At 40.2% G+C, this 72,089-nt stretch overlaps 1 protein-coding gene across 1 annotated transcript; it reads left to right on the top strand.

The window, feature by feature from the left end:
* Positions 1-28,510: 28,510 nt before the first annotated feature.
* On the top strand, positions 28,511-51,784 carry SERTM1 (serine rich and transmembrane domain containing 1). The gene is made up of 2 exons (XM_010344977.3): positions 28,511-28,772; positions 49,240-51,784. The coding sequence occupies exon 2, from the start codon at positions 49,418-49,420 to the stop codon at positions 49,739-49,741; it is 324 nt and encodes a 107-aa protein (XP_010343279.1). The 5' UTR covers positions 28,511-28,772; positions 49,240-49,417; the 3' UTR covers positions 49,742-51,784.
* The last annotated feature ends 20,305 nt before the right edge of the window (positions 51,785-72,089 follow it).

Genomic DNA, 72,089 nt, shown 5'->3' with positions numbered 1-72,089 from the left:
GTCATAATCTACATTTAATTAGAAAGTATGTATAGCTCAAATACACTGCATTAAGACATGACTGCAGAGGGTTAAGCTACATCTAGTGTTGATTCAAGCCATTGGAGAGTCAAACTGACTAGTTGCTATTTGTAATAATCTTTCACTGCATCTAAATAAAATAAAGAACTGAATGGTTGCTTCAGTGATCACATGATTGAAACGTCATAGTTCTATCCTTATAATGGGAAATACGCTAAAAAGCCATTGTATTACTTTAATGTCACAAAATCTGATGGATTATAGATGGATTCATTCTTTATGAATTGTTAGTTTATCACCTCTAGTATTTACAAAACATAATTTTTTCACAAATGTTTCTGTATATCTTTTTCTTATTTTCTTTTTTCTACTCATGAATTTTCTAATTTACTGAAACAAGAGATACACTAGAGATAGGAGGATGTCACTAAATAACTTTGTCAGATGAAAGGAATAAAATCGCTCCTCAGAAAACTCTTGACTTGCTGCATATTTTAAAATACTATACTTAAGAATCTTTACTATTGTTTTAACAAAAACCGTTGTACTTTCAGACCCACAGGAGTTTTTCTTTCACTATAAAACATGTCTATGGACAGGAACTTGCTTTCTTATTAGCATGTAAATTTCTAAATATAATAAATATGATACTGGGAATAATGAAATACCTGCCATCTGGTAGAGCTCATTAAAATATTGACTTTTGAATTGCCTTCTTGAGAGGAAGTCCTCTTTTAAAAAATTAATGGGAGCCTCAGCAAACTGACACAAGAACAGAAAGCCAAACACCACATGTTCTCACTCATAGGTGGGTGTTGAACAATGAGAACAAATGGACTCAAGGAGAGGAGCATCAGAAACTGGGGGCAGTTAGGGGGGTAGGGGAGAGAGAGTGAGGGCTGGGGAGGGAGGGGAGGGGAGGGATGGATAACATGGGGAGAAATGCCAGATATAGTATGCACCTAAAGTAAAATAAAATTAAAAAAAAAAATTAATGGGAACCATGACTTGAGTTTGTGAAATTTGTGGCTTCTCCTTTCAGTAATGACTACAACTTCTTTACAGATAAAGATGGTATTTGTACCCTCTGGGATGTTTCCATGTCTAATAATATTTAAATATAATTTTAGAATAAGAAGGGCTGTTAGATGTCATTTTGAAAGTTTCATGAAAGGAAAGAATCAAAGTGTCTGTCACTTCAGCAAACATCAGGGTTCCATTTATTATGACTTAGGGTCACTTGAAAAAACAATCATGCTCTCTGGCAGACTCTGAAATGTGGCCTTGTCTGGAACAGAGAGTTCTCCCAAGGCAAGGACAGATCCACCATGAAGCTAGTGAAGGTGACGCTTCAGGGCCCCCTCCCTTGCCCACTCACTGTGAGTGCTCTAAGCACTGAGTCATGGAGCATCATCGTAAGAGGAGAGATGCTGGGTTCTCACCAGAAGCATTTCTGTGTACTCATTTCCACTGAGTTGCCTAAAAAGATCACTGAATCTTCAAGGTTTGCATAATTTGTTGTGATTAATTTTCTCATGTTAACTAAGATCACTGTGTAATTTTCTATCTTTTTTCATATAGAGCAGCATTCCCCAATCTTTTTAACACCAGGGACCTGTTTCATGGAAGACAGTTTTTCCACAGCCAGGGGTGGTGGCGGGGGGAATGATTCAAGTCCATTACATTTATTGTGCACTTTATTTCTATTATTATTACATTATAATATGCAATAAAATAATTATATAATTCATTATAATGTGGAATCAGTGGGAGCACTGAGCTTGGTTTCCTGCAACTAAGACTGTCCCTTCTGGGGAAGGTGGGAGAGAGTGACAGAGCATGAGGCATTAGATTCTCATAAGGAATGTGCCACCTAGATTCCTCACATGCGCAGTTCACAATAAGATCAGTGCTCCTAAGAGAATCTAATGCCACTGCTGATCTAACAGGAGAGGAGCTCAGGCAGTCGTGGGAGCAATGGGGAGCTCACAGGACTGTAAGTAGAGATGAAGCTTTGCTCCAGCATGTGTGGCCCAGTTCCTGTTCTATGGCCTAGGGCAGGCGTTCCCAAACTTTTTACACGGGGGGCCAGTTCACTGTCCCTCAGACCGTTGGAGGGCTGCCACATACTGTGCTCCTCTCACTGACCACCAGTGAAAGAGGTGCCCCTTCCTGAAGTGTGGCGGGGAGCCGTATAAATGGCCTCAGGGGGCCTCATGCAGCCCGCGGGCCGTAGTTTGGGGACGCCTGGCCTAGGGGTTAGGGACGCTTGATGTGGAAGGATCTTGAAATCATATAAATTTCAACCCCTACAAAACCTAGATCTGCCACTATCCAACAGCAACAAGGATTTCTTTGCAAGGAAAATCTGTTTCAAAGAATCTTTTTAATTGAAAAATTCTGAGTTTCATTAGCTTCACCAAAGCCTGTCAATGTAATCTGTGTATATGTGGGCAAATGATCTGCATGAATCATCATTTGGATATTGGGGTTTAATGAAGTGAACACTAAGCTTTAGAGGCAAAGTAGGGCCCGAATTTAGATGCAGCGTCATGGACCCTCAAAACAACAAGTGGATCATTGTAATAAAAATGGCCAAGCAGATGTAAATTCCCGTTTCATTACTGGGCAGGCTACTCCTACCAGGTCTACCTGAGGTTTTGAATCAGCAAGTAAAAGTCAGGGCAAAAGGCCCAAATCCCCAAATCCCTCAGCAAAAGCTGTGTTCAGCATGTCTGAGAAAATTTGGCAACCAGTGCACAGCACGGTGAGTATGTGGCACAAAGATTCAAACCAGCTTGAGAAAAAAAAAATCACGGACTTTCAGGGACCTCTTTACACCAGGTCTCCTACTGACTCTATTCTGCTGGCATAATGCTTCACAACTTTAACAAAGGCCTGGTTCTGATTCACTGAAACTTGTAAAACAAACAAACAAACAAAAGGAAGGGGGACAATTAGAACAAAAACATTTCTTTAACTTATAATTTCATGACTTATTAACATGCCCTGTGTTGTAGAAAATTCACCAACTTTAATAACAAGGGCACAGCAATCTACCGGTGTTGTTAGATTGGAGTATGTGGTTCTTAAAAATTATTTTAAAGTAAGTTCTATCATCTGCATGAATTATATTTAAACATTTTAAATATTTTTATAAAATTATTCACATAACTTAATAAGTCAGAAGACAATCTCTTCTTTTTTTTTTGAGACAGAGTCTCTGTCACCAAGTGCCAGTCTGGAGTGCAGTGGTGCAATCTTGGCTCACTGCAACCTCCGCCTCCCAGGTTCAAGCAATTCTCCTGCCTCAGCCTCCCGGATAGCTGGGACTACAGGCATACGCCACCACGCCCAGCTAATTTTTTTGTATTTTTACTAGAGACAGGGTTTCACCATGTTGGCCAGCATGGTCTCGATCTCTTGACCTCGTGATCCACCCGCCTTGGCCTCCCAAAGTGCTGGGATTACAGGCTTGAGCCACTGTGTCCAGTTGACAATCTCTTCTTAAAAAGGAAGAAAGCCTAGTTACACGCCACAAGGTAGATGAACCTGGAGGACATTATGCCAAGTGAAATTAGCCAGTCACAGAAGGACAAATACTACTCCATGATTCCACTTACATGAAGTTTCAAACATAACTCATAGAAACAAAGAATAGAATCTTGGTTGCCGGGGGATGCAGGAAGGGAGAAAGAAAGAGTTGCTTATCAACACGCATAGAATTTCATTGACACAGACTATTAAGTTCTAAAGACTAGCTGTCTCATACTGTACCTATAGATAATGATATGGCAGTGTACACTTAAAATCAGCTAAGAGGGCAGATCTCATCCTAGATGTTCTTACCACAATAAAATAAAACAAAATGAAGAAGGAGAAGAAGGAGGAGTGGGAGGAGGGGTTGGCAGTGGCAATAACTTCCAAGAAAGAGTACAATTAGTTGTTCAGCCTGATGAATAAAGGCATTGGTGGTTGGTGGAGGGCAGGTAGGGGCTGGAAGGTGATGAAGATAAAAGATCAATGTTAAAGCTTGTGAGAGATTAATTGACTTTCTCAGTAAAAAATTGGCTAAGAGCCAATACCTTAGGACAGTGGTTACTCCAAGCATGGGCCATGAATCTCTGAAGGTCCCTGAGACACTATGGGATTATTAAAACTCAGAAGTATTTTCATAATAATGCTAAGACATTATTTGCCTTTTTCATTGTGTTGACATGTGAATTGACAGTGCAAAAGCAATGAGGGGGGAAACCCGTGGTGACTAAGCACATTTCACGGCAGAGGTCCCAGCTATACCAGTGCTCAGCATCCTAGCACAATGAATATTGCACTTCACTGCCTCTCACTTGCAGAGGGGGAAAAGCCAGAGAAGAGCTGCACTTTAGAGTGTCCTCGATGAAGCAATATAAATTGTTGATTTTTTAAAATATCAGCTCTTGCGTATACATCTTTTTTTACATTTTGTTTGACAAAATGGAACAAGGCAAAAAAGCACTTCTACTTCAAACTCAAGTATGATGGTTATCTCAAGGAAAAGCGCTTGTAAGATTGACTTGTGGGCTGAACCAGCCATTTTATTCAGAGAATAACACTTTTACTTGAATCAATGAAGAACCAACTTTATTTAGACTTGGGGATTTGGCAGACATTTTTTCCACAATGAACTAAGTGAGACTGACTATCACTTCAAGGAAAACAACTGACAGTACTTGCTGCCAATGATAAAGTTCCAGCCTTCAAGTGAAAATTAGAAGTTTAGAAAATTGTATCTGCCACTGTAAGCTTGATAGCTGTCCAATACTCAAAATTTTTCTGATGAAATTAGTAGTATTAACAAATATAATTATTTTGTATTGTATAATGAAATGTGCCAACATTTAGAACATCTACACAGTTTAGTAAATCAATATTCCAAGTGACCAATACACAATGCTGTGAAATCATACAGGGGTGAAACATCCATTCAAAGTATAAGATAGGCTAATAAATTTTAATGTAGCCAAATTTGAAAAGTTCACTGATATGGTTTCAGATTTCACAATGCAACTCACCGTTTAAAAACCACCATTTGGTATAGTTCCTAAAAATAGCCACACTTTTCTGAAAAGGTTATTAAGATATTCCTATTTCCAACAGTGTGAGGCTGGTACTTCTCAATATATGTCAATCAAAATAACATGTCGCAGAAGATTGGTGGCTTTAAATTATGCCCACAGATTCTTTGACAATCCTCAAAAGGTAGAATCCAATTTCTTGACTTTGAGTGTGGGCCAAAATTGATGACTCACTTCCAGTGAATATAATGTAGTAGAAGTGACCATGTGTCATTTAAAAATAGGTAACTAGAGGTATTGTGACTTCTTCTTGTGTTCCTTCTCTTGGAGAGCTCTAGAGAAAACCACTGCCATATTATGGGAGAGAGTTGAGAACCACAGCCTTAGGAGAAAGGTCAAAAGAACAGGCCAAATGTCTGGATTCTGACAATATGAGGTAAAGGCTCCCTTTAGATACCATCAAGATTCAACTACTGTCCAACCAACATCAGGCTTCTCAGGGGTCATGGATTATGTATTACATCAGGAGTTGGCTAAATCTGGCCCACCATCTGCTTTTGTAAATAAAGTATTATTGGAACAAAGCCAGGTCCATCTGCTTACAAAATGTTTATGGCTGCTTTTGACTATAATAGAGCTGAAGAATTGTCACAAAAATTATATGGCATATGATTTGCAAAGCCTAAAGTATATATTATCTGGCCATTTACAGGTTAAGTTTGCTTACCCCTGTGTTATATCAATGGTCTTCAATTTGCACTGTTTCTATTATTTTTTTCCAATAAAATTCCAAAGGTTGGCTTTTTTCAGGGATAAGACACTTTCCTTTCACTCCCTGTTATTTTCCCCCAATCAGTACCATGTATATGTAATCAATGCCAGAAGGGCGGCTGGATAATATTTTGGGATATTAATTTAAATGCCTTTCCTTCCATTTTACTTCTTTATTCTTTTCCCTCTTTCTAGCAGGTATAAGCTCATGGCCTCGTGAAAGAGGTATTAAGGAGCATTGCAGAGGTACCTACACGATTCTGTGTGCTAAATGCCTGCATATTTAGAGAAGAAACTTTCATAACCACCTGGAGAGGCAGAGAGGGAAGGGTGTGTCATTGCCCAATCCTACACCTCTGCCTAGAGTAATTTTCACATAACCTGTAGAAAGAGCTCTGTGCACAGAGTTGAACACAGCAAATATGCCCCAAGCATAGAAATGAAATAGCCTAAGACCCAGACCTGAAGAAGGTGAGCAAGCAGAGATAATGACATGTGGTGGGCATCCCATTAGGATAAGTCATGAAGACCAGATGGGCATTCTTAGCACTATGTAAGATGTAGGAATTTGTGCAATCTCCAAGAAGTGGTGGGGAAGAGGGAAGAGAATCCCTAGAAAGACTGAAGTTAATTGACTGAAAAAGGACTCAGAGTCAGAAACTAAGTAGAATTATAAAAAATAAGGAATGTATTTTCTGCTTATCCCAGTTTGCAGACTGAAATGTTTATTACATAAGCATCACTGGCCAGCTGAAGGCATTCATTCATTTCTTTATCCATTCAGTTAATAATTTTTGACCATCTACTACATGCCAGGCACTGGAGATATAGAGATGCTCCCTGTTCTCATGAAATTTATGGTTGATATAGATAAGACAGGTTAAACAAACACAATATGAAGATCTAATCATAGTAAGTACTATTCCAAAACATACCTAGGTGTGGATGTACACCCACACATATGCACGTGCATGTGCGTGCACACACACACATACACAACTAGAGAGGTAACCAAGTCCTGAAGCTAGAGCCTATACCAAGAATAGTCCCTGACAGCTGCTAGTTTCACTGTATGCAGAGACAGAGCAGGTTTTGGGTCTGTCGGAAGTGAAGAATCACAACTGAAACTCTACTCATAAACCCTCTGCACTCCCAGTAAAAGCCGGTCAGTGAAATTCTACCCGTGGCCAAAGGGAGACTGTAAGGAAATGTGTCTGTTTCCACTATGTCTCTGGGTGGGGAAAAGAGCAATTCCCCCTGAAAACTCCTAAGTACAAAATTGCCCTTGCAGGTTTGGGGTAGGGTCTACACAATAAATTCTAATACAGGAAACAATAATCTAACAAGTTAGTTTAGAGTGACTCTAATCTGGAAGAAATAAAATTAAATCTTCTCTCGAGGAATGAACTCTCAACCAAATTCTTTAGTTTTCCCTAAAAGGAGGTAAGGCTCTATGAGTAAAATTCAGCATGCATGAGAAAAAGTTAAATTATACCCTCAAGTAATCTAGATATTGAAATTATCTCATAAATGTGGAAAATAAGTATGCTTAAAATGCTTACAGATTGATACATGATGCAGCCATTTCATTTCTTGGCATATATCCAAAAGTCTTGAAAGCCAAGACTTGAACAGATATTTGTACACCCATTTTCATAGTATCATTATCCACAGTAGTTAAAACATGGAAGCAAACCAAGAGTCTACCAACAGATGAATGTATAAGCAAAATGTGTTAGATATACACAATGAACTATTATTCATCCTTATAAAGAAAGGAAATTCTGACACATACTGTAACATCATGAACCTTGAGAATATTGTGCTAAGTGAAATTAGCCAGTCACAAAAAGACAAGGATTGTGTGATTCCGTTTACATGAGGTAGTTAGAGCAGTCAAAATCATTCAGAAAATAGAATCATGGTGGCCAAAACTAAGGATGAGGGGGGAATGGAGTATTATTGTTTAATGAATATTGTTTAATGTTTTCAGTTTGTAAAATTTAAAAAGTGGTAGATAGATGGTGGTAATGACAGCACAACAATGTGAATATATTCATTTTTTAAATTATTTTTATTTTTGACACATTATTGTACATATTTATGGGTAAAATGTGATGTTTTGACAGATGTATACATTGTGTAATGGTCATATCAGGATAGTTAGCATATCCATCACCTCAAACATTTCACATTCCTTTGTGGTGGTAACATTCAAAATTCTAGCTTCTCGCTATTTTGAGATACCCAATACCTTACTGTTAAGTATAGTTACCCTGCTGTGTAATCGAACACCAGAACTCATTCTTTCTTTCTAATTGTAACTTTGTACCCACACAATGTGGATGAACTTAAAGGACCTTATATTAAGTGAAATAAGCCAGACATAGAAAGCACTGCATGTTACCACTTACATGTGTAATTAGTATGTATTTAATACCACTGAACTGTTAACTTAAAAATGGTTTAGATGGTAATTGTTACGTTATGTGTATTTTAACTCAAAAACACTTTTTAATGTATTATTAAACTTTAATGACATTTAAAACTGATTAGACAATGCAAAAGCAGGGTGGTCTTTAATTAATTGCCTCTTTTTTTCTATAAATGTTTAATTCTTTTTTTTCCCTTTTTTAAAAATTATACTTTAAGTTCTGGGGTACATGTGCAGATCTTGCAGGATTGTTACATAGGTACACTCATGCCATGGTGGTTTGCTGCCTCCATCCCCCCCTCACCTACATCAGGTATTTCTTCCAATGTTATCCCTCCCCAATCCCCCACCCCCTGCTGCCCCTACAGTAGCTCCCCACCCCCCAACAAGCCCCAGTGTCTGACGTTCCCCTCCCTGTGTTCATGTGTTCTCATTATTGTTTAACATCCACTTATGAGTGAGAACATGTGGTGACTGGTTTTTGTTCTTGTGTCAGTTTGCTGAAAATGATGGCTTCCAGATTCATCCATGTTCCTACGAAAGACATAAACTCATCATTTTTTATGGCTGCATAGTATTCCATGGTGTATATGTGCCACGTTTTCTTTATTCAGTCTATGATTGATGGGCATTTGGGTTGGTTCCAGGTCTTTGCTATTGTAAACAGTGCCACAGTGAACATACATGTACATGTGTCTTTACAATAGAATGATTTATAATCCTCTGGGTATATACCTAGTGATGGGATTTCTGGGTCAAATGGAATTTCTATTTCTAGATCCTTGGGGAATTGCCATACTGTCTTCCACAATGGTTGAACTAATGTACATTCCCAGCAACAGTGTAAAAGTGTTCCTATTTCCCCACATCCTCTCCAGTATCTGTTGTCTCCAGACTTTTTAATGATCACCATTCTAACTGGCATGAGATAGTATCTCAATGTGATTTTGATTTGTATTTCTCTAATGACCAGTGATGATGAGCATTTTCTCATATGTTTGTTGGCCTCATAAATGTCTTCTTTTGAAAAGTGTCTGTTCATGTCCTTTACCCACTTTTGGATGGGATTGTTTGTTTTTTTCTTGTAAATCTGCTTTAGTTCTTTGTAGATTCTGGGTATTAGACCTTTGTCAGATGGGTAGATTGCAAAAAATTTTTCCCATTCTGTCGGTTGCCAGCTCATGCTAATGATTGTTTCCTTTGCTGTGCAGAAGCTCTGGAGTTTAGTTAGATCCCATTTGTCTATTTTGGCTTCGACTGCCATTACTTTTGGTGTTTTAGTCATGAAGTCCCTGCCTACACCTACGTCCTGAATGTTGGTATTGCCTAGGTTTTCTTCTAGTGTTATTATGGTGTTAGGTCTTGTTTAAATCTTTAATCCATCTGGAGTTAAGTTTTGTGTAAGGTGAAAGGAAGGGCTCCAGTTTCAGCTTTCTGCAAATGGCTAGCCAATTTTCCCAACACCATTTATTAAACAGGGAATTCTTTCCCCATTGCTTGTTTTTACCAGGTTTGTCAAAGATCAGATGGTTGTAGATGTGTGGTGTTATTTCTAAGGACTGTATTCCCTTCCGTTGCTCTACATATCTGTTTTGGTACCAGTACCATATTGTTTTAGTTACTGTAGCATTGTAGTATAGTTTGAAGTCAGGTAGCATGATGCCTCCAGCTTTGTCCTTTTTGCTTAGAATTATCTTGACTCTACAAGCACTTTTTTGGCTCCATATGAAGTTTAAGGTGTTTTTTTTCCAGTTCTGTGAAGAAGGTCAATGGTAGCTTGATGGGGATAACATTGAATCTATAAATTACTTTGGGCAGTATGGCTATTTTCACAATATTGAGTCTTCCTAACCATGAGCATGGAATGGTTTTCCATCTGTTTGTGTCCTCTCTTATTTCCTTGAGCAGTGATTTGTAGTTCTCCTTGAAGAGGTCCTTCACATCCTTTGTTAGTTGTATTCCTAGGTATTTTATTCTCTTTGTGGCAATTGTAAATGGGAGTTCACTCATGATTTGGCTCTCTGTTTTTCTGTTATTTGTGTATAGAAATGCTTGTGATTTTTGCACATTGATTTTGTATCCTGAGACTTTGCTGAAGTTGCTTATCATCTTAAGGAGATTTTAGGCTGAGACGATGTTTTCAAAAAAAAAATCATGTCGTCTGCAAATAGAGACAATTTGACTTCCTCTATTCCGAATTGAATACCCTTTATTTCTTTTTCTTGCCTGATTGCTCTGGCTAGAACTTCCAGGACTATGTTGAATAGGAATGGTGAGAAAGAGCACCCTTTTCTAGTGCCAGATTTCAAAGGGAAAGCTTCGTTTTTGCCCATTCAGTATGATATTGGCTGTGGATTTGTTGTCAATAGCTTTTATTATTTTAAGATATTGTCCATTGATACCTAGTTTATTGAGAGTTTTTAGCATAAAGGGCTGTTGAATTTTGTCAGAGGCCTTCTCTGCATCTATTGAGATGATCATGTGGTTTTTGTCTGTGGTTCTGTTTATGTGATGGATTACGTTTATAGATATGCATATGTTGAACCAGCCTTTTATCCCTGGGATGAAGCCTACTTGATCGTGATGGACAGTTTTTGATGTGCTGTTGCATTTGGTTTGCCAGTATTTTATTGAAGATTTTTGCATCAATGTTCATTATGGATATTGGTCTGAAGTTTTCTTTTTAGTTGTATCTCTGCCAGGTTTTGGTATCAGGATGATGTTGGTCTCATAAAATGAGTTAGGGAGGATTTCCTCTTTTTGTATTGTTTGGAATAGTTTTAGAAGGAGTGGTACCAGCTCCCCTTTGTATGTCTAGTAGAATTCAGGTGTGAACTTGTCTGGACCTGGACTTTTTCTGGTTGGTGGGCTATTAACTGCTGCCTCAACTTCAGACCTTGTTATTGATCTATTCAGGGATTCAACTTCTTCCTGGTTTAGTCTTGGGAGGGTGTAAGTGTCCAGGAATTTATCCATTTCTTCTAGATGTATGGGTTTATTTGTAAAGATTTTGAAGAATTTTAGACCTTTGGTCAACGGTATAGTTTAAAAATTTGAGAGCAATCACAGAGATAATAGAAATTGAGAGTAGTATCATATCTTTCAAATATTAGTAGAGAAAAAAAAAAGTCATTTAAAAATCTCATTCCAAAAGAAGTCAAGAAAGGAGAAAAAACAAGTAACATTAAGTATACACACGATGAAATAGTAGAAATTATTCCAGATATACCAATTATCATGTTAAATGTAAGTACATCAAACTCCCCAATTTAAAAGGCAAACAATGTCAACTAGACAAGGGTGTTATAAAAGAAATACCCAAAACATAAGGATGCAGATTCCTTTACTTTCCAAAACAAAGTAAAGGAATGGAAATCATTGTATTAAACAAACAATAGCACAGATAAGAAAATAGACTTTAAGTCAAAATCATCATTAGAAATTAAAGGTAATTATACAATAATTAAAAGTGAAAATTCACCAAGATGATAGCCAATTCTAAATTTATTTGTGACCTAACAGCATGGTCACAAATATACAAAAACTAAATTTCCCAGATTTACCACAAGAAATTGACAATATACCATTATCACAGAGGATGACTCCTTTCTCAAAAACTCAAAAACTGATCAAGACAGAAAATTAGTAAGTATACAGATCTTATTTTAAAATGTAATTAACAAGCTTGCTTAAACTCATCGACATCCTACCAATGAAAACACACATTCTTCTTATCCATGAAACATTTTCAAAAATTGGCCAGTTATTAGGTCATAAAACAGCTCACAAAACATTCAAGGAATCAGTATCCAAAAGGCCATTTCTCTCCCCTTAATTTGGAAATCAATAATAAAATAACTTTTTAAAAAACTATTTATTTGGAAATTTTAAAAAATATATTTCTAAAAAAATCAAAGTTATAATAATGAATATTTTAATAGCTGGAACTACACAATAATAAGAATTAAAAGAGGACAATGTGGTAGAACCTCTTGAATTCTGCTTCTGGGATGACAGTGTAGATGTACTCTTCCCTGCTTCTACTAAGGACAGTTGAAATTCCTTGCCAGGTACACGGCTCAAGTCTGTAATCCCAGAACTTTGAGAGGCAAAGGCGGGAAGATCACCAGAGGTCAGGATTTTGAGACCAGCCTGACCAACATGGTAAAACCCCATCTCTACTAAAAATACAAAATTAGCTAGTCATGGTGGTTCATGCCTGTAATCCCAGCTACTTGTGAGTCTGAGGCAGAAGAATCACTTGAACCTGAGAGGTGGAGGTTGCAGTGAGTGGAGATCACACCATTGCACTTCAGCCTGGGCACCAAGAGCAAAACTCCATCTCAAAAAAAAAAAAAAAAAAGATATTGGACATTATTTATAAAACAACAGACACATGAAGCGACTGTGAAATAGAAAAAGGTGAACCAACTAGGGAATCTCAGAACTCAAGAAACAACATTGTCATGTACTCTCTGGATTTTCTTTTGCTTCATAAACCTCAAACTGTGTATTGGAGGAGCCAAACGCATGGAAATGCTGTGGGGCACATAAGCAAACGAATAATTAAGACCTATTTTCTCCAGCCACAGGACCAGGAAAAGGACCAACCCAGCAAGATGAAAACTTTTAGACAAAAACCACCCTATGTCAACCAAACACCGCAAGAACAACCTCTCTGTGTGATTTTTCAACTTATGAATCTATAGTTACTTCAAAATGAAAAGGATTTTTTTTAAACGATGATGATGTAATAGTAAGCAGCTGAGTGGCTCATTTATTTTAGAGGTCAGAGAAGCACCCTCTGAGAAGATGACATTTTGGTTAAGACATGAATATCAAAAATTGAGGCAGAGGAAACATTGAGAGAAAAGTCCCAAAGGTGGAAGTGAGTTTGGTGTGTTCTTGAAAAAGAAAAGTGAATTTGGTGTGTCCTATATTGAAAAGTACAGGAAGAGTGGGAATGTGACACAAGACAGGTAGAGATATAAGAAAGAGACCAAATCATTGAGTGATTTATGTATCTAATCAAAAGTCATTTAAGAAATTGAATGACATATTCTGATTTAAGTTATTAAAAGGTTTGAATAACTTAATCATGAAAATGACTTGAATCATGCAAATAACTAATATTTTTAATCATGCAAATTTTCATTAGAAAAGAATTGTTGTCCAGCCAAGCTACAAGTAGAGGCACTAAGGAGTCCATTGAGTTGGTCAGAGATGGTGGTAGCTTAACATATGAGGTAACCATGGAAAAATTATGGATATGTTTTGAAGATATAATAGAATTCTAAAAATACAAGTTAGATGTAAGAAATTTTTTTTAAAAAGAGCAGATGGAAGGGAAACTGCTCAATTGTAGTTTAAGAACTGGGTAGATGATCATGCATTAACTGAGACTGTGAATACAGGACAGTATACAGACATGGGCTTGGGAGTGGGCAATAGAAATTCAGAGTTCTATGTTGACCAAGTTAGATTTAAGATTGGATATATAAATGGAGGTGCTGGGTAAGGCCTTCTGGGGAGAAGTCCTATTTGATATATAGATTAGAGACTTATTAGCATAAAAATGGTATTTCAACCACAGGATAAATTCTCCCAAAGCAGAAGTCTGTTGACAGAAAAGAAAGAGGACTGAACCAGGGAGAATTCCAAACTTAGAGGTCACGATGAGCAGAAGAAATGCAAAGGAGATTGAGAAAAAGTGGCCAGCAAAGTGGAAGAAAAACCAGGAGACTGTAGTGTCACCTCTTCTAAAAGGAAGAGGTGATCAGTGGGTCATGAGTGAAAACCAGAGAAGCAGTTATTGGATTTGGCGATATGGAAGCTATTATTGTCCTTCAGGAAAGGAGTCTCCATGGAGTGGTATGAAGGAAGTCTATTTGGAGTGGACTGGGTCAAGAATGTAAGGTAAGGAAATAAAGCCATGGGTATAGAAAACCCATTTTTGAAGTTTAGCTATGAAGGAAAGTGGAGAGATGGGAAGGGCAAGATACGGAAATGAGATAATAATTTTTTTTAGATAGAATATAAAAAAGCAGGCTAGGCCAGGCACAGTGGCTCACGCCTGTAATCCCAGCACTTTGGGAGGCCGAGGCGGGTGGATCACGAGGTCAAGAGATCGAGACCATCCTGGTCAACATGGTGAAACCCCGTCTCTACTAAAAATAGAAAAAATTAGCTGGGCGTGGTGGCTCGTGCCTGTAATCCCAGCTACTCAGGAGGCTGAGGCAGGAGAATTGCCTGAACCCAGGAGGCGGAGGTTGTGGTGAGCCGAGATCACGCCATTGCACTCCAGCCTGGGTAACAAGAGCGAAACTCCGTCTCAAAAAAAAAAAAAAAAAAAAAAAAAAAAAAAAAAAAAAAAAAAAAAAGCTGGCTAATTAAGCTAACGAGAATAGTACTATATAAAGAGATACTGGCAATGATCCAGGTGAGAGGGGATTACTGCAAAGACAATGTTTTTAAGAAGCTGAGAGAGAATGGGACCCAGAGCATAAGAGGAAGTGTTGGACTTCAACCATAGTAACAAGAGGGAAGGAAGACTACAGGTGCAAGCGCAGGCTAGAGGGAAGATGAGACAGTTCTTATTTTATCTCAACCACTTTCTCAAGGAAGTATGAGGTAGGGTTGTAAGTTACAAGTTAAGACATGGAAGAAGTGGCATAGGAGTTTTGAGGGGGAGAAAAGAAAGTGTGAAATCGTTGTTTAGAAGTGAGAACTTGAACATTGCAGAGAAGACCAGAGGATTGCTAGGCAGCATGGTGCACCCTTCCAAGTGCTGTGATCATGGACCCAATGTGAAACCGGTCAGCCTGGACTCCCGCTCCTCTCTAGCAATACGCAGCTACTTGAGTGCAGGCATGATGTCGGCAGGTGTATGGGTTTAAGTAGAGTTGAACTGATGAGCTGGCTGCCAGATGAGTATCATGACAGGAGAGAAGAACGAAAAACTCAAAGGTGTTTGGAAGAGAGTGACTACAGCGTTGCGTGGTCTTCAATCTCTTGCTTGCATAGCCCCTAAAAATAGTTTTGAAAAACTATGTACCCACACATTTTAAGATAACATCTAAATTTTTCATTGTGATATATTTTTGACACACAGTACACTTTTATATCTCACTTTTTAAAAAATGTAACCAATGAATTTAAATACCATATAATTTTGGTACCTACCATCATCCATTTAAAAATACATTTAGAAGTGCTTCTTAAATTGAAATTTTACATCTTTTCTTTCTATTTGAACCTGTACTTTCAGTCTACTCCCTTCACACCCACCCCCACAACTAAATTCTACAATATATTTTTGTACTCATAAGATTTTTATTTATCATTCTCACACATTCCTCTGCAATAAAAATATGTATATAAACTAAAGTTCAATGTAATTTTTATATTTTCCATGAGTATAAGCCTCTCAGTGTTGAAAATTGTCTTCTAGACTGACTTACTATTGCAATTATGATTGATATACAAGTGACTAAAATAATCTTTATACATCCAAACTTTTATCAAAACAAATATATTAAATATTTTTGATAAGTAACTATTAAACATAAAAATAAACATTTTATTGTAAGTGTTTCTCTTAATACATATGAACAGTTAAGATAAGTGAGGATACCTTTTGCCAGTTAATTATTTTATCCATGGGAAAAGTTACTTATTTCTAGATGAACTCATGGAAAATATAGACCATCAGTTATATATTTTTCTTGTAACACATGTGCTGAGAAACCTTTTTCTCATACCTATGTAGATATGAGTAGAAAACCATTTTAGAGCAATGTCACTCAACTCTTTAAATTTCTCTTGAGCTGAAAGCCAATAAAAGTCATATAAGGATCTATCATCCTTATGTTATATGAAATATGTTAATAATCTGTCAGCTGATAACTCAATTTATTGACAATAAAGAATTAGAAATCTTCTAACTTGCAAATTGATTTGTTATCAAGTTATTGGAATTATTTCTTTTCTGAAGGAACATATGCCAAAAAAGCTTCACCAAGACTTATCTGAATGTAAATTATAACTTGCTACTCTTTCACTCAGAGATACTTTAATTCGATATATTCAGATAGAAATTTGGAAAAGTAAATAATGTTAATTTGATTACACTTTGGTCAATACAATATGTTTGACCCAATGCTTAAATCTAATCACATTTTGTTTTAATTAAACTTCATTTTTTAATTTTTAATTTTTGTGGGTACATAGTAGGTGTATATATTTATGTGATACATGAGCTGTTTTGATCCAGGCATGCAATGCATGACAATCACATCATGGAGAATGGAGTATCCACCCCCTCAAGCATTTATCCTTTGTGTTACAAACAGTCTAACCATACTCTTTGTTATTTAAAAATGTATAATTAAATTATTACTGACTACTGTCACCCTGTTATGCTAGTTCTAATTCATTTTTTCTGTTTTTTAATACCCATTTAACTTTGTATTTTGAGAAAATTGTAGATTTACGTGCAGTTATTAAAAAAACAATACAGGGAGATCTTGTGTACTCTTTATCTGGATTTCCTCCCTTATCACGTTCTTCATACATTTTGTTTTTTGTGACAGAAGCTTGCTTTGTCACCCAGGCTGGAGTACAGTGGTGCAATCTCGGTTCCCTGAAACTTCCACTTCCCGGATTCAAGCGACTCTCAAGGCTTAGCCTCTTGAATAGCTGGGATTACAGATGCCTACCACCACACCCAGCTAATTTTTGTATTTTTAATAGAGACAGAGTTTTGCCATGTTGGCCAAACTCATCTCTAACTCCCAACCTCAGGTGTTCTGCCTGCTTCAGCCTCCCAAAGTACTGGGATTACAGGCATCAGCCACTGAGCCTGACCGACACATTTTCATCAGTACTTCAAAGCTGCAGATTTGGTTCATTCAGTATAAGGAAAATGCCTTTCATGCAATCCAACTGGCAAAGCCAATATCAGTGCCAAATCAGCAGCGACATCAGACTTTATTGCATTCAGAAAGAGGCTGACTTTTTAAAATTGTATCTTCATGTGTGTTTTATGGACATTATTAAAATACTGAGATAGAAACTACTGAATATATTTTGCAAACTAGATTACTTGCTTCTGCAGCCAAGATCAAACTGATGTAGAATTCATCTAATTATTTTGTATGTCTTACAATCAGCTATTATAAAAACAAGACCACAATAATACATTGTTTCTCAACAGTTATTTGGTATAATGTAATGTGCAATGAGATGGTAATTTTTTATGAAATGGGAAGTATTATGCTAACAACATGAATGACCTTCCTCTGTAAGTGAATTGTGTACTTGAGTCAAGCTTTGTTTTTCATCCATTTGAAATGAGTAAATAAGAATTAATATGAAATTAGAAATTTTCTCTTTTTCTTTTCTCCTTTTATAATTATGTTGCTGGAAGAGGTGAATAAAACATTTTTTAATTTTTTTAACTTTTATTTAAGTTCAGGGGTACATGCACAGGTTTGCTACATAAGTCAACTTGTGTCATGGGGGTTTGTTGTACAGATTATTTCATCACGCAGGTATTAAGCCTAGTACCCATTTCCTACTAGGTTTCCTAGATACAGAATTCTTCAATAATAAATTTAGACTTTTCCTCTGAATTGATTAAAGGAAAAAGATACATATTGCTAAAAACTCACTAACCCAGCAACAAACACATAATATTATTTATTATTGTTAATAGGAGGTATAAATTGTTAAACATTTCACAAGGTAAAATCTTAAATTTGTTAAAAGTAAATTTTAGCTTTCTTATTGAATGATGAACATGAACTTAAATCATAATTTTTTTACCTTATATATCTTGAAAAATTGCTAGTTTTGAAAAGCATTCCACTGATAGTCGTAAGAATCAGTATCATAATCCTCTTCTACTTGGACAGTTCAAAGGTTCTTTTCATGTCGGCTGATAAAATGTCCTAGGAATGGGGGCAAAGAGTAACTCTGTGGGGAAGAAGCCTGCTAAACAGTACCTCAGCCAGGGGATCAAGGCTAGCATCAGCAGTGATAAGTCATGTTGATAGTGTCCACCCTGGCTCTGATGTGAAGAAAATGGCACTTTACCTCTGAGATTTTTCTCCCAAAACCTAAAAGCTCAGTCTAATCATGAGAAAAACATCAGGTGAATTCCAGTTGAGGGACATTCTACAAAATACTTGGCCAGTATCCCTCAGAATTATAAAGGTCATTAAAAACAAGAAAGTCTGAGAAACTGTCACAGGCAAGAGTAGACTAGTGAGATATCCATGCAGTATTCTGAATAGGACATGGGCAGAGAAAAAAGATATTAGGTAAAAGATAAGAAAATCTGAATAAAGTATGGCCCTTGGTTAATAATAACATCATTATTGAAGCATTAATCTGTTAATTATGACATATACCATAATAATGTAAGATATTACTAACAGGGGAAGCTAGGTGTGCAGTAGATGGGAATTCTATACTATCTTTGCCAATCTTTGTAAATCTATAATTGTTCTAAAATTTTTAAATTTGATTTAAAAAATAGTCCTGTGGATACATGTCTTGAATAAATAAAGTTAAAAAAATAGTTCAGGTATATTTTTAACATGTTGTTTTTAATTCTCAGCATTTTTGGATGATACCCCTTTTGCTTTGCCTCCATAGGACTCTACTTTCAGATCTGTAGTTTCATCAGTAACAGACCAAAGATAAGAGTCAAAGTAATTCAACAAAAATTATAATTTTTGGGAAAGATACACTGTTTATAAGACCAAATACATAGAAGACAGGAAAACCAGGAAAGTCCTAAGTGTTTCAATTAATTATAAGAAAATGTTCCTAAACATAATACTTTGCCGTATCACTTTCTTCGGCACTCTGGAGGTTTTTTGGCTCAGTTGCATACACAATAGTAAGATTTGGGTTGGGTGAGGTATGTGTCTTTCTCATGTAGAGTAGGTGAAGAGGCTCCATACACACCTGTGAGTTCTCAGGTGGATCAACTTAAGAAAAATAATCTATATGATTGAGAGTTTCCTTAAACCTCTCTTTGCACAAGTCCTCCCTGGGAAGTCTTCCTGTACCTGATGGGCATGTCGTTTGCAGACCACTGGAATGATGAATTATGGCGTCTAAGCTGGACAGGAAGGGAAGTTAGGACAGAGGGGTGTGACTGAGAAACGCAGCGGGCACCGGTTTGGAGGGTCCGGTGAAGGTGGAGAAATACCTGGAGAAGTAGGAAAAGAAAAGAGAAAACAAGCACAGTAAGATGGGAAATGAGATTTCTTTAAGAAGCAATAGAAAAAAAAAACACACACACACACACACAAAAGGCAAGACTGGAGTGTGCCTGCCGTTGAGGACAGGACAGTACCAGGACCGACAGTATTTTCAGGCAGGCCTGTCCTCTCACACATCTTCACGGCAACATCTTGATGGCGACCATGGCTACCCGCGCTCAAGTCTGCCTTCTTCACAACTGTGTTTCACAAGCCCAGAACAGTTCCTGGCACAAGGGAGGTGCTCAATAAATATTTGTCAAATAAATGAAAGTATTTTGACATTTAAACTGCAAGGCACTACTCAGGGGAAATTTTCTCCACCTACCTGCCTGCATATCAAAGCAAGAAGTGGAAATTCTATTGCTACTGGCTCTGTTTTTATGGCACCGTTTCCCAAAACACTTTCATTACAGGTACTTTGCATAGAAATATCTCCTTGAGCTCTTTTCAAAAACATTTTTAACATATGAAAAAAATAGTTCAATATCCAATAGTAAGTCTATTGAGTCTCCTGTTCTTTCCTCTCTCCCTCCTGCAGTGTCTGGGGAAGTACCATCCTTTCTTATTCTGCACACATAATACTCTGCTAATATTTCCTGTACTGAAAGAATCAGGATCCAGTTCTGCTTTCTTCTTTTTTTGACTTGAGAGCACATTTGCTCAAGATGCACATTTTCCCAGGGTGCTAATGGTTAACTCATTTTCACCTGAGCCTTCGGGAGCAGCTGCCCGCACTCCAACTGTCCGCTTGACAGTCGGTGCCATTCACATATCACACTTGTGCTGAGGATCCCTTTGAGTAAAACTGCAAAATAAGGCAAAGAAGACAGCAGATGGATTTGACTCAGAACTATCTCAGTAACAATCTTCCATTTTCTTCAAGAACATCAATACTAGTATTGTTAAATTATATTGCTGGGTTTTTAACTATTTTTCCACAAGAGAAAGCCTATTTTGGTCATGCTGATGGCTGGAAGTAGACTTTCCCAATACTTTTGAGGGTTAAACTGAGGAAAGGATGGGCGCGCTTTTTCCAGACAATGGAAGTTCCCAGTGCCAGACATTTTGGGCTCCAATATCTCAAACCCTTTTAGCTCCCCTCCCCTCCACTTCATATTTCTTACGAATTCCTTCAAAGTTAGTTTTCAGTCCTAACACCCCAAGTTGCCCTTTGGCTGTTATAAATCGTAAACCACGTCAAGGAAAAGCGATCTTTGAGAAGTACCTAAGTGGCACGTTATGAACTGCAAAGCTCCCACAGAGCAATTTAAAATGATGAATATCCTTTCTAAACATCCTCTTCAAAATTGCACATGGACCTGAGCCAGTCACAAGACAGAGCTGTGGAGGATGCATGAAGCTCCCCGTCTGCTCTTCATGTTGCTCATCATTGATTTATAACCCGCGGTGCGTCATCCGGCCACACAGGCATTGCTGGGACTCGTACCCCATGAAGAGATGCATCCTGGCATTGATGTTTTTCTTCTACCTGCACCCGCATGTGACTCACTGCTATTCCAAGAGCATTTCTGCCCACTCTTCTAAAAAAGAAAAACAAAAAACAAAACACACAAGAATCCTGTGTTATATTTTAGACTGAAGAAATAAAGCTTTTTAAAGATGACTTCTGCTTTCTTTAAAGAAGCTTTGATGTGTTTTCTCTCCCTTCAAATACAGCAGCATGAGTAAATCCACTCCTTCCTGCTTCAAGTCTCATAAACAGAATCACTTTTTTTTTTCTGGAGTGTGTACCATTCACTGCCTGGGTGAGACTTACAGATACTTCCTTTCAAACAAGCCATGAGAGGGCACTGTATGTTGCAGGAGATAAAGATGAGGGCCTCAGGCGGGGTGCAGTGGTTCACGCAGGTAATCCCAGCACTTTGGGTGGCCAAGCTGGGACGACTGCTTGAGTCCAGGAGTTTGAGACCAGCCTGGGCAACATAGTGAGACCCTCTCTTTACCAAAAATTTAAAAATTAGCCATGTACAGTAGTGTATGCCTGTAGTCCCAGCATCTAGGGAAGCTGAGGCAAGAGGATTGCCTGAGCCCAGGGGTTTGAGGCTGCCATGACTATGATCACGCCACTGCACTCCAGTCTAGGCCATAAAGTGAGATCCGGTCTCAAAAACAAAACAAAAACAACAGCAACAGAACACGAAGGCTGCAGATTCCTATAAGTAACCTAAAGGCAAAACTAACGCTGCTGGAACCTGAAATCGGGCAGGTGTGATTCTCGTCTTCCTTGGCCCATATTAGCCGGGCCCCATTTCCTGGAGGAGCCAAAGGGTAAAGGAAATAGTGCAAGCTCACACGCTGTGGCTGCTGCAAGGCACGCTGGAAATTGGGGCTGTTTGTTGCTGGTGTCCATCTCATTAGAACAGCCACCCTTCTGGCCCGGCTGCTCCCTGGCCCTCTTAACACAAGGCAGCCCGCCGGGACCTTCCCTTTTGGGAAAGTTCCATAACGCATTCTCTTAGAATGTCCTGGGACCTCTCATTGGCATTTTCCATTATCTACTCTCCACCCTCCCCCTGCACAATGCCCCCTCCTTCTGCCCTCTGATTGGCTCATTCCCTAAGCATCAGACCTCTGAGAGTTCACATTTGAGAGTAAAGTCATACAATCCGCTTGGGTGCTAATGGCTAGTGCACAGAGAAATGCCCCTGGTTCTTCATGCCCTTCAAGGAATAGAACACATTTTAAACAGGGGCCTCTTATAAAACATTAATTTTCCAGCCCAGAGGAGGAGGTCTCCTGCTGGGAATTTCAAGTAAGATAAGAAGAGAAAGGAATATCTTGGGATACGCAGATCAGTGACTTTTGAGTGATGCTATTTGACAGCCATTTACTGGGTCCTAGTCAAAACATCACTGCAATTTTTGGAACCTTTTGGTCACAAAAAAATAGAGTTTTGCCAGTTTTACCTCAGATAATAGGGGAACTATGGTAAGGATACACATCAAAATAAAAGCAACTGGAATTTCAGGGGAACACATGAGTATATTTCTGTAAAGTATATTTATATTTCTATAAAGTAGGGTTATTCAACTTTATAGAAATGGAAATATAGTTTAGAAATTGGTCAATAGTTCAGGATTCAACAGAGATCTGGTATTCACTAGATTAGGTTAGCATGGAGTCCCCTGGAGAGAGGGATTCATTCATTCCCTTGCTTTCATATCCCTCTTGGCTTCAACTTGCCTGCCACTGTCAGGCAACCACCACTCCCTCTACTCTGCATGTATTTTGATTTCTGCTAACTCGTAACTTTTGCTTACTCATATTTTAATCTACACATCCCTACTCCTTTCTCATAGTTTCTGGGTGTATATTTTTGGCTTCTGTTATGGATTCTAATTGACCCACTCTAATATTCCACTTCAAAATGCCCTAGATGGAGAATTTACCTGGATCAGTTAATTTGCATTCTTCTTGTCAAAGTACAGCCTTTATATCAGGCCTCAGCCAAAGTATTCTTAGTTGTGAGCAATAACAAATGCTTTGACTGGTTTAAATAATTAAAAATGAATTTTTTAAAGGATTGAAGAGATGCTCAGAAAATGAGCAGTTATTTTCTTAGAGTTCCTTTACAGAACACAGGTCTCTGAAATTGTGGCTGATGGAATAAGAGCTTGCTTGAAAGAAAAGATATTGAGCATGAGAGAGAAGATAAAGTTTATAAAAGAAACATCAAAAGGAGGCTGAGATGAAGGAATAAAGGAAAGTGAGAGACAAATTAGGTCAGGCAGTAACCATGGTGAACATTTTTTTCCTGATAACCTAGAAGAAAATTACTAAAAGTACTTCTGAATGTTGCTTTCAGAGCATGACTGCAATGAAGGAAAGATGGAGCTAGTATTTTTTAGCACTTACCAGACAGCAGACAACTCTTAGGAATTTGTATGTGTGTGTGTGTGTGTGTGTGTGTGTGTGTGTGTGTATGCGTGTGTGTGTGTGTGTGTGTGTGTGTTTAGCACTCAACAACGATTTAATAAAGCAGACACTATTTTCCTTTTATAGATCAGGAAAATGAGGCTGAGAGGTTGATTGGCTTAATTCACACAGATAGTAAATGATAGCATCAAAATGTAATGACTCTCCATCTGATTCCAAATTCCACACTTTTTTCAACAACCCATTTCTCCCGGAATAAGACCAAAGGGGAGGTGAAAAATCATTGTGCTCCCTAAAACTTATGTCTTTAAATCTTGCCTGTAAAGTCCCAGGCCTTTGAGTGGTACCTGTCCTACCTATAAAGACATCTTATGGAAGTAAATTTGGTAACTAAAATGTTCTAGATATCTTACATGGGGAATTTTTTAAAATAAAAAGAACAAAAGCTTTGCTTCCCATATCAGGCTAGCTTCCCCAATTCTTCACTGTTCTTGGAGGCTGATACGGTTTTACTGTGTCCCTACCCAAATCTGACCTTGAATTGTAATAATCTTCACATGTCAAGGCCAGGTGGAGACAATTAAGTCATGTGGGTGGTTTCCCCCATACTGTTCTCCTCGTGGTAGTGAATAAGTCTCATAAGATCTGATGGTTTTACAAACGGGCAGTTCCCCTGCACAAGCTCTCTCTTGCCTGCCATCATATAAAAAGTGACTTTGCTCCTCCTTGCCTTCCACCATGATTGTGAGGCCCCAGCCATGTGGAATTATGAGTCAACTAAGCCTCTTTCCTTTGTAAATTACCAAGTCTTGGATATGTCTTTATCAGCTGCATGAGAACAGACTAATACAGAGGCAATAAAGGAGTTTTATAACAGATCAAACAGAGGACATTTCAAGGCACCCTAAGCCAAAAAGATAAGGAGAAAGAAGAAATTAGATAGAATCACTGAGTTTACAAAGTAAGACCACAAAACATATTTACATGTTTTCCCTGTGTCATATTTAAGTGACCATCATTTTTTTTCCTTTTTTTGAGAATTGCAAAGTGGCCCTGTTGAATTTGGCAGCTACCCGAAAGCCTAAAATCACTAGAGTTTACCCAATGTCACCCTGAGGAGGTAGGATGCCCTCACACAAAAGCAGAGGGTTTGGGCAATCACTGATACTAACTGTAGTGAGTTGAATGGTGCCTCCCCCCAAAAATATATGAACCTGTAAATGTGATCTTATTTGGGGGGAAAAAAGGCTTTGAAGACTTAGTTTAATTAAGAATCTCAAGATAAGATCATTCTGGATTATGATGGGCCCTAAATCCAGTGAAAGTGTCCTAGGGAAGAAGGGAATAAGAAACACATAGATGATTTGAAGTCAGAGGCAGGGACTGGGGCAATGCATCTACCTATAAGCCAAGGAACACCAAGGATTGCTGAGCGCTGGGAAAAGGCCATTCCCGGTAGTCCCCCTCTGATCTGAGATTTCACTTTCCACAGTTTCAGTTACCTGTGGTCTGTGATTTGAAAATATTCAATGGAAAATTCCAGAAATAAACAATTCATAAGTTTTAAGTTGCTGCCATTCTGAGTAGTGTAATAAAATCTCACACTGTCCTGTTTTCATCCCGCTCAAAATATGAATCATCCCTTTCTCCAGTATAGAGACCTCCTGAGGATACAGCGGTGTATGCACAGTGTCTAAGCTCCCTATCCATTAACCACTTAGAAACCTTCTTGGTTATCAAATTGACTGTGATGGACTCACAGTGTTTGTCTTCAAGCAGCATTTATTTGACTTCATAATGGCCTCAAAATACAAGAGTAGTGATACTGGCAAGTTTAGTATGCCAAAGAAAAACTGCGAGGTCCTTCCTTCGAGTGAAAAGATGAAAGTTCTTAACAAGGAAAGAAAAAACACACAGGTTAAGGTTGCTTAGATCTACAGTACGAAGGAAACGTCTGTCTGTGAAATTGCAAAGAAGGTAAAAGAAAGTTGTGCAGTTTTGCTGTTGCACTTCAAACTGCAAAAGTTACAGCCTTAGCATGGGATAAGAGCTTAGTTAAGATGAAAGGGTCATTAAGCTTGTGGGTGGAAGAAATGAAAAGAAATGTGTTCTGATGAACAGACTTAGGCTCACTACTATCTGTGGTTGTAGGCATCTAATGGAGATGTTGGAACGCATTCCCCCATGAACAAGACAGGGACTTGTGTAATAATTCTCACAGAGCCTCCAGAAGGAATCAACTGACAATTTCATTTCCAGACTCCAGATCTGAGAGAGAATCCATTTCCGTTGCTTTAAGCCATCCAGTTTCTGGTCGTTTATCCCAGGAAAATAGGGTAGAAACCCTAGGAAACTAAGTTTAGAAAGTGTCAAGAAAAGCCTTATAAAATGGACACTGAGGGAAAGAAAAGTTACCTTACCTTGTCACCAAAGGTAAGACAAGGAAAAGAAAACTGATATATACCAGCCTAAATAAAAAAAACTCGCCCAACAATCAAAAGTTCTTTTCCCCTCTCTGACAATTTCATGACGTTGGCAGAGTTTCTCAATGGACGAACTGCATTAGTATCATGTAGAGTATGGGCCAGGCAGGGTGGCTCACACCTGTAATCCCAGCACTTTGGGAGGCTAAGGCCAGAGGATCACCTTAGGTCAGGAGTTCAAGACCAGCCTGGCCAATATGGAGAAAACTAATTTCTACTTAAAATTTAAAAATTAGCTGGGCGTGATGGTGGGCACCTGTAATGCCAGCTACTTGGGAGTCTGAGGTAAGAGAATTGCTTGAACGAGGGAGGCGGAGGTTGCAGTCAGCCGAGGTCACACCACTGCAATCCAGCCTGGGTGACAGAATGAGATTCCATCTCATTTGAAAAAAAAAAAAAAGAAGAAGAAGAAGAAGAAGAAGAATTCTGCAGAGTATGAATGAACCAGACAATAGGGTTGGAGCCTAGGAATCTTATGCAAAAAGAAATTTTGAGGACCAATGAAGGTCAACAGTTCTAACTGCCCTCTCATATGCCTCAGTGTTTCACAAAATTAGTTGTGAGAACAACCAATGATATTTGGAATGATTTTAGCATGGAAGACTTATCCCTCTGTTTTATTGTGCGTTGAAATACTAAATACAACCAGTATCTCACACACCAATCATTTCATAGATATTATTACTTACAATGAAGCCAAGTAAAAAATCTAAGGTAAAATTTACTAAGTGCATCACAGAGCAGACTGTAGATGGATGTAAGGTAACTCAGGAGAGTGCCACATGAGCAGGTGAAATTCAGGAAGCCAATCCAAGTGTGCCCAGAGGGAAGTGGTTCTCTGAATCTGCCCTCTTGACAACACAGCTCCTTCCATCCTCCTGCATTTTACATCAGGCACAGACGGATCTACATCGAAAAGATTCACACCCACCCACAATTGCCCTGGAGAAGGAAGGGAAGAGACAGAGAGCCTTTACTTTGTTACCACAGAGTCTCTTAGTCAAGCCAGATGCCCCTGCCTGTCTCTACCTAGAGAACAATTGAACATGGGTGGAGGTAGCAGGCTCCTAGAAGCTGGGCCCTAGTGAGTGGAAGCATACGTGCAGGTGTTGGTGGTCACTGAGACTTGGGTGGCCTGATTCTGTATTGTGCATGATTTGCTTTTCTGGCCACAAATAGGTCTCACGGTGAGACAGCAGAACCAAATAGAGTAGGGGCTCCGGGACAGGTAGCCACTCCAACACTTCTCAGGGACTCAGCCCTTTGCAGGCCACAGAGCAAACGGATTGTTGAATGTCAGAGTCAAGAAGACCTACAGGTGATCCAAGTCTCTCATTTTCCAGTTGAAAATCACTGTGGCGATTACTCAAGGACCTAGAAATAGAAATCCCATTTGACCCAGCAATCCCATTACTGGGTATATATCCAAAGGATTATAAATCGTTCTGCTATAAGGACACATGCACACGAATGTTCATTGCAGCACAGTTTACAATAGCAAAGACCTGGAACCAACCCAAATGCCCATTGATGATAGGTTGTATGGGAAAATGTGGTACATATACACCATGGAATATTATGCAGCCATCAAAAATGATGAGTTCGTGTCCATTGTAGGGACATGGATGAACCTGGAAGCCATCATTCTCAGCAAACTGACACAGGAGCAGAAAATCAAACACCGCATGTTCTCACTCATAGGCGGGTGTTGAACAATGAGAACACATGGACACAGGGAGGGGAGCACTACACACTGGGGTCTGTTGGAGGGAAATAGGGGAGGGACAGCCAGGGCTGGGGAGTTGGGGGGGATGGCATGGGGAGAAATGCCAGATATAGGTGAGGGGGAGGAAGGCAGCAAATCACACTGCCACGTGTGTACCTATGTAACAATCTTCCATGTTCTTCACATGTACCCCAAAACCTAAAATGCAATTTAAAAAAAAGGGAAGAAAAAAGAAAAAGAAAAACAGGAATACAGGAGAGTTGTCTGGTCAAGGTCTCAGCACTGATTGGTAACTGAAGTTGGTCGGATCAGTTAAAGCTTCCTTTTCCGCAGTTCTGGCATGATACATGACTCTCTACGCCAGTTCCCTAGTAGGGACTCATGACTGCCTGTCTCCCTGGCAGTGACAGAAACTGCAATCCTATTCAACTCATTTGATGATTTGGTATAGGATTCAGAGGGGCACGCGGCGAAGGCTGAGCCAGCACTGTCTGTGGTGAAGCTCATCCAGGATAAGGCCATGCCCCACGCAGCTCAGTCGGAGCTGGGCTTGCGGTGATGCACCCAGAGTAGTTGTTTAGGGCGGGGGCTGCGCGGAACTCATAAAAGATGTAAGAGGAGGAGAAAGTTGGCAAGAAGTGGATGCCTTCATCTACAGAGAGGTCCCTGGGCCCTAAAGAAGCTGCACCCGCCCCCTCGCCCCACTCCCCCACACACGCAAAAGTTCACCCACTACACCTGCCTTCCCCAGATGGGGCTCCCTGCGCAACGCCTTCTCGTCCTCCAGGATTTTCCAACGGTGGCGCAAGCTCCTCCCTCAACCGAGCTGGGCGCCGTCCTAGAGCCAAGCGCCCGCCAGAGCGGAGACTGGGGGGCGGCGAGGAGTGGGCCCAGCTCGCGGCCATTGGTTGTGCGCCCGGGAGGGGCGGGGGGACGACGCGCGGGCTGTGCAGAGCTGGCAGTCCCGGTCCATTCCCGCTGCGCGCCGCGCCCCTGCGCCCGACATTCCCGAGGACGGCTTCGCGGGTGCGGATCGTCCAGCCTGGAGCATCGCCCCACCGCAAACGCAGGAGCCTGGCCCGGGAAGTCGCGTGTCCTGACCTGCAGGTCAGTGAGGGAGACTTGCAGGGTTCCGAGCTCTGGGGGTGAACTTGCCCAACGCGGAGGCGCCCCGACTCCTTGCCTGGGGCGGCCTCGGGTCCTGGAGGAGAGCCGCCTCCCTGACTCTTTCCGGGCTCCCGGAGATCTGGCTCCTTGCTGTGGAACACCCCCAAATCTATCCCTTTCGCATCGTCCTTACTGTCCCGAGCAGCACCCGCAGCTCGGCTCTCCGAGTCTCGGGGTGACTCCAAGTGCTGCAGTAGGAGCCGCGAGGGGCCCTGAGCGCAATGTCCTTGGCCCCGGGATGACCTGCCTCTGTCCCGGACACGGGGAGCCGGAAAGGTCTACCCTCGCGTCCTCCGCTCTGCAAAGGTGGATTCCTCCAGGCAGGCGTAGACAGTTCTACACTTTGCAGAGTGTGTGTCTAGGTACATTCTGTTTGCTTTTGCCTTTGTAGTGTGTGGAGGGTCATTCTTGGGTTTGTTTTGCTCCCGTCTGATTTTCTAGGGTCATTTGCGTCCCTTCCCGGGAACGGGGACTCGCCACGCGCACACTGACAGCTGGCTTTGCACCTTAAGGCGCTGGCGAATCTTTTCGCCTGTCTTTGGGTGGCCCTAAATCCGGGGAAGTTTTATGTGGCGCTGAACACTTGCGTTTCCCAGGAGTGTTTTCCCTAGCTCCCAGAACAGGTCTGATGAGACACTGGAATCCTGCCTTTCCCTGTCGAGGTGTGCAAATGATGGGCAAATTGCTTAAGTTCCGATTTAGGAAAGGGATCTGTAATATGCCCTTCTCCAGGGAGCAGAGGGAGCCATTCATTCACAGAAATACCTTGCTGGGGACCAGGATTAGGGCTATGCCTGTCCGCTTTCCTCCACCATACTCCTGGGCTCCATCGGTCTCAGGTTTGATCTCAGACTCTAGAGACGGGGTCTGTTTCTTAAAGTCCTTCATTTCCTCTCCCCGATAATTTTCATTCGGAAACTGTTCTGCTAAAGTAAGTACTTCGGTGGTTCTTTGTGGTAGATGATGGGCTCCGATGGCTAGAGGATGTCTCAAAGCCTCGCATTTGGTACAATCCATACTACAGGTGCAAAGGGCGGGGAAACTGACAGCCTTATTGTCCTGGGGCGGACCCGCAGGACGACTCCCTAAGACGTTCCTCCTAGGTGCTTCCAGGATTCATTGTTCAGACAACAGCCTGTCAACAGGAAAAGAGGCTCGACAAGTGACAGTCTTTCTTAAAGGGTTTGTCTCTTCATGCAGTCTTGCGGAGCCCATGCACCCTCTGGGGAGCGGGGGAGGGGGGGCGGAATATATATATATATATATATATATATATATATATATATGTTTAATTTGCTGAATTATACAACTAGTCTGGGTGTCTCAACTTATCTATGATCCTGCCCGTAGAGGTTCTTAAGTCTCTTTTTGTAACTAAATACTCTTCATTTTACTAAGTAGAGTGATGTCTTTCCCCCTCTACCACGACACACAGGACACTGTTTTTAGTTGATCTGTAATGTAAATTGCCTTTTGGAGGGCTTGTAAGTGAGGCTGCCTGGTCTCAGAGCCTCCTCCCTCAGCCCATGCCCTAGTCACCTTCAAATGCTGGACATCGTAGGGCCCCCGAACCATCTGCCAACCTCAAAAGTAATCTGGAAATACTGAGAGCCAACAAGTGGGTGGGATATTCCATTTTTGTGTTTTGGCTTTGAGGGGCTTATTTATTATTTTTTACGTGTAAGCCAAAGTGCTGTGAAGAGCTGAACACACACATTTATTGTTCTCATTAAAGAAACCTGTTGTAAGGTAAGATTGAATTTATACTCCCTTGTTGTTGATTCGTTCCGTTCAACAGACTTTATTAGATGTCTACGATGTGAACAAGCACATCAGGGGTTAAGAGACAAATAACCGTGTGTGGCATCAAATCCATGAGAGTTTATCTGCAGGTTTCCTGCGTTTCTCTTCCTTTTTCTTTTTTTTTTTTTTTTTTTAATGAGGGCAGATGAATAATGACAGAGCTGATTTGTAAGAATGACCAAGCATACTAACCTTTAAGCAAACTTGGAGTTATCCATTCATTATAAAAAAGAAAGACTAACTCATCACACCAAAAATTCCGATTCAGCCTCTGCTAGATCAAGTCTGAGCTCATCTGATAATCATTCTTCTCTGGTTTACTTTTATCCCTCTACTTAAATGATAACATTTGTGTGTGTGTGGGGGGGGGGTCCTTTATTTAAAAACGTTTGTACAGTTTGTATGAGCATTTTTTTTACTTAATTAGTTATGATGGAGAAGTGAGAAAATTATGGGTGAATTTTTGCATTTTGTTTAATCTGAGTTTTTTAAGTAGTAATTTAAGAATCTGAAAAAATACATTTCTGAATGGCCCTGGGTGCCAGGGACTATGTAGGTCCTACTTGCCTGGCTTCTGGTACCCATGAGCCACTCAGTAAAAATTTGTTAAATGGAAGTAAAAGCCAAAAAGTAGTGCTGTGGAAGAATGTTGTTTTCTTCAAATATCTACCTGTGGAGCATATTATATTAGTATCTTAATACAAAGTATTATAGGCCTAATATTTATAGACTTTAATGATTGTTTATAATGGGAGCAAAAAAGAGTAATAATAAAGCCTTTAAGTTAATTAATAGAATAGGGAACCCAACAAGGAAAAAGTTCAAGCTTAGTGCATGAGTTGACGGAATTCCTTTTAGCCAACATATGTGCCTACAGGAGTCAAGCCAGAGGCTTAGATGAAGAAGCCCTTGGTGTGCATATGTGGCCCAACCTTTGATCTAGAATTCAGAGAGTCCATCTGTGCATTCACTGGCCATTTCAAGGGCTGGTCAACAGTCTACTGGGCCAAATTCTGTGGTCCCTTCTGTTCTGATTCTGATTTGTGGCAGATGTGTCTCTAGGATACAATGTCTTCATGCTCAGTCTCATGACATAAAATGCTTTCTTCAAGAGTGCCTTACAAATATAGGAAATAGTCATTATTTCGTCTGTACTAAGTTTGGAAATTTTTTTTGAAAAAATAGATAAAGATATTTGAGCCATCAAGCAACCATAGACACTTTAACATATGTGTAAGATGAAGTAGCATAATTCAACAAAAATGATGCCAATCCGACAAACCTCCACATTGCCATCGGGAATGGGATACCTCACTAATAACCTCTGAGTTCCTAACTTTTAAATTCTCATCTATTAAGCTATATTAAGATTGGAAATTAGTCAATCTAGCTCTACAATTTGTACTTTGATTCTTGATGCTGATATTGTTAACAGTGAAAGGGTCTGGAAAATGTACGTCTCTGATAATTGTTAAAAGAGTCACTTAAGAAGGTAACAGACCCACATCCAACTTCTGATCAGAGGCAGAAGGATAGGTGGCAATAAGAATCAGTTTCAAATTAAGAGAGACTGGAAGATGACTGAAACCACAGTTAAAACACTAACTCAATTCATTCAGGAAACATTCAATGTATAGATTAACTTCCCAAGGGAAGCCAAGATAGTAGCTTTCCTGGTTAATTTGCCAGGGTTGTCTGGTACTGATTAGAAGTACCTGTTAATCTATCAACTGTTGTTGCTGGTTTAACTGGTTTGGTCCTTATTCACCTTTGATTTCCTTGTGACCAGGATTCTATCAGAGGGATAGACTATTCTCATTTCTTAAGTAGAACACTGACATCCTGTAAAATGCAATGCTACCTCAAAGTACTTTTAAGCCCTATTAGGAGAATTTACTCTCTGGAATCAGCCTGAGAGTCAAACTTTGAAAAATATGGTAGAGGGCCGGGCGCGGTGGCTCAAGCTTGTAATCCCAGCACTTTGGGAGGCCGAGGCGGGCGGATCACAAGGTCGAGAGATCGAGACCATCCTGGTCAACTTGGTGAAACCCCGTCTCTACTAAAAGTACAAAAAATTAGCTGGGCATGGTGGCGTGTGCCTGTAATCCCAGCTACTCAGGAGGCTGAGGCAGGAGAATTGCCTGAACCCAGGAGGCGGAGGTTGCGGTGAGCCGAGATCGCGCCATTGCACTCCAGCATGGGTAACAAGAGCAAAACTCCGTCTCAAAAAAGAAAAAAAAGAAAAATATGGTAGAAATGAACCATTTCAAAGGTTTGTGTTAAGTATAGACAGTACAGAAAAAGAGGGGAGAAGGAAGAGCGGGAAGAGAAAAAGAAGTTCTGGGCTTAAAAGCCAGGAGTATTTTTATGGCATATGTCATCATCAAATTTTATATCTATTTCTTAATGAAAATATCTTTATTATTTTTTTCTGATGTTAATAAACATTCTTTTTGTCAAAATATAGATACATAAATGCACAAAATAGAATGTTAGCATGCCTCATAATAATACCCTCTAACAAAAATGTATGTTAACAGTTTGGTATATAACCTCTTGTTTTGTTTTGTTGTTTTTGCATCTAAAATATATGTGTGAATAATAGTAGTAACAGCAGCAGTAGTAGTAGTAGTTATTTTACAAAAATGGAATCATACTGTATACTATTCTGAAGATTACATTCTTGACTTAGCCATAAATGTTCAGCATCTTGTCATGTTAGAAAATATGGTCCTTTTTCACAGGGAGGGGAACACCACACACTGGGGCCTGTCGCAGGTGGTAGGAGGGAGAGCATCCTACTACCCCAGCGTGGTAATGCATGTGGGGCTTAATACCTATGTGATGTCTTGATAAGTGCAACAAACCACCATGGTACACGTTTACCTATGTAACAAATTACACGTCCTGCACATGTATCTGGAACTTGAAATAAAATCTTATACAACCCTTTTTAATATAATAGGATCAGGAGACTTCTGTGTGACTCTTCTGTCATTTTCTTTCTTTCTTCTTTCTTTCTTCTTTTTCTTTCTTCTATCTCAGATGGAGACTCACTCTGTCACCCAGACTGGAGTGCAATGGCTTGATCTCGGCTCACTGCAACCTCTGCCTCCTGGGTTCAAGCAATTCTCCTGCCCCAGCCTCCCAGGTAGCTGAGATTACAAGCACCTGCCACCATGCCCAGCTAATTTTTATATTTTTAGTAGAGACGGGGTGTCACCATGTTGATTAGGCTGGTCTCAAACTCCTGACCTCAGGTGATCCACCCGCCTCGGCCTCCCAAAGTGCTGGGATTACAAATGTGACCCATCGCACCCGGCCCTCTTCTGTAATTTATTTAACCAATCCTTAAGTCATGAACGTTTTAGTAGCTTCGGTGTTTAGCCACAAAATACATCTTTGTGCATGTACTTTTAAACTTGCTGATTTTTTTTTTCTCCATAGGATACATTCTTAAAATGTATCATTTACACTGTTATCCTACAATGCCATCTAGGTTGTGTGAAAAGGGAAGCCTTCAAATAGTTCGTGCAAGAAGCAGTAGACCTTCCTCACTATGACCTAGCACATAATACTCTTTTCCTTTAAAAAATATATTAGCAGTTGGCATTCATATAGAAAAGTACATAGATCATAAAGACATAATTTATGATTTATGTGTTCAGTATGACACACCCATATAAATGGTACTAGGCCCCCAAAAAAAACTTACTAATGCAGGTTGAGCATCCTTAATCCAAAAATCCAAAGTCTGAAATGTCCCAAAACCTTAAACTTTTTGAGCACTGGCATGACACCACAGTGCATGGTACCCTTTTCACCAAAAGGCAGCATGGCAGGTTGAGACTGAAAGCCCGCTGTTTGTTGTTGCTGTTGTTGAACAGCTGATACAAGTATTCTTGTGATGCAACTGTCCTGCTTAATCACATTTTTTCTTTTTGAGATGGAGTGTCGCTCAGTCACTCAGGCTGAGGTGCAGTGGTTCAATCTCGGCTTATTGCAACACCTGTCTCCCATGTTCAAGCAATTATCCTGCTTCAGCCTCCCAAGTAGCTGGGAGATTCTCCTGCCCCAGTCTCCCGAGTAGCTGGGATTCCAGGCACCTGCCACCATGCCCAGCTAATTTTTGTGTTTTTAGTAGAGACGAGGTTTCACCATGTTGGCCAAGTTGGTCTCGAACTCCTGACTTCAAGTGATCCGCCCACCTCGGCCTCCCAAAGGGCTGGGATTGCAGGCGTAAGCCACTGCACCTGGCCTGCCTAGTTACCCTTGAACACATTTTTTTCTCTGTGTTAATGATGTCGTATCTTTTAGCGTTAAGTATTTATGTATGAATAAGTGTAAGAAAATAATTGCTATGAGTAGCATATACATTTAGTCAGGAATGATGGTGATACCAAATAACCACACATTGTTTGTCCCCAGGGGTGGCTAAGATAGTGACACTTTTGCTTTCTGATGGTTCAATGCACACAACTTTCTTTCATGCAAAAAAATTTACATATATTGTACAAAATTATCTTCAGGTTATGTGCATAAGGTGTATAGGAAACATAAATGAATTTTGTGTTTAGACTTGGATCTCATCCCTAAGATAGCTCATGTATGTTTGAATATTCCAAAATCCAAACACCAGCGACAAAAAAAATCCCCAATCAGAAACACTACTGGTCCAGAGCATTTTGGATAAGGGATACTCAGTCTGTACCCTCTGCCATTCCCCTCAAGGTAGCCTGTCATTCTAACAACTCCTCATGGGAAAGTCCTTGGTGAGCTTGGATGCTAGTCTCAGACCATCAGAAAGACTCCTGGCCAACAAAGTGGGTCTAGTTGAGTGGGATGAGTTTCCAAGATTCTTCAGTGTGTTCAAGTGTCACCCTATTATCCCTATTGGTTTTGGTCTTACATTTTTCCACTGGACTCCCTGTTTGGCACATATTTTGATTCATATGATGAAAAAAAAAAGCCTCTGGATTAAAAAAATTGAACTTTTTTGTCTGCCTTCCTCTTGTTAGCCACTCAGCTCAGTTCTGAGTGTGGAGTGGATTTTGGATTGCAAAAGGGGTCTTGGGCCCTCAATGTGTGTTTTTTGGCACTAGCTGGAGTTCCTACCGCATATGCTTTTTCAAAAATAAGTGACGTATAAACAATGACCTTCAAATTTCACTTAACTTTTGGAGGCCTCATTTTCCTGATTGCTAAAGACTTTTCGCTTTCTGTTTCTATGAAATTTTTTTTCTTTTGTTGTTCTTAATGCTTGTTTAGATTTTGGTTTTCCATGGTTTTCCATGGTTGTTTGTTTGTTTGTTGGTTGGTTGGTTTATTTGTTTGTTTTGAGATGGAGTCTGGCTCTGTTACTAGGCTGGAGTGCAGTAGCGAGATCTCGGCTCACTGCAACCTCCGCCTCCCAGGTTCAAGTGATTTTTCTCTCTTTTAATAGGGGAAAGTTAAGATTGAGAGGGATTATAAAAGAAAACAAAAGAATACATTAGGTGCTTGATACATATTTGCAGTTAGTTGTACAATGAATGAAAAAAGAGAATATTTGCTTCTCTTGTGCTCATCTGACCATATGTTTTCATTCCTCTTATTATTTTCCTAAGAAGCTGAGGTTTTTGGATTAATTCCCTGGCATAGTGCTGCTAAGGAGACTGCTGCTCACATCACCATGGCTATGATCTGCATCGAGGACTACGAGAAGTACGGTCCGTACACGAGAGCCCATTTGAATTCTTATTTGTTCGTCATGAGATACAGAACTCGTGCCAGAATATAAATCAAATAAGGCACTAGGCATACTTTTTAGTTTAGCTATTTCCTTTTTTTCTTTTTCTTCTTTTGTAACAAGACTTTCTTGATGAAGGAAGCACTGTATTTGCTGCAAGTTCCTCGTCTCACAGGGACCGGTAACCAACATGTTGGCGGGGAGCCAGGTGGCTGCTTTGAGTAGCCTTGATCTCCAAAGTAGCACTTCGTAGTCAAATTGAAACATTTCTAAACATGTAAGCCTTTTTTTTCTGTGCTGATTTGCTATTAAATTTTGAGCTGTTTTGGTTTCATTTCGGTTTGGTATGGTTTAGCGTTGAAATGGAGTAGCTAACAGTCCTATGCTACGTGATATTCCTGAAGCTAGTGAATTATAATAAGCTTCCCCTACAGTGATCATGAAGTGGGTATTTTCCTTGATCCTTTTTATTTCCACAGATGAGCACAGCGTCATAGGTTGTGATGATAAAGGACTTGTAAGTTTCAAAGGATGGGATTATCATGGACTGTAACTTAAGGAATTCTTTTAAAAATGCATTTGGTTCATATTCGGCCAGAGCTTCCTCATCTCACTATGGTAAACTCTATTGATTTTTATTGTGCCCTTCAGAATACATTTGTTACGACCCTCCAGCTTGTTCACATGAATGTGTTTTAGCATTTCCAGCACATTCTTCCATCCTTTCCTCAGTTATCCTGGTGAACGCTTGACCAAATAGAATCTTAGCTTTGTTAGACATTGTTGAAAGACACAATTGGTTTATTTTTAAAAATATGGGCAGAGTTTGCCCTGGAACCAGAAACTATTAATTTTATTGCCATAACTAAAACATTTCTAAAATTTAGAGAGGGTTCATCATCATTATTCTTTACCGCTGATGCTTACCCGCCTTGGGTAATCTTTACGATTTTACACAAGATCATTTATTCGTTCATTAAATATTCTTTTACCTGTAAAAACAGAGTAAACATGAGCTCTCTCTCCAAGAAGCTTCAAGTTTCTTTATTCCCTTTTTCTTTCATTCATGCAGCCATCTAGCAAACGCTGATTGATCATCTTTATGCCACATTCTGTACTGGTCTGTGGATATAAAATAAGTGAATTGTTAGTTCTTTATTTTAGGACTTCTCAGTCTGTTAAAGCAGATAGGTAAATAAATATGGTAAGTATAATAAAATGTGAAAAATGCTAGTGTAGAAAGTTACAAAAAGTATGCTGAGAATGCAGAAAAGGGAGCCAGAAATTTGCATAAAGAAAGTACATAGGTGAACAATAAACAGATGAGACAGAGGATGGATGGCCTGAGTAAAGGCTTGGAGTGAATAAATTGGATTTGGGTTTAAGTTAGGGAGAGGACATGTACACATATTAAGATTAAACGTAAGTATTTTTTAATTGGGGAACTGAAAATAGAAATGGTAAAAATGAGACTGGAAAAGTAGCCTGTGGCCAGATCATAAGAGACAGCTCATATAAGAGAAGTCTTTTAGATTTCTTACTCGAGGTGGCTACTATACAAATTACAGATTCATTAGACTCATGCACATAATGATAAAATTCTATCCCTTCCTGTACATTGTTAAGAAGTATTCGTTCAATGTATGACTGAATGCAGCAAAGAATATAGTTTTCTTAACCAAAGGTGATGCACTGACCCTTACTTGTACAATGAGTTTTTTTTTCCCACTAGAAGTCATAAGCTAGTCTGATAGCCTCCTTGCCTCTCACTGGTTCTCATTTGAAATAATTTGTGCCTGTTTAAGTGACAGCTGGTCAGGATTATCCTTATACAGTAGCAGTTCATCATATTCGAGCTTATTAAGGAACATGTCTTTGCCCCTACCCGTGGCTAAATCTCATGCCCTTAAACCTAACACTTCTATGAAATTAAAGCTAACCAAAACAGCCTTTAAAACCTTCTTTCTCACCAGTACCAAAAGAGAGTTTTAACATATTACATACACAATTCATACAACTCGCAGATAGTCATCATTTGACTTATTTATGGTCAAATTCTTAGAGACCCGTAATAAACTCAGCCATCAAAGTATAGTGAGACCTTATGTTGGTCCATAGAAGGAGAATAATGCTACAGTAACAAACCCCAAATCTCAGTGATTTAAAACAAAGTTTATTCGTGTTGACATAAGTGTCAATGGGGCCAGCAAGGAGTGAAGAGACTCACTGTAGTCACACAAGGCTGCAGACTGATTGACGTTGGCAGGTACTTACACCATGACACAATAACTGCAGCAGAGAAGGGGGTGGCAAATCTCACACCAGATCTTACATTTTTTATCTAGAAGTGACATGTCACCTTTCATACACTTCATTGGTCAAAACAAGTCATATGGCCACCCTAAATTCAGAGGGAGTTAGAACATGCAATCCTACAACAGGCCTAGGAGAAGGGACATCAGAAACATTTCATGAACAATGCTAGTGACTGCAAGTCTCAAATACATTCCTCCTCAACCCACAGCCTCCCCAGAGAGAAGGAATGGAGTGAACATACAATTGGGGATGCAGAGCTGTAGATCTGAATTCCAGACCTGCCTCTTAGTGGTGGGGTGAGCTTGGACCAGGCTTTAAATTCTCTGAGCTTGCCAGGTGCAGTGGCTCATGCCTGTTATCCCAGCCCTTTGAAGGGCTGAGGCGGGCAAATTGGCTGAGGAGGCAGGCAGTGGTCTCAGGAGTGTGAGGTCATCCTGGGCAACATGGTGAAACCCCATCTCCACCAAAATACGAAAATTACTCAGGCGTGGTGGGGGGATCCTGGAATCCCAGCTACTGGAGAGGCTGAGGCATGAGAATCACTTGAACCCAGGAGGTGGAGATTGCAGTGAGCTGAGATCATGCCACTGCACTCCAGCCTGGGTGACAGAGCAAGACTCTGCATATTTAAAAAAAAAAATTCTCTGAGCTTTAATTTTCTCATCTGCTAAAAAAAATAGTGGGAGATAATAACAACTATCTTAGTGAGTTGTGGTAATTAAACAAAATACGCATACATATACAGACACACATCCAAAGTTGGTGCATGCTTTTATTTGATAAATACTAGCAGCCATCCTTTATGCTGCCCTTGTTCTTGTTTCTCAAACTGATTCGTCTGCACATTCTTTCACTCCCACAGGCATCCTGGGTTTGCCCTCATCTGCAAATCATGCTCTGAAGACAGATTGCTACTTCTCAATGACTTGGGGATGCCCTCATCCACCCCTTCCCCTCCCCTGTACCTCTCATCGTTCTTCTGCCATAATGTGTCCCTACGTCCCAGCTCACACCACTGAAACAAAAAAGAGCTAATACCAGATGTAAGAATAGTGAATAATGTGTGAACGTGTAGGCTATTTCTTTTTTATTTCTTTTTTTCTTTCTTTCTTTCTTTTTTTTTTTTTTTTTTTTTTTTTTTTTTTTTTTTTTTTGAGGCGTAGTTTCGCTCTTGTTACCCAGCCTGGAGTGCAGTGGCGCGATCTTGGCTCACCGCAACCTCCGCCTCCTGGGCTCAGGTAATTCTCCTGCCTCAGCCTCCTGAGTAGCTCGGATTACAGGCATGCGCCACCATGCCCAGCTACTTTTTTTGTATTTTTAGTAGAGACAGGGTTTCACCATGTTGACCAGGTGATCCTTGACCTCGTGATCCACCTGCCTCGGCCTCCCAAAGTGCTGGGATTACAGGCTTGAGCCACCGCGCCCGGCCACGTGTAGGCTATTTCTACAAGTGAATTAAAGATGCAGCACTCATAGCCTCTGAAAGTAAGGTGAAGAGCTCAGCCTTGATAAAGAACAAAGTCAGTTAAATCATGTATTAAAGGTTATCCATAATTTCCTTGAGTAAAAAGATACTTACTTACATGTTTAAAAGACTGTGAAACTATTTTCTGTAGGTCACTACTTTGGAGTCTGTTTTCTACACATAAATCCTAATTATTTTTCAGTTTCACCTTACATTTTCAAGTTGAAGTAGGCTCTGGGAGAGTGTGAGCCTACCCTTGTCTATTGCTTCTGTATTGTCTTTGACAGGCTCTGGTCTTGAATCGTTATCTAAAATGACAACAGGCTTCCGAGGACTTGATTTCCACCCACACTTGATAGCCTGCCATCTCATTTTGTTCCATGTTATGAGGAACGTGTGGACATTTTCTTTGTTTACCAGACTTTTTAGTTCATGGTGCCACCTGTGAGAGAAAGAGGGAGCATTGGCAGGCTCGGCTGCTGTGTTCACAACTGAGGATTAGCAGGGCCACAGGAAACCCCACCAGGGAAGGTGCTTTCCTAATGAAGGACACAACACCCTCTTTCTGTTTTCTCCCTTCCCAGGTGTCCTTGGAAGTCCAGGTAATTTTGCAGACATGAGACAGCACTTAGTCTCCTTGCAGAGATCGTGTTTTATGTAACCTCTGTCTAATATCAGATTCATCTGGTACTATTTCAGGCCCTACCTGTATCCTCAGTCATATGATTGGTGATGACTGGGAAAAACACTATTCATAGCGATGTTTCCTATTTTTTTAAAATTGCAACTGCATTTTGCCATGACTAGATCCAATTTCTAAACTGTTCATTGGCCCCTATTACAAGAGTCTACCCTGGACTGTAAGTGAGTTCATGGGGTCAAGTTTAGACTCTTGCTACACTAGACAACTCACCCAAACCAAGGAGGTGGTTGGTTTGGGTGAGTTCTCTAGTGTTGCAAGAGAACACCTCTCTAATTACGGAGGTGGTTGCTAGTTATAAGAGTTGCAAGGATTGTGAGCATTTTTGTCTGTGGAACTTGCTGTTTGCAGCCTCTTTGACTTAGCCGCCTAGTAAAGTCTCTACTTGTGTTTAGTTTATCTGCTGCTTTTGAAGCTCTACTTTGAACCTGGACCACATTGGCTGTTGTGTGTTCTCCCTGATCTTCTCACAGATCACCTCCTCATTAGTTGTCATTAGAAAACTGCTAGTCCCAAGCTTTGACTGGGTATTTAAACTGCAGGAGAGATATCCTGGGCTGCCTCTGAAGATGACTGATGATGTAAGATGCACATAACAGGATTACTTGCTCCTGGAGGCTCAGATGAGATTCAGTCCAGTGGGTGGTGGCAGGAGTAGAGTTGTGAATAAGGCTTACTGGTGAGTCACCGTTCCTGGTCTTCAGGCAGCCTCTCCCACCAACATGGATGCAGTTCCCTGGTTGTATTAAACTTCCTCTAGTTCATCCTCTGATGCTTCACTATAAGTTTTTGTGGCTTACTGGGCATCATGAGCTGATGGTAGCAGCAAGTAGTTGAGCTTTTCTGATGCCCACAGAAGAATCTGGCTTCCATCATTGTATTTCCTTAGAAGCTTCTAACATTTTGGCTGACTTACTGCATATTTTTCTAAGCATATTTTCTTGAATTCTTTGGGATAAATTATTTTCTTCCTCAACTTGTATGTTGAAAATTTCTAAACCTGTTGAAAAGTTGCAAGAATAATAACAATAAATACCTATAAATCTGTCAACTAGATTAACCAGTTGTTAACATTTTGACACATTTGTTATATATATATATATATATATATATATATATATATATATATATATGTTTATGTGTATGTGTGGGTACTTTTTTGCTATTTTGGCTGAATGACTTGAGGGTTAGTTGATGACATGACACTTTATGGCTAGATACTTTTAATATGCATTTCCTAAGAACAAGAACATTCTTTTATATTACCACTAGGAAATTTAATATTGATGTGTTAATTATCTAATGTACAGTCCATATTCAAATTTCCCTAGTGGTCCTAATGATGTGCTTTATAACAAAGACTTTTTTTCTTTTAATTGATTCCAGATCCATCAAGGATCTTACATTGAGCATCCTTGTAAGGGAAGAAATCTTGTGGTCTGAATCCTACTTTTTTTTTCTCTGAGTATTCAGCTGACTACTAAATAATATTATATGGCCCAAACTGAATGTATTCAAAACTTAGCCTGCCTAAGCTGCCAATTATCAGGCATTATTCTTTTTAAATATCCATTTTACTCTTGAAAGCATTATCATACTTTGACTGTCAGCCTTAGAGGACTGGAAGAATGAGATCATTTATCTGGCAAAATTCATATGTATATGTTATGCCAAACACTTGGCTAATATCTGGATGAGATGAGCAATTTACAGACTATGTAATCAACTAGGGTTCTATCTGTAGTTGTATTATGAGAAACAATGGTTCATTAATTCAAGGAAATGCTATGCCTTGATTAAAAATGTCATTAAGTGAAAGACTCTGTTAGCTTGAATTCCTATTGGGAAATGCAAGACGCATAACATTCATGCATATTTGTGATGTTCTAATCCATTTTTAGGGAATACGTTATTATATAAAGTACCCTAGTTTAAACAAATACATGACTACAGTTGTCAATAGAGATAGATATAAATAGTGACCTGTGTAATTATTTTGCTAATGCTGAAGTTTTGTTTTTGTATTTTTTTTTCAGACAAGTGGATCCGAAATCTACCAATGATCTTGCATTACATTAAGGGGAAAAATATCTCCTTAATGGGGAATCTTTACTTTTTTTTTCACATTGTGTCTATACATGTGATCTTATGGATAGATAATGGTTGTTATTCCTTGTTATATTCTTATGTGCAAAAATAGAGAACTGGTTACACTGGTTAGTTTACATTGCTCTCTTTCTATGAATCAAGCCTCAACTATCAAGATATTTTAAGTGGCAATGAAGTTTTGGGTCTATGTTATGGAGTGGATGAAATATTTAATGCATATCTATTCTTATAAATTAAAACACACACACACACACACACACACACACACACACACTCTAATAGACATTTACAGGAACATAGACCAACAAAATGGTTCTTATTATACTCATTAGCCTGGATGCCTATGGGAGACAGAATTTCAAGTTCTTCCATGCTCTCTTAGGACAGTTTTAGAGGCACACAAAGACCCCTGAAGTCTGAGGATACCTAGTAGTTTACATGCAAAGGACTTTTAAAAAAGCTCTGGTTGACTCATTCCCAGGGATTTATGACAATCACAAATTTATTTTACAAGTACAAAATCTTTCTAAATATCACTCTATTTATGGAGGCAGTTATTAACATTTTTTGATTGGACAAAAAATATATACTGGATACAAATTATTTTACTATAGAGACAAAATGAGACACAAAAGAAAAGGAACAAACACCATTCTATTATCCTAGCACAGCATGTTTCATGAGAATGCTATTTTATTTCACTTATTTTTTTGAGACAGGGTCTCACTCTGTCACCTTGACTGGAGTGCAGTGGCACAATCATGGCTCACTATAGCGTTGACCTTCCAGGCTCAAGAGATGTTCCCACCTCAGCCTCCGAGTAACTGAAACTGCAGGTGCATGCCACCATGCCTGGCTATGGTTTGGATTTTTGGTAGAGACAGGTTTTCACCACATTGCCCAGGCTGGTTTTAAACTCCTGAACTCAAGAGATCCTCCTGCCCCAGCCTCCAAAAGTGCTGGGATGACAGGCGTAAGTCACCATGTCCAGTCAGAGAATTTTTTGAAAGGTTGTCTAGTTTTGCTAAGAATAAGCAAGACTTTTTGTTTACTAATGCCATGATTTAACCAATTTTAGCCACTCTGAGATTAAAAGATGTCTTTCTTAATATACTTCTAAAATATTGGAAATGATCAGAGCTGGTAGGGGGAAATAATTGATACCAAAAGCTCTCATTTAAAATGAGGTAGGAGAATCACTTGAACCCAGGACGTGAGGTTGTAGTGAGCTGAGATCGCACCACTGCACTCCAGCCTGGGCAACAGAGCAAGGCTCTACCTCAAAAAAAAAAAAAAAAAAAAAAAAAAAATGCTGTAACATCTTGAAAAGCCAATATTGTTTTTACCTTCTTTCTTCCCATTGATTCCTTATAATCTTGCTTATGATCTTCAAGTCATTATTTCTCCAGCTGTTGGCTTTTTCTATCAATCAAGCGTTTAGCCAATGACCTTTTCTCCTGCTCTCTAAAAGTGCCTTGCATCATTCTGCTACTTCTTAGCCATCATTCTACTACTTCTTTCCTTTAACCTTCAGATTACTACTTTTCTTGTTTTGATTTAGGGTAATTATGTTAGCCAAGATGGGTCCAGTCTCTGTGAAGTGCAGAAAATCTACTCCTTGCTGTTTTCTAAACACCATAAAAGAATCATGAAATGCTATGCCTGGACCTGGTTTTTATTGTGCCGATTCAAGGACTCATAATGAGAGTTCACACAAAACTCTGCTCTCCCAAAGCATTGTACTGATAAGTAAAGGCAGTTCTCAAACAGGTAACTCTACAGATGGCTGAGTCAGTTTTGAATAGGGGTAGCACCTAAGATAATAAACTTTATTTCTGTTACTGCAAGTCACGGGTAAATGTTTGCCATTGAATGCATGTGAAGATTTACATTTAGAGAAGGATGGTGGGAAGTATGTATTGTCAGCAGTAATCTCTCAGCTAGCATGACCTAAAAGGCCACTAAGCAGAGAGAAAGCATTAAGAGAGAAGATAATTGTGCAAAGGGTAAAGGAATGGTTGCAAGGTCTTATGTAAAACATGCATTTTCTAAATAGAATGAGAAACAGCTTTGCTCAGATGTGATAAGTTCCCTTCTGGATTCTGGAATTATTCATTTTTAGGTGTCCTACAGAGCAAAAGATCTAATACATCATCTAAAACCATGAATTCCATTCAACTATCAAATCTTCCTTTTGTGTACTGGAAAAAGCATTTTATTATATTGTGTTAATACTTTATGCCACTTTCCTCATGGTTTTGAGAGGATCACCTTTGAAGTATGACAGCAGAACTTGATAATGATGGAACATTGATGTGGCATCTAACAGCCAGGCAAGGGAACAAAGCAACTTGCCCCAGTTTTCCACAACAACAACAAAAACCTTTCAAATAATCGTTATTCACATAGAAATGTATTTGAATAAAGGTCTTGAAATTTAAAATTGCTGTGCCATGTTTGAGGCTGACTGATAGGCTGAGTTTTACAAACCATTGCATCATAGAAGTCAAGGCCATGGCACAGGCTGTGCCCACACGCTGACTGCCATGTGTCCTGCCATGCTTACGTGAGAGCACTCAGAGATGAGAGCTGGTCAGCTCTTCATTTATGGAGAATGGAGGTACATGCTAGAGAGTATGCTTTTCTTCCAAAACATTGCCAGTACCCGTAATTCTTCTGCAGGAAGGAAAGCTTCCATTCTTTAGAAGGGGTCCCAGGGCCATGGTGCTAAATGACTTGGAACCAGAGACCCCAGGTCTGTGCTGTCTATGTGGTTTCCCATTTTCCCCAACCCACTGGGCACATGGTGAGAGACTGTGCATCCCTCCTTCCTCATTTCACTAGGGGACTGCTTTTTTATAGATTTCTTCCCAGACCAGGCTTTTATTCCAAGAGAAAAATGGAAAGCTGGCTGACCACGAGCTAAAACATTTTCACAGGCCTTCATTTATAATATTTTGATCCAGCTGTCTCATTTTCCTTTCTCAAAAATCACCTTCTGAGGACAGTGATTCTGAGGGGGAAAAAAGCATCAAAATCCCCCTGTGGCTTTAGGTGTCACCTGAAATGAGAGTCTGCTGGCGCTGCCCCGAGACAGGTCAAGGCTATGCATTTAAGATGAAGTCTCTTTCTTCTTTTCCTCAAACCTTATCTGTTTGGGAGCAACAGCCCAAGAAGCATCATCTTGAAACACACTCATTTGATTTCATTTCCGCAGGGCCACCTCCAGCCTCATTCCACACTGTCACAATGCCTAAACACATACAGCCTGGGTCATCCTGAGCATTATACAGCTACTATTAAATAAAACCCGAGAGAAAGAAGATATTCCTGTTTTGGAAACTTCAATAAGGAAATGAGAATTAACATCCAAATTAAAATCCTAACAGTGCACACACTCTGTTGTTTCAGAGCAGATGAAATAGTGAAAGGAAATCTGTGTCGCTGTGATTTTAAATTAAGAAGTACCCTGGAAAATGATATTAAATCTATAATTTTGGGGGGAATATTTAAGGAAGATGATATTTCGTTGTGAAATGTCAAATAAGGGCACAAGTTTTCATTTCCTGTTTTTTTCCTGTTTTTCCAAGGCCACTTAAAAGATCAGATGCTTTACCCAAACCTTCTGTGCCACATTTCCTAGAAACCACCCTGTCGACAGTTGAGGCTCATGGTGGAGTTTTGGCTGAAAGGAGGCAATCTTCAGGAAGTTAAAACCTACTCTTGGAATATTTACACTATAAAATGATATTAACAAGAGGTCTGGTAGCCAGATGTGAGCTTTACCCCCTGAACTGCTGATACCAGAGCGACATTGTCTGTGCCTCCAGCCCCACCTCTGGAAAATGGTACCGATTTGTGTAGCAGAGAAGGTGGCTTTAGAAAAATTGGCCAACTTCAGCTGAATCTTTGACCTATACCTGTCTAAACTGTAGGACTAAGACAGACTTTGAAAGTCCCTCTAGACCTTCTAGAAGGAACTATCTTACTACTGGTAGTTTACTTGGGATGGCCTTTTATTATTCTCTAAGTATGATTATGGAAAATGTTATCACGTCTTAACTCTAGACCTCCTGGGGAAGTAGGAAAGGTAAACATCACTGTTGTGCAAATGAGAAAAATGAAAGTTCAGGACTAAACTGTGGACTTGGCCAAAGCAAGTGGCAGATAGAAACTAATTACCCAAAGCATAATTTTTCTCTTCCTACCACAGTTGAGAAAACCAAGAATACAGTTCAGGCATGGATTCTAGTCACTTTTCCGTCACTGTCTAGCTGTGTACCCTGAGTAAATCACGATGTCTCTACATGTCAGTTTTCTCATCTGCAAAATGGGAATGATTCCTGCTCTACCTGCCCGGCAAAGTAGTCATAAGGAACACACAAGATGCATAGTCTTTACCTTATCCGCCCATTTTAGAAAAGAAATGATGTTTTTATTTGATCCTTCCTACTGAAACATTAGGGAAATTGAAACCAGATGGTATAAGGGGTGAGGGTGGGGAGAAGCCAAAAGCCCTTGCTTGTCTTCTAATGTGACTTTTGTCAAATCAATTAGCTTCTTTATTTCTCTGTTTCCTCTGCTACACTTAGGAGGTTGTACTGGAACATCTTAAATAGTTTTTTCCCATACAATCTGTGAGGTTTCTATCCTAGTTTTCTTTTCTATGCTGCCTCTGTGACTCTTTGCTATATTCCCCAAAGATGAACGGCTGGAATATTTACGTGCTGTAAAAAGGCTAGGTATTGCCAAATCAGTGTAACACATTTGCAGTCCCACTGCGATTCTTCTTTTTTTTTTTTTTTTTCTCAAGGATGGTTAAGAACCTGTAGCAGCCTAATGGAATTAAAATCACCAGGCAATGCAAAATGAGGAGTAGGAGTCAAATTATTTTAAGAACTACTAAGACACCATCCCTAGCCTACTCGAGAACTCACTAGGACTCATTAGACTGCATGTCACACAACAGGGACAGCCCTCTTTGAAGTGTCCCCACTTTGACAAGGATCATTAGTGCTGTTCAGCTCCAGCCACAGTGGCAAATGTCAACCCCTACAGGAGTTAGTACTTAATTAGATTTGAAGAACAGAAAGAAAAGGCAAGTTCTCCAGGTAAAATGCAGGGCAGAGTTTAGAAAGAGAAAGCTAGAGGCAGAGTGAATGTTTCTTGTTAGTACTGCACCACAATGGAAGCAAGATTTAGAAATGTACAGCTAGAGCTATACAGAGCTAGGAAGAACATCTTTTCTGGACTAGAAAAGACGTATCTATCGGACAGGAAGGATCTTCTTGTCTCGCAGCCTGAACACAATGAAGTGCTTTTCTTTGCACCTAAGAAGAAATGGTTCCCCCTCCACACCCCTTAAAACACAATACCCTACACTCACCCATCCACCATCCCCCTTTGTCCTCCACCACACACTAAACTCAGTTTTTCTCCAGCACTTTACAGTTCAGCATACTTCCATGTCTATTACGTTGGTCCATGCAGAACACCATGAGAAGATGAAGCAGGTGCAGACCATTTTACAGATAAGAAAAGTGATGCTCAGAAAACATAGGTAATTTGCCCAGTTTCCCAAAGATAATGGAGAACACAGGACTCAAAGCTAAGTGTCTTTGACAGCAAACCTGATTCTCTGCCATTCAGAAAGAATCTAACCTTTGTTCTTCTTCTTAACAAACCTAAAGTTTTTAAACTAAATGCATAAAGTATGTAAAACAAAGTACCTAGGTACATTGAAGAAAAAGAGTTACACAGAAATGGCACCTGATTTCAAGGAGATAGAATTTTTATAAACAAGTCAGCATCTTATAAACATTCAATAAAATGCACACTCACATGTGCAGTGATTTTCCAAAGTGTGCTAGAGGGATTTACTGGTCAGGAATGATGCTAATGAGCTGGAGAATGTATGGAATTAATTTTCTGAGGGAGGGAGGTTTGGAGCTAACTTTTGGTGTTCTCATCTCAGAGTATATACTTGGAGCATCTATTGAAATCGCAGCAGATGGAGCACATCATAAATGTATTTTTTCTTTTATCTTCAGTTCCTTGGAGAAACATGGTACCTAGGGTACTGTAGAACAGAAAATAAAAGTTCGTTTTTATACTATCATTTGTAATATAAAGATATAAACATGACTGATTCCTAGGAGAGTTATTTCATCTTGTTTCCTCCCTGGTGGGTTTTCTAATTAATCCCTACTGAAATAAAAACCAGAAATGAAATTCAAATGTGATATTTTCTGAAGAATGCACTGAGTTGCTTTTTTTGTTTTTTCAGTCTCAGTGCACACCTGATCCCCTGCTGACTTTGAGAAACAAGAAGTTTTGTTGTGCTGATTTAACAGCCTGTGATTTCTGCAAACACGACCGGGAGAAAAATGCCAATCTGTCCTGTGTAATCCCTGTGTGAAGTTTTGAGTTTAATCTAACAGTTCATTCCTTCACCCTCCATAAAGATGTCTGAACCTGACACTTCCTCGGGGTTTTCAGGAAGTGTGGAGAATGGAACTTTTCTTGAGCTGTTTCCCACATCCCTGTCCACATCAGTGGACCCATCCTCAGGCCACCTGTCAAACGTCTACATCTATGTGTCCATATTCCTCAGCCTTTTAGCATTTCTGCTTTTGCTTTTAATCATTGCCCTCCAGAGGCTCAAAAATATCATCTCCTCCAGTTCCTCCTACCCAGAGTATCCAAGCGACGCTGGAAGTTCTTTCACCAATTTGGAAGTCTGCAGCATTTCCTCTCAAAGGTCCACTTTTTCAAACCTTTCATCCTGAGAAAAATGGAAGAGTTCTTGAGTGTGGCAGCAGCTTTGGCATCCCCTTATGGAAGTGTCGCGTGAAGTGTTGCCTGATGAAAGAAATGACCCTTTTGGTGTAGATCTGCTGCTTCTTCTCCTTTATCTCGATTTCTTTTCTATTCATGATGCTTTTCATTTGGGGATGGAGATGCTGATGCTGGTGGAAATGTGTGCAAAACCGAAGCTGCAGAGTTTCACACAAACGGCTTGCCGAATCTGGAGTGGTCCTCTTCGCGTAGGTCAGTTCATTCCACTTTGTTGGGCGCCGTAGACTCACCTGAGGTGGCCTCTCCGAGGTTGCTGGACGTGGACTCTTGCTCTTCATTTTTTTTACAAAACTATGAAATTAACTGAGCCTGCAGAAACTGGAAAATCAAGTCTGACCTATGTAGAAGATATTTTCCATATGTAAAAGATAAAGTGGAGACACCAAATTTAAAAAGGAAGAGAGTCAATTTAGATTTACTGTATAGCATTTCTAAAACTGAGGGTAAATATATGCTAAACATTTTCTTTAATTTCACTTTAACAAGTGAAAATCACACTTATTGATAAATGTAAGTCATTTGAAAAAGTTTTGGACGAGTTTACATTTTAATAACAAGACACACATGTATTATGATGGAGTTTGTAATGTATTTCTGCCTCCTGGAGTTTTATTTTGTTTTTCTGCTTATATTTTAGTCATAATGCCCCAAAGTTGTGGAATTCTTTGTGATTAATTGCTGTTACTAGTACTAAGAGGAGCATCAGAAGAGATGCCAAGAAGTTTTTATATGAATAATTTCTATCAGTGAGAATTAAGCATATGGAAAATATTCATTTAGTTGTATTTTATACAGTAATAACTCTTAGCTGTCATGTAAGTTCCTTGATTCAGTTTCATAGTCTTTATAATTTTAGTGCAGAATTATATTAGGCCTCCAAGATGTCTGATATTTGTTCACTCACATTAGGTTGCCAAACTTAGAGACTAAATTAGAAATATATGTGTTATTATATACTCCACGAACGTCTCGTCTCTGATAACTAGTTGTTGTATGTTAAAATAATACTCTACATGAGGATTTCAGGATGTGAGTTTGTATTAAAAATTGTAGGCACTCAAGTTGTATAGCTGCTGGGAGGGTTAGGGATCCTAGGAGCTGCCCTGCTGCGGGCAGTCTGAACTTGGCTGGGGGTGGGAGGGGCCGTCTGTGAAATTGGGCACACACATGAGCTCTGACACTGAATGTCGGCGAACTCAACCTGCCCCTAAAAACAAAACAAACAAACTGAAGCTCCTTAAGGGTAGGAATTTTAATTTAATTTTAAGAATAAATGGCCCACAGAGTAAACGCTGAACTTACTCAACCTACAGATGGCCACTGCATCAGCATGCCACAGTCTTCCCATAACAACTGAATCATTCCTTGTTCAAAACATTTAATAATCTTAAGCAGTGAGGCTTCCACACATTCTTTGGTTGGATTGTGCAGTCAGCACTCTCCAGTGACTAGAATTGGGGAAAGAATACACTATTTGTACAGGATTTATCTTTATCAGTCCAAAATGCTGAGAGAGTGGAGGTCTGGGAATGAAAATCAAAAGGCTGCTTCTTCTTTTAATTCATAAGCCTCACTTAAATCAGACCACATTTAACTATTTATATATCAAATATGTCCTCAGACAGCATAAGACCAGAACAGAGTTGCTGCCCTAAAATGTATAATTAGTGAAAAATTTGCCTCTGTTACTGTTTAAAGCATGGCAGTAGGTTGGGTGTTATTATGTAGTATAAAAACTGGACTAGATAAACTGCTACTTTAGCGCATTATTAGCATTCTCTGAGTATATATATGTATATGTGTACACACACACACACACACACACACACACACTCATATACTCCCAATTAAAAGTAGCGTGAAAGCTACACAGAATTATAGAGGAATCTATATTATCACTTTTGCTCTTCGACTAATCCTGTGCTGTTTTGGTTATAGAGAGAAAAAAGGACATGGGTGAAGTGATTTTTTTTTTAAATAAAAGGACAAATTTGCCACACAACAGAACAATCTGGGTATGATCTGTCCTCAGGGTATCTTTTTATCCTTTCCTTGTGAAAGAGATACAAAGATATCTGACAACAAAACTACTTTAAAAATCAAATCGAATCGAATCCACAAGCACACCCCCATTCCTCCCCTACCGCAATGGTTCTTGCTCTCAACGTTAAGTAGGAAAATTAAGAGCCACAGTCAAAGATGTAAAACAGGATTTGTCATTAGAAGCTTGCCAAGGTAACAGATTGTACAACTTGAGATGAATTCATGTTGTTTAAGAAGTTCAGAAAGGTTGGAAGATGGGTTTATAAATAAAGAAGTGGAGTCCATTGAAAGCCTGGTTCTTTGATTTTTTTTTTCAGTGAGGTGATTTATAATCTCTTCTAGAGAATAAGCTTTTCCTAGGAGTTTTAGGCACAAACCACACACACACACACACACACACACACACACACACACACGTATAGAAAGACATCTATTTACATATAAATATATCACTCCTTTTCTGTACGTTCTCTCGGAAGCAGGGTCAGTAATGTGTGACTCAAATGTCAGCCTCTCTCCAGCCCTGCAAGGGTCACCTCCCTCTGAAACAGTGAGTCCCACATTTCTCTGATGAAAAGAATAATCTGGGTGCTTTGACAATATAGAGGATCCCACACCACACCCCAGACCTTCAGAAGTGGAGCCAGGGTGTTTCTGGATATTTTTAACAAGGACTCCAGTGGATACTGATGATCAGCAGGACACACTATGGCCAAGGAAGGATCACATGCATTGCGCTTATGTATTTGCAGAGAACAGGAGTCTTACCTCTCAGCCACTGCCCTTGTAACTGCAGTTGCTCCGAGCTGAGCATTCCCCCGCACAGCTCAAAACCCTCACTGGGACCTACTTTTCTGCAAGAGTCTGAATCCAGCCACCCTCCTCCTCAATGGAAAGCTGCTGCTATTGGAATAAACTTGATGAAAGAGGGAAGTGCAAAAAGCCACATCTCTTGTGCCATCTCTGAATTGCCCGCAAGATGATATGCATGTAACAGACTAGGTTAGAGGACTGGGGGTAGCTGATGGGATTTATAAGATGAGAGAAAATATTTTACATTGAGTACTAAGTAAGACTATTCCCACAGTCCAAAGGAAAACAACAGCAATGAAGAAAACGTTATCTAGGAGAAGTGCCCGTTCCTTAACTTGCTCCCCTGTCTTGAAGTCAGCCTCCCACCCCTCTGAAAGAGGCTCCCACTTCAACCCAGTGCCAGGTCCCACTCTCTCACTCTCTGTTAGAAAGTCCCCTGGTATACGTTCCTATCAGTCCAGCACCCTGGACCTAAGACTTCCGAGACCCTTAGTTATTCAAGAAAGAATACTCCCCTGGCCGGGAGCGGTGGCTCAAGCCTGTAATCCCAGCACTTTGGGAGGCCGAGGTGGGTGGATCACGAGATCGAGAGATCGAGACCATCCTGGTCAACATGGTGAAACCCCGTCTCTACTAAAAATACAAAAAATTAGCTGGGCATGGTGGCTCGTGCCTGTAATCCCAGCTACTCAGGAGGCTGAGGCAGGAGAATTGCCTGAACCCAGGAGGCGGAGGTTGCGGTGAGCCGAGATCGCGCCATTGCACTCCAGCCTGGGTAACAAGAGCGAAACTCCGTCTCAAAAAAAAAAAAAAAAAAAAAAGAATACTCCCAGGCCGCATGTGGATGGGTGTGGTATGGGCGAGGTCCATGTAGCAGAGGAGTTCAGGTAGGCTCTGGATCTCCAGGACCAGCTCTCTGCAGTATCTCTCCATCAGTGAGAGGACAACTGCACTTCTCCTGCTTCCTGGTTATCCAGCCAAACCCAGCATGCATCTGTGTCCATGAACACACATACACATACACACAGAAACTCAAAGACATACACTGTCCTTCACCCACACATACACCATCCAAGAACAAATAATAATCCCCAGCGTTCGAAGAAAGCACCTCAGTTTTCAAAGTCTGCTTACTTCAGTTTCACCCTGCCTTCAGCAGTGAGCTGAGCACGGTAATTCCTTCTCACTCATCCGCCTCTTTCAAAGCCATGCCTAAACATCTACCCCTTTGTAAGAAACATTTCCTACTAATACTGCTTTTCATGGCAACAGAGCTCACTAGCCTGCGTAGTCACTTCTGACTCTGCAGAGACCTCATCAAACCATTGCAAGTATAGCTTTTCTTTATCTTGGATCGGGTCCACTCCGAGTTACAGTGTTTGGACATGCTGGACACTATAATAAGACATTATTATCAATAGGAATTTATTAAATAAATGAATACATGTGGTGTTTTGTTTTCTCTTCCTCTGTTAGTTTACTGAGGATAATGGCTTCCAGCTCCACCCATGTCCGGGCAATGGACATGATCTCATTCCTTTTTGTAGCTGCATAGTATTCCATGGTGTATGTGTAGCACATTTTCTTTATCCAGTCTATCATTGATGGGCATTTGGGTTGATTCATTACCTATGTAACAAACCTGCACATCCTCCACATGCATCCCAGAACTTAAAATAAAAATTAAAATTTTAAAAATAAAATAAAATAAAATAAATGAATACATCCTTTGTCACTAGATAAAACAGACAGATATAGTTCTTGCCCTCATGGAGCTTATAATCTGGTAAGGAAGGTATAAAAACAAATGAATAAACAATATGTATAATTGCTATTGCAATTAGCACTATGAAGAGAATAAAATTGTAAAATAATAAACAACAAGGGAAACTCGACAGACAAGTGATGAGATCATAGTATTTGAAGGGTGCTGGGGAGAGTCTTCTCCACAAAGGGATAGAGTCTACAAAGGCCCTGTGGCAGGAAAGGGCTAGGCTTGTGAACAAAAAAGTCAGAGTGCTGGGGCGCAGAGTGTCAGGTTGGAGACGGGGCAGGATAGGTTATGTAGGAACTGGTAGATTAGAGTAGTAACTTGGATTTTATTTGGAGTATGACAAGAATCCATTGAAGGATTTTGAACAGGTAAGTTATATAATTGAATTTTTGCTTCAGAAACATGACTGTAGATGCTTTGTAGAAAATAAACCAGTGATGGACAAAAAGTCCTATTCAGATCCACCCTGGGTGGGGTATGGGAGTGGGTGGAGAGTTGTTCTCCCAGCTACAAATATCTGTTCATCTTCTAGCCATGGAAACGGCCTGAGCTGAGAATGAGTATTGCCACACACCCTCCTCCTTCCTCCTCCCATTTCCACCACGCACTCACCTCCCTCTCCCTCTCGCTCTCTCTCTCCTGGTCTGTCTCTCTCTGTCTGCCTCTCTCTCTCTCTCTCTCTCTCTCTCTCAAACACACACACACACACACACACACACACACACACAGTCCTCAGATTCTTCCCTCCTCACCTAATGTGCCTCCATTTGGCCCTCATGTTTTAGTCCATGTAACTATTACTCCAGTATTTTTAATACAATGTGTGACTGATGTTGCAATGAAACTCTAATACTGCAGCAAAGTTGAAGCATTTAAAATTCTTGCTCCTTTTTAAATTCCATTCTGAAAACAGCTATTATTCTTGATGCACAATACGGCTCATTCCTATGATTCCAGGCTCTTGTGGAGAGTTGGCATTCTGGAGTGGTCTCTTCTTGGTTATCTATCTGTCCTGCTTAGCTAACGCTACATGCCATAAGACACAGAATCTGGATTCAGACCAAGTCCTAAATGTTAACTCTATGATGTCAAGCAACCTCTCTGAGACTCCAGATCTTGGTAACTAGAAGAGAATAATAACCTCCTTACAACGTTGTGAGAATTAAGAAACCATATGTGTTAAGCATGGAGGGTGTCCAGTTTCCTGGAGTCTTGAACAAAGAATTGGACAAAATGCTCGAACAAAGCAAGGAAGAAATTATGGGTTTTATTGAAAACGAAAGTACCCTCCACAGTGTGGGAGCAGGCCTGAGCATAAGGGCTGCAAGGCCTCATTACTCAGAATTTTGGGGAGTTTAAATACCCTCTAGAGGACTCCATTGTTTACTTGGGGTACACCCTGTATAAAGGAAGAGGATGAAGTTACAAAGTCATTTACTTGGTCTATGCCCTATAGAGGATATTTCCTGTCATAGCTGAAATGTGAATCAGCCCTAGGTTTCCTGCCTCCAAACCCTATTTCCCTGCCTCATCTCCTCCCTGAGAGATGCGATCCCCATACATCTTTACGGGAGGCAGAGGGACCGATGGTCTTTTTTTGGTAACTGCTTCATGCTGGCTTGGGGCATAGTCCCTACCTGCTGGGGAATCACAGAACTCTCCCTGCTCTATCTAGTGGAGGTCAGGCAGCTTCTTGATGTCTAAGGGTGGTGTCTTCGCCTGGAACTGGCTGAAACCTTTGTTGCATCATCTCCTGAAGCTTGGTGGTCTCTAGGTGAGAGGAAATGCATTTGGTTAAAAGATTTAATGGGAACTTCAGGGGGTGAATACCTATGCTGTCAGAAATGTCTGTTATAGAGATTTGCAGAAGAAAAGAAAACAAAACCTGGTCTCTTCTAGAATCTGTGCATTTACTTAAAGTCTTAGCACAAATGACTCCATTTTGGTTTGGATTGCTCTTTTGGGGCCTAGTGCATGAGTGCATGAGCTTAGCCCAAAACAATGACTTCCCAGAATTTTGTTTTTAAAATTCCTCCTTTTTGGTCAAGTTCTCACTTAGGTGAGAGTGTGACCAAAACTTATGGCCTTGGTGCCACTCTCAGCTACCATCATTTTGGGTTGTACATTATGGTGTCCTCGTGGTTGCACATTTCTTTCAGCTCCTGCCATTCCAGTTGAAGAGAGACCGTATGACATTCTAGAGATGGCTGCGTGCAAGCATTTAAAACTTCTGAGAGAATACAACATACCAGGGAGACCATTATTATGACTATTGGAAAGAAAATGCCAAGTTCAGAGTATGCTCCTTTTCCAGGGTCCCTAGAAACAAAACCACTTAAAATTAAATAGATTAAAGGATGAGCTAGATGAAGAGTCTACACGCTTGACTAAGTGGTCTTTTCATTAATCCCCTACAACTGAACTATTGTAATCTGCATTTGATGTGTTTCCCCGTAGGTCACAAGGGTCAGCAGCTGCACACGTACTTTTTGTTTAGCCAATTCTATTATTTAGCATAACTTTCACAAGAGAATTTAAAATCCGTTGCGAATTTGCTATAGAGCCTATCATGAGGGATACATTTTTAATCATTGCTTCTTCTACTTTAAACTATGAAAAAAGAACCCAACAAATGAGGCCCTTCTAGAGGAGTGAAGACCTCCTGGCAATGTTCTCTTTCACTCATGATATGGTCAAGAGGAGTGAACCAATGTTTTGTTTTTGACTGATTATGAGGCAACATATGTACCATTAAAGTTTCTTACCTGCATCGGGCCTTCGTCTTTTATCTATCAAAGTAGAAGGTTATCCATGTAAAAGGCTGGCTGCAAACTCCTTCACAAATAAAAGTATACCCCATAGGTGCACATAAAAGATCCCTTTTCCACTTCTGTTGTTTGTAGAGGGATAAGCAAGAAAAAATATTCAAAGATAAGAGTTTCATGACAGTAGAAGTCTTGATCTGTGAACTTGGGAAAAACTGTTCACTTCAAGGATGCCATCTTCTTGGGAGAAATTTCTCTGATTAGCTTTACCTCAAGGATTCCAATGGGTGCACAGTTCCAAAAACGTAGAGGACCCTTCTCAGTTGCGAAACCATGGACCCAAAGCCCAAGGTCCCCAAGTTTTGCTGTAGTGTGGATGAGAAGGACAGTCTTTCTCTGATGTTCTCGAAAGATTCAAACTACAAGAAGCTTTTTTAGCTGGTGTAAACACATTGTAGCATAGTAATCTACTGTTATAACATCAGCCCTCTCACATGGGAAAGCTTATATACAATCAGAAAACACGTATTGAAAATAACAATTGAATGAAATCCCTTTATAAAATGTTTACATAGCCCACAAGGTGACCCAATGTAGATGAAGCTTTAATTGTCTTCCCAAGAATATGGGACCAAGCATTGGTTGTAAACTACTCTAAAAATTTCAGTATCAACTGGTTTAACATGAAAGTCTGGATCTGACAAAGCATATTCTTGGTATTTAATTAATTTTTGTTCTACTGGGGTTATTAGCTTTATACAGGAAATTTGGTTATTTCTGTGCTTTTACAATAACTTAACATAATAATCATAATTACAATTGATAGTATATACTATTTTAGAAATCCCATATAATTTTAGAACATATATTAGTATTATTCATAAAAATACAACCTAAAGAAGACTGAACATCATTTTGGCAACCCATGTTCCTAAACACATCAAATAATTTTGTTTACCTCCTTTCTGGATGTTTTAAGGGATCCTCTGATCCATCCAGAAAGTCAGGAATTAGGAAAGACAATTTTGAAACTGAAGTTTGATTTCGGAATTTCAGATTATTTATTTTGCCAAAATAATGACTCAGAAATAAAGAAGTAAAAACCTTTTACACACACACACACACACACACACACAGACACACACACAGACACACACACACACACATTCTACTGTTCTTACACACCTTGCATGTAAAACTGTTTCTAATAATCTTAATTGCATGGTACAATGTTTCTAATAGTCTTAATTGCATGGTACATGGTACAATTGCTAAGTTTAAGTTCTTAGCAATTTAAACTTTAATGTAAAACCTGGTAAACAAACCTAATATTTCAACCTAATTTAGAACACATGCTTACAGTTTGAAGACATCGTATTTTACCAATAATCTTTAAAATCCTTTGTGTTTCCCAAAGATTGCTAAAGTCATGTGAACTAAAAGGCATTACACTTTCTACTTTCCTGACAAAATATTTGATTTAAGCTCTTATTATTATTAAACCAATTAATTTACAGCTTTACAGAGGAGTTTAACCAGTTTGCACAAAGAGAAGGAGGCCAGAGATTGGCTGGTAGGAAATTCTTACCCTTTTGCCTCCATGCCAGGTTTCTGGGTTCTCTCTCCCTGAGCGGCCCTGGTGACGACGCCCTATAGAGAGAATATTTGCTGTCATAGCTGAAGTGTGAATTGGCCTCATGTTCCCTCCCTTCAGACCCTATTTTCCTACCTCATATGTAAACCGCCTAATTCACATACTTGGGGAGTAATACCGTATATGCAAATGTTAAGCAAACATCACTAGCTTTTGACTTCTGAAGATTCACTTTTTCCCATTGTTTCTGCCTAGCATTATCTCTGCCTACCACCTATTTTCTCTGCTTTCATGCATCTAATTCCTCTTCAATCCTCCCTTTCTTCACACACCTGCCCTAGTCTCTTGCTTGCTGAGCCCTTACTGCTCCACTGTCATCTTCCTGCTTTTGCCTACCCTCTATCTATGTCTTGCCATGACCTCAGCAGGGATACACTGGGGGAGAACTCATTGAAGTTGTTTCTCCCAACAGCAATATCTACTTATTTCAACCCTTCCCAAGGACTGAGGGTGTTGGGGACAGAGTCATGTGCCATAATACAAGTAACAGTGGTGGAGAAACAAATCAGAAACAAGGACTGTGGGTGAGCACCCTGTGGCTTATGAGGCAAGGTGCTGAGGGATGTGGGGTTACGAAGGTGCTGAGGGATGTGGGGTTATGATCAAACTTGAAGTGATCCTAGGAAATTCAGACTGGGATACAACAGTGCCCAGAGAAGTCAGACACCATGACCTCTGTTGATATGTTCAAATTCTCCAGAGCTGGCCCGATTACCCAGCACCGCTGTGCTTCCAGTTCGGCTGCACAGCATATTGCTGATTCTCAAACTGGTCCTGTTTTATTAATTTAGAGTAGGTGTTACACTACTTATCCCTAGCATCCAATGGCACTTCTTGAAGGATTTTTGCACATTGTTACTTAAGGATTACCAGTTTTTTTTAAGAAAAAGGTTTTTTTTGTAATAAAATTCACTCACGCCCAAAGATAGAGTAACTTTGATGATTCAGAAGCTCATTCGAGATCATCCAGTGCCTCAAACTTATTATTATAAACATCATTTTTTGCTTTATATGCATAGATGCAAGTCTAGAGGGAATTCTGCTTAATAAAATTCCAGATTAGTTTACTATAATACCAGTTAGAATAACATTAAAAGTATTTGAACATGCTTATTGTTGGTAGTAAAAACAAACTAGTTTAGCTCAAAGTGATTATTCAAGCAGGAATAATAATAAATCATATTAACTGCTAGCACTTATGTAGTCACTACTGGGTGTCATGTACTTTTTTATATTCACTCTTGGCATCCATGAGGTAGATACTATTATTATTCCCATTTTACAAATTAGGAAACTGAAGAAGGTCACAAAACTAATGAGCGGTAGAATCAAAGGTCCAGCCAAAAAAAATCAGGCTCTGAGTTCTGCAAATTAACTACTAGGCTTCACTCCTCCTCTTCCTTTCCTTCGAACATTGTCACTTTTAAAATAGACATGTTTTAGAAAATGTTTATTCACAAAGGTAGTTGAGAAATCAATGTATAACCAAACATTAAACTTTGTGTTAGAAACACATACTTGCTGAAAATGAAAGGGGCACTAGGCTATTGCTTTCTTATGTAAATGTGGACACCGTCCCACACAGCCTCTTTTTTTTTTTTTGAGGCAGAGTTTCGCTGTTGTTACCCAGGTTGGAGTGCAATGGCGCGATCTTGGCTCACCGCAACCTCCGCCTCCTGGGTTCAGGCAATTCTCCTGCCTCAGCCTCCTGAGTAGCTGGGACTACAGGCATGTGCCACCATGCCCAGCTAACTTTTTGTATTTTTTTAGTAGAGATGGGGTTTCACCATGTTGACCAGGATGGTCTCTATCTCTTGACCTTGTGATCCACCCGCCTCGGCCTCCCAAAGTGCTGGGATTACAGGCTTGAGCCACCGCACCCGGCTCCCACACAGCCTCTTCACCCACACCTGGGAAGCAGGACCCTTGTTAATACTGTTTTGGCCTTGGGCATGTCAGTGCCCAAGGCTGTGAGCCTCTTTACTCACTGACATGCCCAAGGCCAAAACAGTATTAACAAGGGTCCTGCTTCCCAGGTGTGGGTACAAACATGACTCAGGTCCACAGCAGCCAGGGACATGGAGATTCATACGCACAGGATGCACCCAGGAGCCCCTTCTTGAGGAAGATTCATTTCTCATAAAACAAAGAGGTGTTCATACATTTCACAAATGTTTCTTGAACACCTACTATGTGCTAGGCGTTTTTCTTTGCTTTTGGGATTTGACAGTGGGTGAAACAGACAAAACTACTGCAAGAAGTTTATGTTTTAGTGGAGGAAAGAGACGATAATGGACAAGTATAAAATATATAGTAAACTGGATAATCACAGGTGCATAGGATAAACTATAAAGCAAGGAATGGGAATAGAAAGAGTTTAAATCAGTTGTAAGTTAAGAAAGAAGTGAAAAGAGAGACCTTTCTCAGAAGATGCTATTTGAGTTGTAAAAAACATCTTTTTGCTCCTCCTCACCATGAAATTACAACCCAGAGGATGAATTTCTGAAGATTACAGTGTGAAAATGGTTTTTGGACCTCCACTATTTCAACCACTTGGAGTCAGCCAACATAAAACACAAAACATGTAAAACAAACAATTTAAAACAAATCCAAACAGAGCTTTCACATATTTGCCTGGTGGGGGAAAAAAAAGAAAAGCTCTCTCATACGTTGAACCGACATCTCATTTGTTCTGTCTTCCATTGCTGATGTGATCTATATAAGCAATTCCAAGTCCAAAGGTTTTTATGAGTTTTTTTCACCTGATTGGAATGAAAACATACTTTAGCGTCCTGCCAACTCAGCCTCAGCTAAATGGCTAGAAGCAGGAATAAACATTTTCTAGCTGGAAAACTAGCTCTACTGGAAGTAAGTATAAGGTATGGCAGAGACAGAGGAAGAAGCTTGCTTCCAAGTTGGGGATGCTTGAGCCAGCTCTTGACCATGCCGGTGAGTGCCACAGAAGGCATTCCAGTAGCAACAGCAGTCCAAAGGCATGCAGGCTGAGAGTGCTTAGGACGTGCAAGGAATTACTGGGTGTTCCAAATTCTCAGCACACAGTGCAAAAGCAGGGAGACAGATTAGTGCAGAACCACCTTCAAAGTGCCCCTGCCTTTCACTCCTAATGTGGCATCTTAATTCCCAGTGTTCCAGTGGCTGAACAGCATCTCAAAGCTCATAGCTAGATACTATATGCAGCACTTTAACGGGGTGGGGAGGGGGAGCTGGAAACCCAGGTTGAAGGACAGCAGCCCTGCATGAGTAGACTGCACCTCCATCTCTGCAGATCTGAGGGTGTGTTTCCTGCTGATGATGCCAGGATGACAAAACACTCATTAAGGCGCTTCCAGGAAATGGTGAGAGTCAGGGTGAGCCAGGATCCAGCCTACCAGGACCCCCTTTTAGGCCACATTAGGTTTGAGCATTATCATGTAGCTGGGGCTTGCTGCTGAGCCCTCTTAAGCAAGGGAATGACACGATCTTCTGCTTCACATGTTTATTTTAAAGTAGAAGGCATAATATTTGTTATTATTTTTATTTAAATTTCAACAGCTTTAGGGGTACAAGTGGCTTTTGGTTCCACAGATGAATTGTTTAGTGATGAAGTCTGGGCTTTGGGTGTACCCTTTGCCCAAATAGTGTACATTGTACCCAATGGGTGATGTTTCATCCCTCGCCGCCCATCCTTCTCCCTTCTGAGTCTCCAACGTGCATTAACGCCGTCTGTATGCCTTTGAATACCCGTTTGTAAGTGAGGACATGTGGTATTTGGCTTTCCATTCCCGAGTTACATTTCTTAGGATAACTGAACCCCTAGTTCCAACCAAGTTACTGCAAAAGACATTATTTCATTCTTCTTTATGGCTGAGTAGCAGCATTACATGGTGCATATACACCCCCTTTTCTTTATCCACTCATCAACTGATGAATAGTTAGGTTGACTCGATATCTTTGCAGTTGTAAATTGTGCTGCAATACACATACAAGTACCGTTGTCTTTTTTGTATAATGACTTCTTTTCCATTAGGTAAGATACCCAGTAGTAGGACTGCTGGATAGAATGGTAGATCTACTTTTAGTTCTTTGAGAAACCTCCGTAGAGTTTTCCATAGAGGTTGTGCTAATTTGCATTCCCACCAGCTCATAGAAGTGGCCCCTTTGAAGTATTGTTTTCCCAGCTCTTGAAACATACGATGGCTCTTTAATGTTTGTAGGATGAATGAGGGAGTAAAAGACAGACCAACCAGGCAGGAACAAATTCCCTCCACTCCCAGAGAAGAACAGCATTGGAATCCTTAAACCTGAGAGAAGAACTGACTCACAGTGATTTTACTGGCACCATCTGAAAAATCAATACAAGCAACCTGACTTTCTCAGGATCCTCTGAGAATCTCCATGTGTCTGTTGCATCATGCCAGCTTTAGCAAATATTCTTTTGCTTAGAAAAGTCAATGGAAAGACATGAGATTGCAAGGCATGTAATGCAGCTTGGGTCACTGAGTTTTTGAATTGAGTAGCAGTTTCGTAAAGGAAGGTATACTACATGCCATGAAATATTCATGAGGACATGAGGAAAGTGGTAATAAGCCAAAGAACACAAAAAATTGCTGAACAGGAAAAAGGATCTTATTTGGTAAAGTGAACTCAGCCTCTTTGAAACTTTAAACCTCTCTCTGACTATGCTCTCGCAGCGCTCAATCAGCTGTTCTACATAAATATGGAAGTATTTCAAGCTTGTTTATACTCTCTGCTTCAGTGACCCTGCAGACAATTTATCCCACACTGTTTACAAGGCTTTATGAAATCCACAGTTCTGCCTGAATTCTTTTTCCCCTTTAAAGTTTTTGCTGTCTCTTGGTTTGGGCTCCCTTTGACTTGTGAGAATAATTTATTCCTTCCTTCTGATGCTATCCTTCATTAGCCCCAAAGTTCCTCTTCTCTAGGATTTCCGCTGGTCTCTTCAACTTCTCCCAGGAACAAGTAGCCCTCTCACTTAGGGACTCATCTGAGGCTCTAGGCTGTGTAGACAGTCAGCAGTACCTGCTGGCTTATTCCTCAGCACCCTGGGCTACTTCAAACTGTCTTGACTGGTAATCCTAGCAAAGCTAAGGTCTTAGAGACATCCAATACGCCAATCTATAAAAGTCTCGCCATAGGATTTGATTTTCAATTACATTGCCATGAGAAAGTGCTGAAGGAGGAATTCATTTATGAAATCAATATGCATGTTGTAATGATTTGTGACAGAGCTAAATATCAGATATAAATTTTTCAGAAGGCATTTAGAATGATCAGCTTTGCATTGGTGATGGAATAGCTTTTTCTTCCTCTTAGTACTACCTCTGTTCCAAAATATAACCACAATATCTGGGACTATTTTAATATAATCTTGACACCATTCTTTTTTCCTATATGAATGCCACATTTTGTTTCTCAAATTTGATGCAATAATTTAGATGAGGAATGTGGTCATTGTGTATGAAGAATAGCATTTTTGGGGGGAAATTGAGTCTCCCTCTGTCACCCAGGCTGAAGTGCAGTGATGTGATGATGACTCACTGAGCCTCAATCTCCTGGGCTCAAGCAATCTTCCCGCCTCAGCCTCCCAAGTAACTGAGACAGCAGGCGTGTGTCACCACACATGTCTAATTTTGTATTTTTTGTAGCGATGAGATCTCACTGTGTTGTCCAGGCTGGTTTTGAACTCCTGTGCTCAAGCAACGCTCCCACCTAGGCCTCCCAAAGTGCTGTGATTACAGGCATGAGCCACTGCACCCGGCCAAAGAATAGCATTTTTACAGGTGTTTATTTTCTCATAATACACTTTTTTTTCTACACAAACCTCCACGGTTCTAACTTGAGTTGGAGGAAGAGAGAGCAAGTAGAGAGAATGTCGAGACCTTAGGTAGTGGGAAGAGGTCAAGGTCACCAAAAGAGGCAGAGCAGTTATGGGGGGAAATAATATCATAAAGACGTGTCTTTAGGAGGGCACTTGCGTGAGCCAATGCCAATGTGCAAAGCAGTGGGACCCTCAGCCGTAGCTCTCTTCTTCCTTGTCATGTCAACTTTTTGAATGAGTTGCCTCCACTCCCACAGTCTCTGTTTTCTTCTTAACTACTTACTGCAGTCCAGTTTCTGCTATGCACACACACACACTGGCACACACAGACATTCTCACACATAGAACCATGACTGAAATTGCTGTGCTCTTGGAAGGATATCACTTCTGTCCTTTGCTTGTTGAACTCCCTACAACACTCAACATACTGTTGAATATTCCCACCTCAAAACGCATTCTTCCCCTAGTTTTCAAAGACCCCATACTTCTCTGGTATTCCTTTGGCCACTCCTTTTCAATACCTTTCCCTGCATTTTTTTTCTCAACTCTTCTTTTTTTATTATTATTATTATTTTGAGATGGAGTTGCCCAGGCTGAAGTGAAGTGTCATGAAATCAGCTCACTGCAACCTCCGCTTCCCAGGTTCAAGTGATTCTCTTGTCTCAGCCTCCCAAGTGGCTGGGATTACAGGTGCCCACCACCATTCCCTTTTTTTTTTTTTTTTTTTCATTTTTTTAGTAGAGACAGAGTTTCACCATGTTAGCCAGGCTGGTCTCGAACTCCTGACCTCAGGTGATCCACCCACCTCGACCTCCCAAAGTGTTGGAAGTATAGGCCTGAGCCACGATGCCTGGCCTACAACTCCTCTTTCAAATGTTAGTGTTCCCCAGATACTTGTCCTTGGCTATCTTCCACTCCACACAATCACGTCCACTCCCACAGCCTCATTTCCATCCACATGCTGTTGACTCTCTGCTGACTTACAATCTAACTACCTTCTGCCCCAAACTCAGTACATCCAAAACTAAGTTCCTCTTCTTCCTGTCATGATGCCCCCAACCTTCTCCATCTCTTGCCAACTCCCTCGACATTTGCCTCCACCTACTGCCTCACCTCCATTCAAACAATCACAAAATCCTCACCTTCAGGCCTTCCTAGAGTATTTGAATTCACCCATCTCTCCCTAATAGCATTGCCCTGTTTCGGGCCACATAGCTAGTTTCCTTTAACTGGTTTTTTTGGCTTCTAAGCTCATCTTCCTTCAATCCAATCTCCAATCTACAGCCAGAGAAATTTTTCTAAAAAGAAAATCTGACCCATCATGTACCATCCTTCAATGGCTTTCCATTGAGCTAAAATAAAGGTGTAATTTCTCCAGTGGGCCAAAGGCCTTTGGGCACTGCCCTGCAATCCTTCATCTCCTACCACTCTCCTAACTTCCTTCAAAGCACCCCCACCTATCTTTATACGTGCTGCTCTCTTTGTCTGGGAAACCTATTCTTCCCTCATCCTTAACGCCTGGCTAGATCATACACATCCTTGATTTTCACTTAGATATCAATTTCTCCAGGGAATCTTCTATGACACTTCCAGGCAAGGTATCTCCTACAGGTTTCCTATCACCTGTGGTTAATGGAACATGCGGCACTCACCCCTGGGGTGGCTCATCTGTCTCCCCTCCTGCATGATACTCTGAGCTCCTGCAGGCAAGGCTGCAGGCTATGCTCACAACCCAGAGGGTGCAGCACATAAAACCCCCTCAATCAAGAGTCCATAATTGATTGTGGAATGAGTGATAACCTAGGAAAACTAGAAGTCAAATTTCCTTGTGTCCATCATTGTTTCCATATAGAATCCATTTAAAGTAACCAAAACACTTTCACTTTTAAATGTTTGTCTATAAGCTACATAACGCTCCATAAAAGAAATGAAAACAGAAAAAAAAAAACATAGTTTAAATGTTTTTTCTAAGTCATTTACTGCATAAAGCTCAGCACAGTCTCTTTCAGCGTTTGCAGTTCCCGATCTACGGCTGCCCAGGCTTTGGACCCGTTCCTTTCAGCTTCTTGTGAGGCAGGAGTGGGAGTACCATGCACTCCACCCCATGCCCTTGCTGTGGACTGTGCAGCCCCAAGCTGTTACTAATTCTCTTCTGGAGCCACTTTCTCCTTGTTGAAGGAGCCCCTGTGACTCAGCAGCTTATAAATGAGTTAGACCTTTTTGCTCAAAGCAGACTGAACACAATGAACCACTGCATACTACATGACAATTAAATTAGAGAAACATTGAACAGATCTCTGCATAATCAGAAGGTACCTGCTTATAAACTGCAGAGAGCTAGAATCTTTTTTTTTCAGGCAAGATCACAATTCAACCATGCTCAGCCACATTGTCATACTGGATGGTAACTACAAGTAATTTCTCATGAAGGAAGCATGCTCCAGTTCCTCAGTGCTCCGGTTCCCTCCCCCACCACCACACACACACACACACACACACACACACACACGCAGAATAAAGATGTATTTTACCAAAAATTACTTATACATTGGCATCCAGGGTAATGAAAATTTGATTAAAATATAAAACTCTGTTAAAATTAGGGGCATGAGAACACTACAACTTATTCTTCCTGTTTAACTGTAACTTTGTACCCATTGACCAAACTCCCCTGGTTCCCTCTCTCCATCCTCCCCTGCCTCTGTTAACCACTATAGCAAATAACGATGCAACGTATAGTTTAAGATAGCTAGAAGAAATGATAAACGTTTAAAGTGATGGATACGGTCATTTGATCATTACCTTTTGCATACACACATCAAACTATCACATTGTATCCTGTAAATATGTACCATTATTGTGCCCGTTATACATCTTTAAAATTAAGCAAAAGAAAAAAAACTAAGAACATGAAATCCCTTGGCTCACACAATATGCAGACTGAGAACTTTGGTGAATTTTAGAAGTGCAGGCTTCAGATTGTGCCGTGAATGTGATAATACAGGGTATATAGATGATCTGTTCCTAACACGTGTGAAGACACACTTTTTTGTAAATAGCTTAATGAATATTTATTGTAATCACAGTATAGAGTTTATCCTAAATTTGTACTTCTTTGTACCTCCCCACAGACTGAATGCAGCCTCTGAAAGATTAGCAGCCTCAGAGAATTTTAAATACATATCTGGAATGTCTGCTGTTATAGGTCCTGTAATTTTATAGGTTCTGTGATTCACTAAACGATTACTCAGTATTGGGTATTAGGAAAACACAGACTCTGTCCCCAGGTTACTCACAGCCTGTGAGGGGGCAGAGGAGAAGAAGTAGAAAAAAGAAGAAGAAACAGACATGTGCTGGATGTCTGCTGTGTGTCAGGTACTACATGAGATGATACATAATTTCACTGAATCTTCATGATAATCCCATGTAGTTGGGATTATTATCTCTGTCTTACAAAGAAACAGGTTCAGAGAGATCCATTCTCCAAGATTACACAGCTCGTAACTTGCTGCAGAGCAATGTGGTAAGAGCTGTACCAGCCAGAGAAGGAGGTCGCCCATGTAACAAGTGGAGTGAGGACAAATAGAAAGGTCAGAAGGGGCTTTGCTTGGTTGCACAGCATGAGTTTAAAGATTCTGATTTTGACATCTCAGTTATTCCTGAGAAGATGTGCTTTAGACAGCTGGATAAATGGGTCTGGAGGTTAGAAGAGAGCCAAAGCTGAAGGCATGAATAAGACCCTTTGGGGTTATATACAAATCCAAAAGAGAAAAGGCTGAGGATTGAACTTTGTGGCTTTTAAGAAAACAGTATTTAAGTGGTACATAGGCTGAACACAATGGCTCACACCTGTAATCCCTGCACTTTGGAAGGCCAAGGCAGGAAGATGGCTTCAGGCCAGGAATTGGATACCAACCTGGGCAACAAAGCAAGACCCTGTCTTTACAGAGAAATACAAAAATTAGTCAGGCATGGTGGCATGTGCATGTAGTCCTAGTTACCTTGAGAGGATGAGATGGAAGGATAGCTTGAGTCCAGGAAATCGAGGCTGCAGGGAGCCAAGATCATGCCTCTGCACTCCAGCCTGGGTGACAGAGGGAGACCCAGTCTCAAAAAAAAAAAAAAAAAAAAAAAAAAAAAAGGACATAAAAGAAGAGGAATACACCAAAAACACTAAGAGGAAGCAGGAGAACATAGTGCTATGGAGTAAAAGCTACAAAGGAAAAGCATGTGTCAAAGGAGGGCTGCATTTAATTATTGAATTTTGCTGTTAATACGGGAAAGTCTGGGTTGCATTGAGACCTAGGAGGTAGCCCATGGCATGCAGAGGTGAGAGATGAACAGGAAGGGGGCCATCTTCTCCCTCTAGATAACAAGCTCTACCTAGCACATCAGGCCAGGCTTGTCTTTTCACTCCTTAACCTCTAGATCTAGAATAGGGCTATCCATTGTTTCGGAAATACTTGTTGAATGACTGAATGAATGATTTAATGAACTAATGATTAAAATATGAAGTCCTGGAGAAGAAGGGAGGAAATGAAATCAGAGTGAAGATGGTGAGCTCAGCGCTGGACAAAAGGAGGTTCACCTCTTCCTTTGAAACTAGAATCACCAACACCAAGCGTTCTGCTCAGAATAGTAGAGACACTCATGCTTGTGAACCAAATCAATGAATTCTGTTCAGTGTTGTTAACTCATCCATGTTCCCTGATTTCACCATTAGAAGGTTCCATTGAAAAAATTAAGTCCAGTAAACTGTGTTGGACTTTGGTCACCAACAATGATTCAATGATTTTAGTAGACATTCTACTCTTGATTTTTAATTATGAATGGCATGAGCCCTTTGTTGTTGATAGTTTAATATTATGTTTGACAAAGGAAGCTGGTTATTGAGCATTGTGGAAATTAGGTTATTTTCAAATATGATGAAGATTCTCATGCTACTATAATATAGGATATATTCATGGCTAAATAAAATATGAGATGCATAAAAATAAGAATGAAGTGTAGAAATTTACTTTTCTAACTTGGTGTTAATCCAATGGATGAGGAAAGAGACCACAGGAGAAAAAGAGATAAAATGCTGAGAAATTCTTTTAAAAAGATAATCAGACAGGCCTAAAATCTCAAGGGCTATGTCAAAAGAAATGTAAATGTGTGGAGGATTCAGAAATGGCTCCAGAGGATTTATCTTTTCCATTTGTGTTCTCCAGTGCCATCCGAGGCAGCACTGTGACCCCGGCCCCTAGATAAGAGTCGGTGACCTCGGTCACAGAAATGTCAACTGTCTCAGTTCCCTCTGGATTTGCATTTTCTTCCCTGACTTGGAAAGTCTGCATTTCCATATGCAGGCTTCCATACTCCAGTTGAAAGATCACGTGGCTGCCTGTCTAGTCTTCCACTGACAGGAATACAAAGCCAGCCATTTTCAAATAATGCGACTGCCCCTATGGGTTATGGAACAGTGGAGAATCATGGTAGCTTCCCCCACTGTTCAATGGGTAAACTTGTGTGGCTCTTGTCCTAGATTCCTAAGAGGACACCAGTTTTCTCCAGACTCCCCCCAACCCTAGTGTTTTCCTCAAGGAATGAGGTTTGGATAATAAAGGATGATAATTTCCTTTCCTCCCCATTATCATTGTTGCCACATGGACAACTGGGATTGAATGACTGAAACAACTTGGAAAACTGCTACAATCTCCACACTGCTGTCTTCCATATTTGATCCATTCTGAGCCACATTGGCAGTTAAATCTTCTGAGCACACAAGTTATTTTCCACTTTGAAGTCCTGTTCAAGAACCTGCAATGGCTCCTGCTGCCTTCCATGTCATGTCTTCCTTCACGCAGCTTTGAAGACCTTCAGAATTTGGCTCCATTCCTACCTGTTCACGCTCCTGCCCTTCCTGTATCCCTCCTCCTGGACAGAACCATCTCCTTTCCGCACAGGGCCATTCTCATCTCTGCCCTACTACCTACCCTGGCCTGTCTCCATTCCCCCACAGTGGGAGTGCCTCCCCCCACCACCCCTTTCCCAACTACTTGCCCATTTCTTCAGGGGCAGATGAAGCCCTGCTTTCTGGGGGCATTCTCTGGCTCTTCCAGTCCCTGCTGGTGAGACTGACAGAAAGAATGACTGGAATCTTTCTGCTTGAAGCAGACAGTCAAAACATGGATATACTTAATGGTATTTTGTTGGTTAGGGCTCCCTTGGAAATATGTCTTAGACTTATTTCTATGTTCCCTCCATAGCTAGGGAAGGGCAAAGCCAATAGTAGGCATACATACTTACTGGGCCCTTGATTTTAGAGCCCCTATCTGTCTTCTTGCCCTGAGGCCATAGGGGTTTATCTCTAGTTGAATGTCAGCAGCTGGGGAGCCAGGTATTAACATTCTTACTACAAACCCAATCTCACATTACCTCTTTAGCAAATGCAAATCTGTACTGGTTGAGTCAGAGAGACGCTTCTATAAATTCATTCAGTGTTAACCAAATTTTAATGTTAGCCTTTGGCGGGTTTTCGCTGCTTTCTCAGATATGTGCAGTTGGTTTCAAATCTGTGTCCTATTTGAAATGTGATAAGAAGCTAAAGAGAGTAATTGATGGGAGAGCTTATGGCTATGGAAACTAAGCTTCCTTTGGTCATCCTCACCTCCTTTATGTCATCTGCTAGCCTGGACCAAGCTCACATAATCACACTGCTTGAAAACAGTTTTATGATTTCAAATGGCACAATTTCAGGGCTACTCATATTTAGTGTTTGTTTTAATACTTTTGACTCATTGAAGAGAGACATGGTGGCTGATGTGCACAGAAATGGAATTGGGAATTCTTGGTTTAACTCTTAAAATCCTGTGCCTCAGATGCTTCCAGAAGATCCAGGCCTTTCCTAGACCCTCAAAAATCCCTTTTGTCGATCATTTCAAATATTAGAATTAGCCTCCCCTGAGATTTTTGCTCTAAATGTTAATTACACATTAACAGAAGAACTAGAAATAAATAGCATTTATATTTTTGGTTTTCTGTGATTATTTATGTCTCTGCCTTCAGAATGAAATCATTTCCTTCCTGCCTAATCAGGCTGAATTTAGGTAACAGAATATAGCTGTGGACCTAAGCTAGATTTCAAGAAAGAAAAATAATTTCACAGCTGACTATGCACGTCTCTATTGCCATTACTAGTTAATTTTAATTGAATGCTGTCTGTGCACTTCCTGAAAAACCACATATTCATCTTTCAAGACCCAGTTCAAACGTTGCTCTGTGAAGCCTTCCCCAGCTTGCCTGGCAGAGTTTAGCAACCCTTCTTTACATTCCAGCAGCCTGTGTTTGATTCCTTGAACTCACAAAGAATTGAGTGAATGCTTTATAAAGCATCTACTTTCCATGA

This window comes from Saimiri boliviensis, chromosome 16 (assembly GCF_048565385.1).
Source record: "Saimiri boliviensis isolate mSaiBol1 chromosome 16, mSaiBol1.pri, whole genome shotgun sequence".
NCBI lineage: Eukaryota > Metazoa > Chordata > Mammalia > Primates > Cebidae > Saimiri > Saimiri boliviensis.
The sequence above is the reverse complement of the archived record's forward strand: the minus strand, read 5'-3'. Positions and strand labels throughout refer to the sequence as shown.

Bases quoted from the DNA above. Each gene is read 5' to 3' on its own strand.
- SERTM1 (XM_010344977.3), top strand. From the start codon at position 49,418: ATGTCTGAACCTGACACTTCCTCGGGGTTTTCAGGAAGTGTGGAGAAT.